This window comes from Selaginella moellendorffii, unplaced genomic scaffold (assembly GCF_000143415.4).
Source record: "Selaginella moellendorffii unplaced genomic scaffold, v1.0 SELMOscaffold_1, whole genome shotgun sequence".
In the NCBI taxonomy this organism is placed as follows: domain Eukaryota; kingdom Viridiplantae; phylum Streptophyta; class Lycopodiopsida; order Selaginellales; family Selaginellaceae; genus Selaginella; species Selaginella moellendorffii.
The window spans coordinates 2,126,649-2,196,098 of record NW_003314262.1 but is presented as its reverse complement, the minus strand read 5'-3'; the positions used below and the strand labels follow the sequence as shown (position 1 = coordinate 2,196,098).

Genomic DNA, 69,450 nt, shown 5'->3' with positions numbered 1-69,450 from the left:
TGGCAACTGTAATTATATGCTCCATTGAAGTCACCTCTTCAATGGAGTTTGTCACCGCAACACACGGGACACCCTTGAGTAGTGCGGCTCGAAAGAATAGTCCGCCGCAATTGTACTCAACAACACATTTGCCCTTGGAGTCGGAAGCAGGTGACCCACCCGCTATTGCATTGAAGACCCAGTTGAGCATTTCCCATGCTGCACCTGGAGCTTTCTTTGGATTCGAAAGCTCCATAGCCGTCTTCAGTTCCTCAGGCACGGGTAAATTGACCTCCCTCAGATCAATTCGATTGGCCTTGTCGAACGAAGCTGGGAAGTCACTCCAGTCCCACTCTGCTGCAGGACCAATAACAAGGGCGAGTGTGAAGATGCGGACATTCGTCGGTATCTTCTTCTTAGCCATTATCCCATGGCTCTCCCGCATCTCCTTGCCTTTCAACTAAGCCTTCACCTCGTTCAAGGCCTTCCAGAACTTGTGATAGGATTCGGAGTCGTAGATCATATAGTGGACTGAAGATTCCACCTCCGCAAGTCCCACCATTAAGTCAATGATGGAGCTGACTTCGTCTGCATGAGTGATCTCCTCGTTTGTGAAGTCCATCACACAAAAGATGTTCTTGACCTGCTCATCTCCGCGGGAAACGATGCTCCTCCACCTTTGATCCTCATCCGAATTCAAGTATACCCGGTAAGGTTCTCGATAGGCCTCTGCTGCGGGGTCGAGCTGTTTCTGAAGCCGGCGGTCGACATCAATCTTAATGAAATTTGGATACTGATCCAACTTCTCAGCTTTACTTTTCGTGGCATCCCGCAGCAGATCGATGAACTTGGGGGCCCCCTTCACGTACTCGTCGATGTCTTCATTTGACAAATCCAGCGCTTCCATCATCTCTTGCGTGGTGTCGATGCTCACCCTCTCCACAGCCACTTGCTCGAAGATCCAATCCTTCAATAGCGCACGAGCTCTCAGAGTCGTGCACAAGTCCTCGTATGTCACAATATGGCCGGGAGTCATTTTGGTCTTGTTGAAGACTACCTCACCACGTAGAAGAGCATTAGCCACTGTCAGAAGGTCGTCGTCGTCTAGAGACCGCGAGAAACGCAAGGCGTTGAGCTTCAAATCATTGGGCTTCCGGCCGTCCTCCACACCCATTGAGTTTGGCAACTCCCCGTCATGGTACCTCCTCAGCACATCTACCCATTTGTCAAAAACAACTTTTGTCGCGAGTAGAATGTTATGGATGCTGAGTGTGTCATTGACCCCCAGTGTTTTCGAGAGAAGACTCGAGAATTCCTGCAATGGAAATGGCGTGAGGCCACATGCTATGCCACATGCAACGAGGCTTACCTGCCAGGCGCTAGTTGCTAGTGCACGTCCTTGTCCTGGTTTTTGTGGCTTCTTCAGTTGAACCCAGAGCTTCCGTGTTCGTGCCAATGTCTCGTGCAGACCCGATTTGTAGCACGTTTCTTGCTTGACATTCTGCACGTGGGAGATGTATATGATAGATCGGAGGGGCGAGTTGCCTTTTATCAGGCGGACAACTCTTGTCTTGAAGACTTTCTTCACCTCCTCGCCCACCATAATATCCACAACTATCTCTTGCATCGCCAAGCTAGAATGTTGCCCGGAGATGGCATAGAACCGGATATTCTGATCGTCCAACACCTTCCTATTGATCAAGTCTGGAAACCTCGTCTCGCCCTTCATTGTTCGGTAGTAGGGGATCACGTCTGCGATGTCGGGTGTTACTGGACTTGCCAGCATCTTCTGCTTCAGTTTCTCCACCCACTCATCAGATACTAGCCTGTGGTTGTATTTGCTTTGGATGTCGATACGGCTCACGTCGATTGTATATACTTTGTTGGAATAGTAACAAGTACTATTATCTGCGACGATTTTTGCTGCCTCTTCTTGCTCTTTCTGCTCTTTGCGGCTCTTCTTTTTGGTGGGTGTAGTGTTCGAACCCGAGGCAATGGCATCACCGAGTAGCTTCTTTTTTGGAGGAGAGTCGGACGTCGGCTTGAGCTTGACCACCCTTTTCTGCTTCGGGGTAGTTTCCAGATCGACCCCCTTCCCCTTCGCTTCGCGAACTGGAGGCACTCTCAATGGCTCAATGTTGGAATATAGTTTTTGAACATCGCCGTAGGTGAGGTCCGTGGATTCCATGTGATCTTCATAGACCCGCAGCGTCTTTGAAATTGTGGGCCTCCTGGACAACCTCTCCCTAGCTCCCTCTAGGAATTCCTCATAGCCGCTGCCCCCCTCCGGGAAGCCACTAGGATGTGCAAGGTGGATCTTGAAGGCAGACGCTGTCTCTACCACAAGTGCTAGTCCATATTCTTGCATGGAACTGCATGGAGTGTCTATCACTTGGATGAGGATCCCCATGCATTCTTTTCTCCCACCATCTATGTTGTACAGCCTCAGATCCTCGCCTTCCATCCCGAAAGTCCAACTGGTGAGCTCCTCCCCCTTCTCTGCATCTACATTGACAGTGGCTGGAAGAAGAACGCAATTCCTCGCATGTTTAGAAATGCACAACAATTAGAGCTGACAGATGGTCGTCGGGGTAAATGTTGTTGTTGCCTTGAAAAATCTGCAGAAGAAAGCAGATGTTGGGGACAGCGCAAGTGCGACGCATGTTCCCTCCGTGGATCTTAAGAACTGTGCTACATGGATTCAGGCAAAGGTGTTTCTAAACAACCCCGAGGGGGAGGTGGTAGCTGAGGGCTTAGCCACAGTTGTCGATCCAAGAGATGCGGTTGCTAATCAAGAATTGGGCTGGGATGATATTGGAGTTGCGATTTTAGAGGTTGTTGATACAGAAGAAAACAGTCTGACTATTGGAAGCATTGTGCAGTGGAAATTGAGGCATTTAGTGTTTGACAATGTGAAGGATTCACAATCAAACACCACTACAACTGATGACAAAACATCTCTTCATGGGAAAAGAAAGTACACCTTCCTACAGCGCAGCCAAAGGGATCTGAGCAACGAACCGAAAAGGCAGAAAATGGCGATGGAGGTTCAAATGGTCTCGACAGTTGCTTGTTGCAAGAGGAGGTGCTGTCAACATGCTGATTGGGATGCTATTGAAGAGGAGAGAGCAAGATACAAGACATTGTCCTGGAAGGTAGCTCGCAATTTTGTGTATGAGGCATTACGGTCATCTGTTGATGCTTCAGAACATCAGGTGGGGGGCATGGTCTTCCAGAGGGGTTTGGTCTGCATGAAGGCATGGAGAATCATTTATGGAGTCCCTCGAAGCACATTCTACAGAATCAAAACTGAGTTCGAGGAACAAAGGGTTCAACAGGCAGTCCATGGGAACGACGGTACGCACAAAACCAGGGGTCATGTTGTATATGGAGAGGCAATCTTCAAGAGGTTTGTCGAGACATGTAGCGAGCAGCAACCACATAAAACCCGCCTCTTGGAAGATGGAACACGAGACACCCAACGAGTTCTTCCTTCCATGTATACCAAGGGGGCCATATTGGAAGATGTGAATCGGGAACTCCAGAGTAATGGCTACAGGAAGCTGAGCCAATCTAGATTTAGTAGATTGTGGAGCAACAGGTTCAGGGATGTGAGTATAGGAAAGTACTCCAGCTTTTCAAAGTGTGACGAGTGCACTGCTATCAAAATGGCTTTGTTGAAGAATTCTTGCAGCGCTCAAGAGCGAGAGACGTTGGTTAGAAGGCGGCTCGACCACAACATCGAGCAGAGAAGCTGCAGGACTGCATATTATCATAACAGGATTCTCTCCATGGAGAGACCTGACTCTTACCTCTGCATCATCCACGACAAAATGGACCAGAAAAAGACGTGCTTACCTCGACTCAATCCTGCCCCCAAGGCAATCTCTTCATCCATGCAGTTGCCTGTGTCTCTGTTTGGCATAATCGCTCATGGGCATGGTGCCCAGAACTATGGGAACTTCTTTGTACCTCTATGGGGTGGCGGGGGTGCAAACATGATGATTGCGTCCCTAGCAAAACACTTAAGGTCTCTGCAAAGTGCGCAGACTGAGCTGAACGGCCAACCCTTGCATAAGGCCCTTGTCGATCGAACCCCATACAGGGTTCAGCTGGAGGAGGAGCAAAGGCTTGCAGTATCGCGTGGGGCCCCATGCCATCCCAGTGAATATGTTGGCCGTAAGATTGTAGGGTTATCACGTGAGGCCTCATGCCATTCTGACGAGGCTAGTCACCCGGTGAATGCACAGCCTCATCCAAACGAAGCAGAATCTCAAGGAAGTTCTTGCGGCTGATGTGGCCTTCCACCCCATTTTCTGCTCCAAACAGACAATGCTGGCAATGAGAACAAAAACATGTACGTCCTCGCGTACTTGGCGATGCTTGTTGCCAAAGGCATATTTGAAACGGTTACACTTGGCTTTCTCATGGTTGGGCACACTCATGAAGACGTCGATGCCATGTTCAGTCACCTGGTAGAGTCCCTCTGGCGATCCAATGTCCTCACCCTCCCACAACTCTACGATGAATTCCAAAATTGCATCAAAGGCACTGTTGAAGCTGCACTTGTGACAGAGGTTCCAGACTTTAAGGGGTTTGTAAGAGGCTATATCAGGGACGGATCAGAAACGCTGATTGGCCACTCCAAGCCTCTTCAGTTTCATTTCAGCATGCGTGACGGTGCTCCAGTGATGAGGTACAAGATGAGAGAATGGGACACAGTGTGGCTGCCAGTGGATGGCATTGAACTCTTCAAGAGAGATCCCATAACTGGGGAACCTATGATTCCTTAGGGTTCCCCACGGCCGATGCACCCGGATGGACTCAAAGACCAGGAAAGTATAGTGGCCGGGATTAGACAGCATATTGCCTTCTGGAAGAGGGGGTTGGTGTTTGGTGGAGAATCCTATTTTAAGAGGTGCAAGCCTTTGTTTGAATACTGAGAGAAGATTATATCTGCTATCCAAAATGGGCCGGTTGTATATGAAGAATTGGAAGAGTCCTTTTGGCCAGAACCCAGAGCACCAGATAGTAGCGGAACAATGTCCTCTGGAAATGCAGTGACAGATAACGATGTTGAGGATCACTATTGTGGGCTGAGGAATAAGAAGCCGGATTCAGCATTCAATCCAGTACAGGTCTGCAAAGGAATGGTCGTGCTTGTCAGACCCAGTAATAAAAAACAAATGATATGGGTGGGGCGCTGCATCACTGATGCAGAGGAGGACGCGGAAACTAACTCCTTCAATGTAACTGTGGAGTGGTTCAAGCCAAGTTCCGGATATACGAAGGATTGCCTAGAAAAGAGATGGGTGCTGAATCCAAGGGATCCCAGCATGAGTATATCGGTGGATAATGTTGTGCATGGTTGGATGCGGAAGCAGAGTGCCACCATCACCTTGCCAGACCATGCAAGAGATGCAGCAAGAGCATTCATAACCCGAGTTCAAGGTGAGATTCATTAATATTCCTTTACTAAGTTTCTAATGTATTTTATTTCAAGGTGAACAATCCGAATCTGAATCAGAGGAGGCTTGATATAGTGTGTGAGGTAAAACAAAGATGATGTGACATATGCATTTACCAATCACACGTGCATAAATCTAATAATATGGCGTGTGGCCCATATTAATGGCACATAAACCCATATTGTGGGCTTACGTGCTTTATGTACCATCATTCCCTTGCAGCGTGTGTGTTGGTTTCCTTTTATAACACAACGAACTCCATATTTTAGGGTGAAGAGCGTTCTCATGGCAAGCACAAAATCTGTAAGTGAGGCAGAAAAGGAGACGGAGAAGGAGATAGGTGAAGATGTAGAATATATAAGTCTTCCAAACTCCCCGTACTATACTCCAGGTGATCATTTTTCTGAACAAACGGCAACATTAACAACTATCGAGAACGCCCCAGTAACGTCAGAGACAACAATCCAAAGCAAAACAACTGACCCGGAGAAGGATGATAGTACCGCTGAGAGTACCAAAAAGGAGGTGTCCACTAGCGCTTAGGCTTATAATGGCATGTGCCCTCATGCCATTTACTTGATCACCAAATACCTTTTTCCCTTTGCACTAGTATATCTTAATACCAATCTGAGAAATAGAATGGCATATGCCCTCAGGCCTTTTACTAAATCACCTTTGAAAGAAATGCAAGCCTCTATGTCGTAAAAAAAAGGTACTAGAGAAATTCCTTAATAATATGAATGTTATTTAGTTTCATGAAAATACACTAAGGGTCAAATGAGTTAAATGACTTCTCCAGACTAGCAATGCCTCTTGCTACACCTTCACAATTAGATTCGTTAGAAAAAGATAACATTGAATAATATCTAAATGTTCTCACCATTAAGTTATATGTCTGGCTAATAGGAATGACGTTCATCTTGGAAAGCTCACCACACGCTCAATGAACAAACAAATAGTGTGTGCGCGCATGCCATCACTCTTCTTTAGCTTCAAATTCGGCTTGTTCACCTTGACAATGAGATTTATTATACAACCAGATGGACTCAGTCTGGACACAAAGTCACCGCGCTAGTCACCATGCCCCAGATATGTCTAGCCCCTGGACAAAAAACATATAATTTCACGTCATTTTCAAATACTTGAAAATTTGTACCTAGTCCCATTTTACTGAATAAATCCCACTTTAACGAAATAGAGCTTAGATGGTCTTCACGAGTTTCTGTGAGTGAGGAGCACTCGTCTACTTGCTGTACCCCTTGATACCTTGAATCCCTGGCACTGCCGTTGGACGCCCGGTCTGGCACGCCTGGCAATTGTGAGACAGTGAATCCCATGAGCGAAGTAGTGGATCGCCTGGACCATCCGGATGCTGGTCTTCCATGTCATCTTCTGCTTCTAAGCCAAATGATTTGCCTTCTCGTTGTTGTTTGCCTGTGTTACTCCAAGTTCTCTCCCATTTTTTCACTTTCTTCTTCTTCAGCATCTAAGTTCACCTTCCTAATAACTCATTGTAAGCGACTAATTTTTCCGTTCTACTTTAGTCACTTAACCACACCTCCAACCACTTAGAGGAGTCTCATTCACAACCTCCATAAGTCCAATTTAGGACTTGGGACTTGCTAGCCCCAAGAATGGCATCCATGCCACTCCACACTTGCACCTGGTCCAAGTGCTCCACGTGTCCGGTCCCAAGACCGACACCCAAAGGTACCACTGACATCTCGGCCCGTTACGCTAAGGCCATGCCCATTCACCTTTGCTGCACTAGTGATCCAATACCACTTGCATCACCATCCCGTCTCTCCAAGACTGGGCCATCTGTCCACGAGTGGTCATCCTGGATCCACTCCTTAGCATCCTTAGGATGCCCACAGACCTGGGGAATTGCCTTCCCGAAAGTTCCTTTGTCAGTTCCTACCAAGTCCCTTTCTGCCCCTAGCCGTGTTTGCCAACACTGCCACTGGATCGAGGCCCACAGGCCCGACCACTAAGTCCCATGGTCCTCTGGGACTTCTTCACCACACGACTGTGTCCTTGGTCACTACCCCAGAGGACTGCTCCTCTTCCTTTCCACAGTCTAGGCCTTTGGGACAACATTTCGGAACACCGTGGCCTTACGCGAGCCACCTGGGTACTCTCCCCGCCTTTCGCCTTTAGGTGCTCTAGCCATGGGCTTAGAGCGAGGTTCCGTTGAGCCACGCCTGGTATCCAAGTAGGTAGTGCCACCCACACTTGGACTGGGAGCATCGGCCAGTCGATCTCCCGGGGGAACTAGAGCCGGCTCTTGAACACTTCACCAAGCTACCCCGCTTGTCGGTCCGTATTCACTCTAGTCTTGGACTTCCCAGTGGTCAGTTCATCACCCAACATTGGGTCTGGCCTTCCTGGGCCAAACTGGCCTTTCCTGGCCAAACTGGCTCCACTGCAGTCCTCCCCCTACTATACTTTTGGAGCTCACCAAACCCCCCAGGGTCTGGGAGACGAACGCTTTGGGCTTTCACCCTCTCAGGCTCCGGACTCGGACTCGGACTCGGACTCGGACTCGGACTCGGATTCGGACTCGGACTCGGGCTCGGGCTCGGTCTCGGCCTCGGCCTCAGTCTCGGTCTCGGTCCCGATCTCGGTCTCGGTCTCGGTCCCGGTCTCGGTCTCGACTTCGGACTCCATCTCGGACTCCATCTCGGACTCCATCTCGGGTCCATCTCGGACTCCATCTTGGACTCCATCTCGGGTCCATCTCGGACTCCATTTCGGGTCCATCTCGGGTCCACCTCGGACTCCATCTCGGACTCCATCTCGGACTCCATCTCGGGTCCATCTCGGACTCCACCTCAGACTCCAACTCGGGTCCATCTCGGGTCCACCTCGGACTCCACTTCGGACTCTATCTCGGGTCCATCTCGGGTCCACCTCGGACTCCACTTCGGACTCCATCTCGAACTCCATCTCGAGTCCATCTCGGACTCCACTTCGGACTTCAACTCGGGTCCATCTCAGACTCCACTTCGGACTCCAACTCGGGTCCATCTCGGACTCCACTTCGGACTCCAACTCGGGTCCATCTCGGACTCCAACTCGGGTCCATCTCGGACTCCAACTCGAGTCCATCTCGGACACTCCCATGTGTCATGTGTTGGTCCTTTTGGGTCCCTTTTTGGAGCCTCGCTTTTTGCTCGCTTCGTGCTCGTTCCTCGAGCCCTTCTTTGGGAGTTCCACTCCCGCTCTTGACTTTTCAAGTCGGAGCTTTTGGTCCAACCGTGTTATGCTCGTTTGGCTCTCGCTTCAGCCACTACCACGTGGCACCCTTTCCGGCTCCACTTTGGGGGCTAGGGATTTTGTGTCTCACAACTCCACCACCCATAGACGAAGTTCGATGTCCTCATCGAACGGTAAACCCTTTCATAAAGTAACACCCACACGTGTTACCATTTCCATCCTTGGCACCTAGTCAATCTTTGTCTATGGTTTGACACCAAAGGCTCACCATGCCTTGTCCATCCTTTAAGGAGCGTAGTCTTTCCAACTTAGAGACTGATTGGACCACATGTAATGGTTCTCTCCTTTTATTGGTTTAGTGCTCGCTAAACCTCTTAGAGACCCTTCTCTAAGTCAATCCCACTACTCCTTCTCGAGTAGTCTCAATTTCCATCGATATAACCTCCGCACTTTGGAACTTTGAAGTTTGACTCCTTGGAGTCAATTTCCTAGGTGTCTCCGACACCTTGCCTTGCACCTTTTGTGCAACTCCACTTCCCTTCCTAGAAAGTTCTCTACTCGAGGGCACCATCATCCTCTCTTCTATTTCGTGCCAAAGTTCCAGTTATCATACTTTGTGCTAGGGCTGTTCATGGCCCTATCATTTGGCTACCTTACCGCTCCCTCCCTTGGAGCTTCCACTTTTGCCAAACCGGAGCATTTCGGAATCCCTCCTTGGAAACACACTTCCTTTCCCGCAACTTGTTAGCGTCCAACACATTAGTGTTCCTCGCCTAACTTTGTCACTTGGATTCCCCCCAAGGGATTCCACGGCCCTATCTTGGCCACTCATCTTTTGCTCCTATCCGTTGATTGTTGCACCAAGCAACATCGAATCTCTACCTCCCTCCTTGAGGTATTGTTTCGGTTCCATAGCAAAGACTCTTCTTTGCCAAGTCCGGAGGATGTTCACCCCTAGTACGTCTCTTTAGCATCTTCTGCTATGGGCTCTATCCACGGCCCAACTTCGTGACCCTCCCATGGGTCTTTTATAGAGACTACTTTCCTCGGACTCACTATGCCATCTCACGGACATAGTTTATTCCCCTTAGGTGCTCTTCCCACTTGGTCATCACGACCAAGCCACATCACCTTAAACAGTTCAATTTCAACATTTTGAACCAGGAACTTCATTCCTTAGCCAACCAAGGACCTTGTCCTTATCTGGCCATAAGATCACCTAGTGATCTCACCTTGGCACCTTAACAGAGTTGCCAAGAGGTACTTGGTCTTCTAGACCTCCAAGTTGTTGACTATAACCCCGGGGGCATCCCCCACACTTGGCGGTGCACCCAAGCTAGCCCTTACGGCCAAGGGTTCATAGCAACTGAGATTAGGTGTCCCCATCTCACTCACCACGACCTTGGTGCCACTTGCACCAAAGCGTTCAAGTTAGATATGCTGAGCTTTCACACTAAGCAATCTAAACGTGCATCACGACTCCGAGGCATCCCTCGCTTGGCGGTGTGCCCAAACCAGTCTCCCCACTGAGAGTCCATGACCACCGAAATATGAGTGTCCTCATATTCCAAACCATCACCACGCCCTAGTGATTTGGGACTCGAACCCAAGCACTAGAGGGTCGGGACTCGAACCCAACCTCCGTATATGCATCTACGGACGGCATCACACTAGATGCCTGGCGTGACTCCCCACGCCAGTGCACCAACCTATTTTTAAAGTGCGCTACAGATCACAGCTTAGGAACCTAGTTCCTCCACACTGCCAAGTCCTCTCACTTGACATGTCTGTGATCATGCATGGACTCCTCCATGCTCGGCCCCATGGCCCACCCCTTTTGAAGTTATCACCTTCAACTAGGGTTTTTGTTCCCCCGACGTGCCAATCTCACTTGGCAAGTCCTCCGACCATTGTAACATGGTTCCTGCATAAGCGTGAAAGTCCTTGACCATCGACTTTTGTTCAAAGCCCTCTCTTTGAACACTCGGGAACTACTTCCCTAACCTTGATAACCTTGCCTCATGGCAAGCTTCAAGACCACGCTTCTGCTGCGCCACTCTGATTTCGCGCGTTCCATAAACCATTTACACTTGGCCTTTCTAGGTACTACGCTACCTAGAATCGTCTTTGGGAACCTTGAAGGAACTCTGTCCCTCAGCTTGCTAAGGCCTCCCCTTTCGCAAGCTTTATAGTTGCCATATAGTCTAACATGGACAATTCCATATTTTAGACTCTCCATGGCATCACGGTTGCTAGCAACAACATCCTCGAGCACCCTCTTGCTTCTCCACTCCCAACTTTCATAACCACTGTTGGATATGTCCTTTGATTTCTATGGTTCAATTCCATCCCAATACTACTTGCCTTTGGCTTCACACCTTTCCTTCGGTCATTCTCCTCCAAACCAGGAGGATAGCTTTGCACTTTCTATCATGCCTTAGCAAGTATTCTTAGGGATGAACCTACCCAATAGCCCAGGGAGTGGTTCCTCAATCCGGGTATGCTCAGCTTATAATCCCACACACTGGGATTACATTGTTGCTTATGGGCCTTTACATGCCCATCACTAGCCTTGCCAAAATTCCATTTTTGGCTTTGTCCAACTCGGGTAGACAGTCCTCTCCTGTCTCCGCAACCTTGGACATTTGGATAGCACCTTCTATCCATCATTCGCTAGGGACTTAGTCCCTTGGGCTTTATCCATTGCCCTCGCGACATTAAACACCACCTTCTGGTGTTCTAGAGTGTTCGGGTGTCCCAATGATGGCTTTCTTGACAATGAGTATTTCCTTTTATGACATTGACTTACTATATCGCAACATAAGCAGCTTATCCCCTGTAAGGGTATATCCGACTTCCCTATATTAGAAGTCTTGGGTAGCTACCTTCTACCCGTTTAACCAGTTATTTTGCACCTCTTGCTTAGTTGCCTCATAGTTGTCAAGTCCTACAACTCATTGCTTGGTGCTTGCACACCTCCATCATTATCTGGGTCACCGCACTCCAACTGCATGCTCTGCCGCTTAGGCTATGCCATTCCCATTTCCATTGGAATTCCTTTGGCAAGGGGTTCTTATGAACCCACCAACATAGCCTCAAGGTATCACACCTTGGCACATTTGGTGTCTCCACACCATCAACTCCACGAGCCTACCTCTATGACACTTCCCCTTCGTGTTTAAGTCTTTGCCAAGACCAACACCGCTCTTTCTCATGCCAACCATCCGTTAGCACTACACCATAGAGGTCACACACAACTTTGTGTCAAAGTTGTTTTCTTCTGGGAACACCTTTCCCATAACTTTAGCATGGCACATTTTGCCATTGATGAGATACTCTTTGTTCTCATCCTTGGATCCTATGATCCCCCCCCATCCTTTGTGGGGTACAACTCACCTCAGTCCAAATGCTTCTATCAGTCCTTTTAGGACCATCCCTTGACTCTACTTGAGTCATCTAGCAGTTTTGGACTTGGTTAATCCACCGACCCGTAAGGTCCTACTTGTGAGGCACTAGCTCACCGGAATACAATTCTTGCATTCCTGTCCTACTCAAAAGGACTATTTTCACAAGTGTTACTCTGACACTTGATTTTGTTCTCTGGGGCCAAACTTTGCCCCTTAGGACTACTTGTCCATGTGATGAGAATACCAACTCATCCACTTAATACACCCCCAACTCCTTGGGTTGTTCCAGGATTTATTAGAGGTAGCCCCGGCTACCATTTCGAGGACTCGTGTCCTCATCCATACTTGACCTCTCACGGTCATCCATTCCGGTCTCACCTTCATGAGCACCAGCCTCCACCATGTGAGGATAAACTTGTGACTCCTTTATTGTTTTTGGAGTCTCTATCTTCCCCGTGATCCCAACTATAGTTGTTTACCCCAACTACATTAGCCCGTTTGCTGAGTCAAACGCTCATCTGGATCACCTCCTCAACTCAATGAGGAAAACCTTGCACTGTTCCCAAGATCCCAAAGTCGTTCCATTATTGGCCCCTTTTCTATCCACCACCTTGTCTACAAGTTCACACATGAACTGTAATGGAGAGCCATGTCTTCCCGACCTGCTACTCCTCAAGGATAGGCCCACTTCTCGGACCTTCCATTACCAACACCAGTGGTGATATACTTGAGCACCAATAAAAGTCGGACTAAGGAATAGCTCCGATACCAAGTTGTAAGCGACTAATTTTTCCGTTCTACTTTAGTCACTTAACCACACCTCCAACCACTTAGAGGAGTCTCATTCACAACCTCCATAAGTCCAATTTAGGACTTGGGACTTGCTAGCCCCAAGAATGGCATCCATGCCACTCCACACTTGCACCTGGTCCAAGTGCTCCACGTGTCCGGTCCCAAGACCGACACCCAAAGGTACCACTGACATCTCGGCCCGTTACGCTAAGGCCATGCCCATTCACCTTTGCTGCACTAGTGATCCAATACCACTTGCATCACCATCCCGTCTCTCCAAGACTGGGCCATCTGTCCACGAGTGGTCATCCTGGATCCACTCCTTAGCATCCTTAGGATGCCCACAGACCTGGGGAATTGCCTTCCCGAAAGTTCCTTTGTCAGTTCCTACCAAGTCCCTTTCTGCCCCTAGCCGTGTTTGCCAACACTGCCACTGGATCGAGGCCCACAGGCCCGACCACTAAGTCCCATGGTCCTCTGGGACTTCTTCACCACACGACTGTGTCCTTGGTCACTACCCCAGAGGACTGCTCCTCTTCCTTTCCACAGTCTAGGCCTTTGGGACAACATTTCGGAACACCGTGGCCTTACGCGAGCCACCTGGGTACTCTCCCCGCCTTTCGCCTTTAGGTGCTCTAGCCATGGGCTTAGAGCGAGGTTCCGTTGAGCCACGCCTGGTATCCAAGTAGGTAGTGCCACCCACACTTGGACTGGGAGCATCGGCCAGTCGATCTCCCGGGGGAACTAGAGCCGGCTCTTGAACACTTCACCAAGCTACCCCGCTTGTCGGTCCGTATTCACTCTAGTCTTGGACTTCCCAGTGGTCAGTTCATCACCCAACATTGGGTCTGGCCTTCCTGGGCCAAACTGGCCTTTCCTGGCCAAACTGGCTCCACTGCAGTCCTCCCCCTACTATACTTTTGGAGCTCACCAAACCCCCCAGGGTCTGGGAGACGAACGCTTTGGGCTTTCACCCTCTCAGGCTCCGGACTCGGACTCGGACTCGGACTCGGACTCGGACTCGGACTCGGACTCGGATTCGGACTCGGACTCGGGCTCGGGCTCGGTCTCGGCCTCGGCCTCAGTCTCGGTCTCGGTCCCAATCTCGGTCTCGGTCTCGGTCTCGGTCTCGGTCCCGGTCTCGGTCTCGACTTCGGACTCCATCTCGGACTCCATCTCGGACTCCATCTCGGACTCCATCTCGGGTCCATCTCGGACTCCATCTTGGACTCCATCTCGGGTCCATCTCGGACTCCATTTCGGGTCCATCTCGGGTCCACCTCGGACTCCATCTCGGACTCCATCTCGGACTCCATCTCGGGTCCATCTCGGACTCCACCTCAGACTCCAACTCGGGTCCATCTCGGGTCCACCTCGGACTCCACTTCGGACTCTATCTCGGGTCCATCTCGGGTCCACCTCGGACTCCACTTCGGACTCCATCTCGAACTCCATCTCGGGTCCATCTCGGACTCCACTTCGGACTTCAACTCGGGTCCATCTCGGACTCCACTTCGGACTCCAACTCGGGTCCATCTCGGACTCCAACTCGGGTCCATCTCGGACTCCAACTCAAGTCCATCTCGGACACTCCCATGTGTCATGTGTTGGTCCTTTTGGGTCCCTTTTTGGAGCCTCGCTTTTTGCTCGCTTCGTGCTCGTTCCTCGAGCCCTTCTTTGGGAGTTCCACTCCCGCTCTTGACTTTTCAAGTCGGAGCTTTTGGTCCAACCGTGTTACGCTCGTTTGGCTCTCGCTTCAGCCACTACCACGTGGCACCCTTTCCGGCTCCACTTTGGGGGCTAGGGATTTTGTGTCTCACACTCATCTGGTGGTGCGCTTTTAGTGCTCACTGGTTGCATATGAGCTTCTTCTCCTTCTTCTGTGCTGGAACTTTGCTCCAAGCACACATCTTGCTTTAGCTTGCCAGCCTGCTTCTTGTTCTTCCAAACCGAGAAGCTCTGGGCTCAAAAACTCCAGCATTCCAGTGTTATTCGGCTCCACCTCCATTGACAATCTCTGCAGGGTAGTGAAATTCGGACAGACCCACGATGCCATGCAGTTGATAGATAGATATGGATATGAAAATCTTTGAGGAGCTCGCAGGAAAAAAAGTGGGAGAGAAGAAGATCTAGCGCGATGCATGTCTCCATTGTTGCACTTAGTTTATATTAATTCAATTTTTTAATTATTATGAAATCTTCTTTACTATGGTAGAAATGTTTAGGAAGGAAATTATAATAATTTGCTACACATTTCATGTAGCAACACTTTTTTGATTAATAGTAGTGTTATTTTTATTTATTATTCAATTGATCAAATAAAAGTTTATAATTATAAACATGTTCATAATTTATAAACACAAAATTAATTTTATTGCATATCAACCATTAGATGGTAAATTAAAAAAGAATATACTAGAAAGTGTTTAAGAAATTTTATAATTTTAAATACAAGACTAATCTAAATGAATAACAACCTTTACATGGTAAAATATCCTAGAATATCTAAACATATTTTAAGTATATCCACTACCATCCCAGTCCCCTTACAAGTTTGTTTAAGCAAACCAAAAAATATGTTAAATAAATTATAATTTAAATGAATAACAATTAATTGGTAGAATATCCTAAAATATTCAAATATACTTTAAATATATAGATGTGTACTTAAGCATATGCTGTGACAAAAAGTGGAAGAAATCAAGATCTTTGCCCTAATTGCGATTGCATTCCAAAATGGTAGATCTTTTGAGATAATTGCCTGAAAATTGTGAATAGAAGTAGCAGATTGGGAGCTTCCAATCTAACCTTAGCACAAAGTAAGAGCAGCGTAAAGTGTCTTTGTTTATTCTAGTCAATATGTTTCATTACTTGCGGAGAAGTAGAACCAATGCAAGTGGACAAGCCCACATGAGCGTGAACCCGACCCCCTCACCCACATCCACCTCTTTACCATCCGGTGTTGTCCAGTTGAACCTGTCGAGAAGATTGGCAAGAACAAAATGAACAGCAGTCATCCCCAAGTTCATCCCTGGGCAGGATTGCCGGCCAAAGCCAAACGTCATGAGTTCCACAGCCACATTGAATTTGCTGCTCATCCTCTCCGGGATGAACTCCAGAGGGTTCTTCCAGATGCTTGGATCCCGGCTGATGGTGTAGAGGTTGATCAACACTTGGGTCTTGGCTGGGATCATGTAGCCAGCTTCTTCAAGCTTTCATACATGTCGATAAGAAATTAAGAGATCTAGCAAGGATCAAACCTTAGTGGATCCATGCATACAATACACAATCCTTGAAAGATTTGCTTGCTGGTTGTGTTGACTGTGCTCAGAACACTATAGTACATCTATCTTCTCAAAAACTACTTTACTTCTCAATTAGGGTTTGGAATATACTACAGCTATGTTGGCCTATACAAAATTAAGTCTTCCAAGATGTTTTTTGGATTTCAAACAGTTCATTTGTCTGGTGTGACTCCCCACACCGGTGCACCAAATTATACCTTATGGATCACAGATTAGGAACCTAGTTCTTCTGAACTGCGAAGTCCTTTTACTTGATAAGTCTGTGATTATTGTAGCGCACGTGGTTTTTACTTTTTATCCTATAGTGATTTACCATAGGATAACCACAAAGCGGAACCTATGTGCCACGTGTCACATGCCACGTGTCCAAAGGACAGGGAACAATCCTAGAGTATCCAGCATCCTAATACTAGAACCAACACGCAAAACGGAGCTAAACGGAGTCTAGTGCTATTTTAGCATATCGGTGGCCTAACGCGAGGACATGGGTACTCCACCAACTAGCATGGAATGGAACTTGGGCTTAGACCCAAGCCAGACACAGAACAAAGACAAACACGCAAGTGGGAGTTAGACTATGCCTTAAGTTGGTCAGCCATGCCCGACCTACCCACTATCCCTACTATACATTTGGAACCTACAGCCCTTCCCCCCCCCCCCTTGAGGAACACACGCTTTGGGCTTTCACCCCAAGCCTCCCTTAGTATAAGGAGTTAGTCTCTAGGACAAGCTCGAAATTTACTAAATATGGAATGACGCTAAAATGTGAATTTGGACACGGGACGAACACCATTGTGTTTAGGCCGATCTCTACATTCCGTAGATATGCCAAATGAGCAAATCTGGACACTTTTCATAAATAGCATTTGGGACCGAAATGAGACTAACACAAAGGGCATGATAGCGAAGGCGTTTGGCAGACATGGTAAGCTATCATCTAGTGATATTGAGGGACCAAGCTCAATATCGCGGGGGTTCCCAACACTAGCAACTGCAAGTCAACGAATGAGTTTCTCTAACTAGGTCAAGTATGCTTGACTAAATAGACACTTAGGAATTCCTTCCTTATGCTCATTTGGTCAAGTGCACATGTGAGGACCAGTTTCTCAACTAGCTTAGGCGGAGATTGATAACGGGTCCAGCAATACCGACCTCCTGCCGTCGTGGCAGTAAGGTAAGAGTGTCCATAAGGACTAGTCGACAGGTAACTTTCGATACCCGAAGTCACATTCGCGACACTCTCCCCCCTAGGGAAGATCGACATCCTTGTCGATACATACTTGAGTCTAGAATACCGCCAAGGAAACAACTCCAGAAAAAGTTCACGGTATTCACACTATGTGAGAAATGCACTAACTTAAATGAGTTAGGAAGTAACCTCTTTGTCTAACGTGGATGCGCTACCAACTCAAACACCTTCTGGCCGTCGCCGACAAAGAAATGACCAACGGAGTCAGCCACCCTTGCTGCTCTAGAAGTCACCCAGCTTACAAAAGTGTGATATGCCCCTGCCCGCAAGAACATAGAGAGAGAAGCCAGAGGCCCCAACCCTTCTGAGCAAAGAAACCAAACCCGTCGGTAAGGTTTAGATAGACTACTGTAAACATGCAGTTAGAGTTGTTTACACGGTCACGCCCTTTGGAATAAGGAACATCGACAAAGAGGCAGTGTTAGGCGCTAGCTTTGACTACATGGTCAACATCGGTCAAAGGGAGGCTCAAGGGTATATTAAGGCATGTTAGGGTAAGGGACTAACCTACCCTAGGGCTCACAGTGGAGCGGCACCATAGTGGAGCTTTTGAGGTAGCTCGGGGGTGGTTGGGTGGTGAGGAATCTCAAAAGGTGGTGTAGCATAGTCTAGGGCGACTAGATCTCTGTTTTTTTTCACTAGATCATAACATTGGTATCAAAGAAGTTGGTTGCGATGGCCGACCAAGCTGAACGCTAGAATCCTATTGTCGATGGTGGTGCCGACAATGGTGCTGACGAAGCTGAGGAGATTTGGACCATTCAAGATGTGGTTCATGAGCTACAAGCCCTTAACCGAAATCAGCAAGAGATGCAAGACGAGATGCATGGCATGATGGATACCATGTGTGGGCGTGTTGAGGCACTCGAGACTGGACGGGGTAGCGCTCCAAGTAAGCCTTCTTTGGTAGATCGACTCAAGATTCCAACTTTTTCCGGTGATGGTGGTGTGGACGAGTGTCTCGCTTGGCTAGCCAATGTGAAGAAGTTCTTGGCTGCTAGGGGAACTCTGGATGCAGAGGCTTTAGTGGCTATTCTGATGGTTTTGTGTGATGCGGGTCTTCGATGGTGGAATTGGCTTGAGGAGTCCCATGTTGCAAATAAGAAACCACCAGTGTCTACCATGGATGAGTTTGAGGCTGCTTTCCGTTTACGTTTTGCCCCTCATTATGATGTGGAGAATGCTCGTACAGAACTTCAACATTTCCAGCAAGGGAAAATGATGCTTGGGGACTATATTGAGAAGCTTACTCGCTTGATTAGTCATGTTCCAACGAAGGATCCAGATCAGAACAAGTCCTACTTCATTGATGGCCTACATAGTGAGAGCATGCGGCAACACTTGCATCATTCTCAACCTACAAAGAGTTTGGAGGAGCTCTTTGATGCGGCTCGTCGACTTGACAATGATAAGCACAAGTCTCGCAAGCGTTCCCAAAGTCCTTTTATCAAGAATCATCGTGATGATTGCCATGGACACAAGGATGGGAACAAGCATCACAAGTTGTGAAGTCAATGGTGACTACTTCGGATGCAAAGGGGTCCAAGAAGCAGAAGTTCTTTGTGAAGAATTATAGACAGGGTTGTCATCATTGCAGGGAACTTGGACACTACAAGGCTGATTGTCCGCAGTTGAAGAACAAGCAGTAGGACAAGAAGAATGGCCAATCTTCTTCTCACAGTAAGTCAGATACTAAAAAGTTGCAAACTTTGCAGCGTGAGGATGAGGAGAACGACCATTCTGGTCGGAGGAAGCGACTTTCAATCATTGCTCGTCAGCTCAACTGTGTGTGGAACAAGATGGAGCTCGAGGATACGCGTGAATCAACTTTAATGCTGGAGGGCATGTTCCGTGGCAATCCAGTGTGGATTTTACTAAATAGTGGGAGTGATGACAACTTTGTTTCGGCAAAGTTTGTTGCGGAGTATGGCTTGGTCACACGCGGAGTTCTTTCATACACAGTGGAAGGTGTAGCTACCTCTGCTCAGTATTTTGATGCTTGTGTCGAGGGGTTGGAAGTGTTGGTTGGCAAAACCACACTTGTGGAGACTTTTTATCTCGCAGATATCCATCGTGTGGATCTCATCCTTGGGATGCCATGGTTGGTGAAGGTGGATCCAGAGATAAAGTGGAGTATTAAGCATATCTCGCTGGAGTATGGTGGCATTAAAGATGTGTGGTTTGGCAAGGGCATTCAACCCCCAGTTGTATGCTCTCAAATACATCTTTGAAGCGGGCTTGTCATAATGGAAAAACACTTTCTAGTTACTTGTTGTTTGTTCGTGACTTGGGGGACCAAGGCACGTGTGGGGGAGAAGCAGCAGTATGAGATGTACTAGACAAGTTTTCTGATGTTTTTCCACATGAACTTCCTCATGGGTTGCCTCAGTTACGAGGTGTGGAGCATGGGATTACATTGGAGCCGAGAACGTGGCCAATTTACCGGCGTCCATTTCGGTTAAGTTATGCGGAGGAGCAAGAAGTTCAACGACAAGTCAAGGAGTTACTTGAGTTTGGATTCATTCAGCCAAGTAAGTCTCTGTTTGGTGCTCCGGTCTTGCTTGTGAAGAAGAAGGACGGTTCAATGCGGATGTGTATTGACTACCGCGCTTTGAACAAGAAGACAGTGAAGGATAAGATGCCGATGCCACGTGTGGATGATATCCTGGACAAGCTTGGTGAAGCACGAGTGTTTACCAAGATTGATCTGAGGAGTGGATATCATCAGATTGCAATGGATGATGCATCTATCTCCAAGACGGCATTCAACACAAGCTTCGGATATTTTGAGTTTACAGTTATGTCGTTTGGTTTGATAAATGCACCGGCCACATTTACTCGGTTGATGACGGAGGTATTTGGGCGTTATCTTCATGAGTTTGTGGAGATTTCTTTGGACGATATTCTTGTTTTTAGCAAGAATATGGAGGAGCATAAGGTGCAATTGCGCAAGGTTCTTTTGTTACTCCGAGACAGCAAACTTTATGCAAAGAAGAGCAAATGTGAATTTGCAAAGTCGGAGGTGGAATATCTAGGCCATATTGTGACATCTAAGGGTGTCAAGACAGATCTAAGGAAGGTGGCTGTGGTGGAAAACTGGTCTACACCTACTATAGTGGCCGAGTTGCGTAGTTTTCTTGGTATGGCTAGTTACTACCGACGTTTCGAGCATAAGTTTGCAGAGGTGGCTATTCCTTTGACGCAGTTGTTATGCAAGAATGTGCCATTCAAGTGGAACAAGCCACAAGAGGAGAGTTTTGTGGCGCTGAAGCGATTGTTGAGCGAGACTCCAGTGCTTCGCATTGCTAATCTATCGAAACCTTATGAGGTGACATGCGATGCGAGTAGTTATGCACTGGGAGGAGTTCTCATGCAAGAGGGAAAGCCTATTACATATGAGAGTCAAACTTTGAATTCTGCAGAGCAACGCTATTCCACATATGAGCAAGAGTTACTCTCTATTGTTCATGCTTTGTGGACGTGGCGGCATTATCTTTATGGTGTAGTGTTCGTGGTGTTGATAGATCACAAACCACTTGTGTATCTTTTCACACAGAAGGAGTTGAACACTAAGCAAGCTCGTTGGATGGTCAAACTCATGGAGTTTGGGGAGTTTCCTATTGAGCATCGTCCGGGAAAATCAAATGTGGTGGCAGATGCGTTATTTCGTATTCGTCATGTGACGACATTACAAACACGATTTTGTCATCATTTGAGTAAGGTGGTCAGTGAGTTTGGGCAATTGCTTGAGCATGCTCGGGCTCAGGATGCTGAGGTGGCCTCTTTGCAAGACTAGATGGAAGCCCCTTTCTCATTGGTGGATGGGATTCTCTACTACAATGGCCGTGTATATTTGCCACAGGTGGATGCGTTAATTACTTAAATTTTATTCCACTATCATGATCATCTAGAGGCCGGTCATTTTGGGGGAAAAAGACGTATGAGTTGATTAAGCACAACTTTTATTGGAGGAATATGAAGGTTGATATCCTCAAGTATTGTAAATCATGCAAGCTTTGTCAGCGGGTTAAGGTGCTACGGCTGCAGTTTACTTGGAGAAGGTTTTTCCTGATTTTGGTTTGCCGGAGGACATCATTAGTGATCGAGATTCAAAGTTCACCAATGGATTTTGGAAAAGCTTTGCAAAGGCTATGCAAGTGACTTTGAAACTCTCAACTGGAGATCATCCTCAGACAGATGGGCAAACCGAGCATGTGAATCAAGTGGTGGAAGATATGCTACGTTATAGCATTGGTCAAAGGCAAGGACAGTGGGATCTATATCTTCCGTTGGTGCAATTTGCTTACAACAATAGCCAACACAGTGGAACCAAGCTAAGTCCTTATTTTGCCATGTTTGGAAGGCATCCTCGAATAGTGGTGGAGTGGGTTTGCATTTGAGTAAGGACGTTCAAGATAAGCTTGATTCCGAGGTGACTGATTTGGCTACAGAACTTGATGAGATTTTGGTGGTGTGCAAACGGAATTTGCAAGCAACTCAGGATAGAGCGGAGAAGTTTGCCAATGAGTATCGCCAATTCCGGGAATATAAGGTGGGTGATCTCGTTTTTGTGCGAGTGATCTTTCTGTCAAGTGAGCGGCAAAACACCTTGGTGCCTTACAGACAGGGAAGAGTGATAAAATTTCCCATCGATATGCTGGTCCATATGAAGTGCTGGAGCGCATTGGTAAAGCAACTTATCGGGTGCGGCTGCCAGCTGGGGTGAAAATTCATCCGGTATTTTATGTCAGCTAGTTGAATTGGTGTACTATGTCAGAGTGACGGGCCTAATGCCTCCTTGATGTATACAGCAGTGGAAGATGTACCAGGAGCTTGAGCAGGGTTCCCCAGAAAGGGTAATCACCGGTACAATTCGTCTTTGGGACAAGGACTTTGTTGGGGGGGAAGAATTGTTAGGCGTCAGCTTTGACTACGTGGTCAACGTCGGTCAAAGGGAGGCTCAAGGGTATATTAAGGCATGTTAGGGTAAGGGACTAACCTACCCTAGGGCTCATAGTGGAGCGGCGGCACAGTGGAGCTTTTAAGGTAGCTCGAGGGTGGTTGGAACCTCAAGAGGTGGCGTAGCATAGTCTAGGGCGACTAGATCTTTGTCTTTTTGCGCCGGATCATAACAGGTGGGTTATGTGACCAGTTAATAGTAGCAACCCCATGACTAGAGATTTCAACATGCACACGAAGTGCTGATGCCTATACTGGCCCAAACTCAAAGATTAATATATGGACAATATCAAAGTCATAGACAATAATATCTTGGAGCCTGAATTATCAGTGAATATATCTTAGATTAGAACACAAAAGTATTCCAAGTAAGTTATCATTCGATAAATGAGTAGTATAGAATAGGAACCACCAAGATCACTATCATTGGAAAACATAGGATTCACCATCTAACAAAATTCAATAGCTAGCGGATCATCAATGATAAAACGTAACTACTGAAGATGGTAGACAGTATGTCAAACAACTTACTAAAAATAACTCAAAGAACACAAAGTATCATTGACTGACAAACACAATGCTCACGAATGTATCACCCAAAGGAAATAACATCCAAATCTATCAAAACTAACTCAAGTAATAATCAAAAGAATAGAATGAATGCGATAAGACCAACAAACACTCATTCATGCCAACTATTACACTAGCTAATCAAGCTCTATTTCGTTAAAGTGGGATTTATTCAGTAAAATGGGACTAGGTACACATTTTCAAGTATTTGAAAATGACGTGAAATTATATGTTTTTTGTCCAGGGGCTAGACATATCTGGGGCATGGTGACTAGCGCGGTGACTTTGTGTCCAGACTGAGTCCATCTGGTTGTATAATAAATCTCATTGTCAAGGTGAACAAGCCGAATTTGAAGCTAAAGAAGAGTGATGGCATGCGCGCACACACTATTTGTTTGTTCATTGAGCGTGTGGTGAGCTTTCCAAGATGAACGTCATTCCTATTAGCCAGACATATAACTTAATGGTGAGAACATTTAGATATTATTCAATGTTATCTTTTTCTAACGAATCTAATTGTGAAGGTGTAGCAAGAGGCATTGCTAGTCTGGAGAAGTCATTTAACTCATTTGACCCTTAGTGTATTTTCATGAAACTAAATAACATTCATATTATTAAGGAATTTCTCTAGTACCTTTTTTTTACGACATAGACGCTTGCATTTCTTTCAAAGGTGATTTAGTAAAAGGCCTGAGAGCACATGCCATTCTATTTCTCAGACCGGTATTAAGATATACTAGTGCAAAGGGCCACATGCCATCACGCCTCCTCTGATTCAGATTCGGATTGTTCACCTTGAAATAAAATACATTAGAAACCTAGTAAAGGAATATTAATGAATCTCACCTTGAACCCGGGTTATGAATGCTCTTGCTGCATCTCTTGCATGGTCTGGCAAGGTGATGGTGGCACTCTGCTTCCGCATCCAACCATGCACAACATTATCCACCGATATGCTCATGCTGGGATCCCTTGGATTCAGCACCCATCTCTTTTCTAGGCAATCCTTCGTATATCCGGAACTTGGCTTGAACCACTCCACAGTTACATTGAAGGAGTTAGTTTCCGCGTCCTCCTCTGCATCAGTGATGCAGCGCCCCACCCATATCATTTGTTTTTTATTACTGGGTCTGACAAGCACGACCATTCCTTTGCAGACCTGTACTGGATTGAATGCTGAATCCGGCTTCTTGTTCCTCAGCCCACAATAGTGATCCTCAACATTGTTATCTGTCACTGCATTTCCAGAGGACATTGTTCCGCTATTATCTAGTGCTCTGGGTTCTGGCCAAAAGGACTCTTCCAATTCTTCATATACAACCGGCCCATTTTGGATAGCAGATATAATCTTCTCCCAGTATTCGAGCAAAGGCTTGCACCTCTTAAAATAGGATTCTCCACCAAACACCAACCCCCTCTTCCAGAAGGCAATATGCTGTCTAATCCCGGCCACTATACTTTCCTGGTCTTTGAGTCCATCCGGGTGCATCGGCCGTGGGGAACCCTGAGGAATCATAGGTTCCCCAGTTATGGGATCTCTCTTGAAGAGTTCAATGCCATCCACTGGTAGCCACACTGTGTCCCATTCTCTCATCTTGTACCTCATCACTAGAGCACCGTCACGCATGCTGAAATGAAACTGAAGAGGCTTGGAGTGGCCAATTAGCGTTTCGGATCCGTCCCTGATGTAGCCTCTTACAAACCCCTTAAAGTCTGGAACCTCTGTCACAAGTGCAGCTTCAACAGTGCCTTTGATGCAATTTTGGAATTCATCGTAGAGTTGTGGGAGGGTGAGGACATTGGATCGCCGGAGGGACTCTGCCAGGTGACTGAACATGGCATCGACGTCTTCATGAGTGTGCCCAACCATGAGAAAGCCAAGTGTAACCGTTTCAAATATGCCTTTGGCAACAAGCATCGCCAAGTACGCGAAGACGTACATGTTTTTGTTCTCATTGCCAGCATTGTCTGTTTGGAGCAGAAGATGGGGTGGAAGGCCACATCGGCCGCAAGAACTTCCTTGAGATTCTGCTTCGTTTGGATGAGGCTGTGCATTCACCGGGCGACCAGCCTCGTCGGAATGGCATGAGGCCTCACGTGATAACCCTACAATCTGACGGCCAACATATTCACTGGGATGGCATGGGGCCCCACGCGATACTGCAAGCCTTTGCTCCTCCTCCAGCTGAACCCTGTATGGGGTTCGATCGACAAGGGCCTTATGCAAGGGTTGGCCGTTCAGCTCAGTCTGCGCACTTTGCAGAGACCTTAAGTGTTTTGCTAGGGACGCAATCATCATGTTTGCACCCCCGCCACCCCATAGAGGTACAAAGAAGTTCCCATAGTTCTGGGCACCATGCCCATGAGCGATTATGCCAAACAGAGACACAGGCAGCTGCATGGATGAAGAGATTGCCTTGGGGGCAGGATTGAGTCGAGGTAAGCACGTCTTTTTCTGGTCCATTTTGTCGTGGATGATGCAGAGGTAAGAGTCAGGTCTCTCCATGGAGAGAATCCTGTTATGATAATATGCAGTCCTGCAGCTTCTCTGCTCGATGTTGTGGTCGAGCCGCCTTCTAACCAACGTCTCTCGCTCTTGAGTGCTGCAAGAATTCTTCGACAAAGCCATTTTGATAGCAGTGCACTCGTCACACTTTGAAAAGCTGGAGTACTTTCCTATACTCACATCCCTGAACCTGTTGCTCCACAATCTACTAAATCTAGATTGGCTCAGCTTCCTGTAGCCATTACTCTGGAGTTCCCGATTCACATCTTCCAATATGGCCCCCTTGGTATACATGGAAGGGAGAACTCGTTGGGTGTCTCGTGTTCCATCTTCCAAGAGGCGGGTTTTATGTGGTTGCTGCTCGCTACATGTCTCGACAAACCTCTTGAAGATTGCCTCTCCATATACAACATGACCCCTGGTTTTGTGCGTACCGTCGTTCCCATGGACTGCCTGTTGAACCCTTTGTTCCTCGAACTCAGTTTTGATTCTGTAGAATGTGCTTCGAGGGACTCCATAAATGATTCTCCATGCCTTCATGCAGACCAAACCCCTCTGGAAGACCATGCCCCCCACCTGATGTTCTGAAGCATCAACAGATGACCGTAATGCCTCATACACAAAATTGCGAGCTGCCTTCCAGGACAATGTCTTGTATCTTGCTCTCTCCTCTTCAATAGCATCCCAATCAGCATGTTGACAGCACCTCCTCTTGCAACAAGCAACTGTCGAGACCATTCGAACCTCCATCACCATTTTCTGCCTTTTCGGTTCGTTGCTCAGATCCCTTTGGCTACGCTGTAGGAAGGTGTACTTTCTTTTCCCATGAAGAGATGTTCTGTCATCAGTTGTAGTGGTGTTTGATTGTGAATCCTTCACATTCTCAAACACTAAATACCTCAATTTCCACCGCACAATGCTTCCAATAGTCAGACTGTTTTCTTCTGTGTCAACAACCTCTAAAATCGCAACTCCAATATCATCCCAGCCCAATTCTTGATTAGCAACCGCATCTCTTGGATCGACAACTGTGGCTAAGCCCTCAGCTACCACCTCCCCCTCGGGGTTGTTTAGAAACACCTTTGCCTGAATCCATGTAGCACGGTTCTTAAGATCCACGGAGGGAACATGCGTCGCACTTGCGCTGTCCCCAACATCTACTTTCTTCTGCAGATTTTTCAAGGCAACAACAACATTTACCCCGACGACCATCTCTCCTCGTTCAATAGCGACCACATTCCCATCGAAGACAGTCTCTACTGATGTAGCAGCATTGCCTTCCCCAAGCCTTTGACAGTGTATAATAAAGTTCCGATCCATAGACACAAGGGTCCCTTTTGCAACTCTCTTCCCACCATTCAAAATGTAAACCTTTTCCCCAACCCTGAAGGCCATTCTGAAAGTGCAGAAAAGAAGTTAAGACCATACAAAAAATGATTGGAGAATGGCCTAAATCATAACATACCAACGACCATCTCTCCTCGTTCAATAGCGACCACATTCCCATCGAAGACAGTCTCTACTGATGTAGCAGCATTGCCTTCCCCAAGCCTTTGACAGTGTATAATAAAGTTCCGATCCATAGACACAAGGGTCCCTTTTGCAACTCTCTTCCCACCATTCAAAATGTAAACCTTTTCCCCAACCCTGAAGGCCATTCTGAAAGTGCAGAAAAGAAGTTAAGACCATACAAAAAATGATTGGAGAATGGCCTAAATCATAACATACCAAATAGCATGAGGCCTCATGCCATCTTGATATACACACAGCTGCAGGCAAGTAAAAACATACATGACAATACGTTAGCCATGAAATTGCAAGGGCCCAAGATGGCATGTGGCCTCATGCCATTTCTAAATGTGGTCCTAAACCATTCCATGGTGAACATACCAGGAAGCACAAGTGCCGATTATCAAGAGGAAGCGGTAGCCACACCAAAGACAGTGCCGCTCGCAACACCGCAACTACTCGTAGCGCCGCTCGCAACACCACAACTGCTCGTAGCGCCGCTCGCACAAACTGCCACTCGCATAAACTGCCACTCGCAATGGCGCTCGCAATGCCGCAACCGCTTGTAGACGCATAAACCACAGCTCACAACGCCGCTTACACAAGCAGCGCTCACTGCGCTCAGCGGAACCAAGAACACGGTGCACAAAAATGATAGACCTAGGAATGAGTTCGAGAATTCAAAAATAACACATGCTTGAATGTCACATCAAATCCTCTGACAAACCAGATCTTATGATTCCTCTGACAAATTTCAAACTGAGTAGCTTCTAGACTTTGCTGTCGGAGGTTGAACTTTGTCACATCATGTCCTTGCCTCGATCCAGCTGTGCCATGTCAGTGATTCGAACTTTGCCATGCCATGTCAGCGATCTGCGCCAAGATTATTCGACGTGTAAAGGAATAATTATGCTGTGTGTGTACGTCCATTTATGGCAATATAAGGCCACACGCCATTCAAAGAATAATGCTAGTCGAGCATTTTTTGGTGCATTTTTGGGTTCAAAATTGCATGAGCCCACACGCTATAAAGTTTACCTGTACCAAAAATAGAAACAGCTTTATTTACTTGGGAATTTAAGTGGTTGAGGCATTTTTAAACTTACAAACACATGCCCTACTTACATTCATTTGGTTGCTTAAAATTCAAAAATATTATAAACCTTTCTTTTTGCATTTTCAATGTTTTCAATTATGGTTTTTGATTTTCGCAGGACCAGCCTAGTAATCTATTTGCATCCCGTCATGTTTATAGCTAGTTTTCGTTTGTCCCCTTCGCTGGCCTGAGATACATCTGCTCGGAATCTGCCTCTTACAGCATTTGCCCAGAAAGGGCATCTTTCTTCACGCAGCATTTGCCACATGTTTAGGGTTAGGGTTTAGGGTTTAGCAATTCAGTAGCTTGATAAACATGCAAATACAGAACTTGATGCAAAATCCTTTGATATGTCACAATGCCCCTAGGACCATAAACACATTTCAATAGAGAGGGTCCTTTCATTTCATAACTCCTTATATAGATCTTGGTGAAACCAGAGTTAGTGAAGTTGGTTTCTTGTGATCCCGCATCTGATTGTGATGTCCCTTTGCAGTGTCGATGGAAAGGTCAATGCACACCAAACTGTAGAATCTTGGAGCAAAATAACGGTCGGATCTATGGCAAATGCCCCTGAAACATTGTAAGGCTCGTGTGGTCTCATGTGGTGTCCGATCGAGATGCTTCTATGCAGGGTCATCAAGAAGGACATTGTATACCATTCTGTAAAATCTAGTTGCGATCTAACGGTTGGATCTCCAGGAAACTCAAAAAAATCTCGCGCGTGTTAGAATATTCTAGGAATATACTCCTATGTGCTCCTGAAAATGGCATGCGGCCCCATGGAAAAGGGAGAAAAAGACAAGCTCGAGGATTCAAGCTTAGGAAAGTAAACTTGAGAGGTTCAAGGTTATGACTGTATTCCTAACCTTGACGTCAGCAGTAGCAACTATAAAAGTAGGACTTAGAATGTTTTTAGACTTATCCCTAATACAAAATACATTGCAATACATCGTCTTTCTGCCTATCTCTTCAGCTCTTCACAGCAATGTCTTACTTACCCACCGCCTTCAAGGGATCAAAGGCATGGGACTAGCACCTTCAAGCACTTGTTCACAGTCCCAACTTGGCTTGGCACAAGCAGGTAAGTGCATTCTTCTTGTAGTGTAGTTTTAGATTTAGGGACTAGATTAGATTTGAATCTCCTAGGAAGATCTCGTGTGGACGTTTTCCTCTCAGTCCAGAGAGTCCAGGAGTTTTCACTGGCGACCACGGTGGGATAGAGCAGATCAAGACGATCATTTTCCCCAAAACTTCAAGGAAAACAGACCAAAGACGCTCAAGAAAATGGCATAGGAAGAAAAAACCCCAAAAATCAAGAAAAACAAGACCGTAAAACAAAAACGGTGGAAGAGCATGAAGGAATGAAGAAACAAATGGAGCGTAAGACCAAAAGATGAAGAACACTTGAAGATTGAAGCCACCCAAGTCGTGGAAAACTTGGAGCGTACGCGTAACTGTTTTTGGCGAGAGGTTGAAGAAAGTGAATATTCCAAGAATCTGCAATAAGGAAACGACCAAGGGAAAATTCTAGCGGCTGGAGATGGAGGAAGAATGAAAAAGCACGACTGCCCATTTGGAAACACAAGCTGTACAAGATACGAGGACTGCCTTTTGTGTGGTTTCAGAAATTGTGCAAAACCGTACAAGCAATGCTATCCAAAATGGCGATGTGACACTTGCAAGTAAGCAAAAGCTAGACTCCGAATCAAGGATGAAAATGCCATAGCGGAGGAGAGAAGAAAACGAGAAGAAATAGCCCAAGAAAACAACACTAAAAAGAGAGACGATAGTTTAGAACAAGCAGCGAAACAAAGCTTTAGTTGCTTACAAAAACTTTAAGAAACGATTCTGCGACTCTTCTACAAATTGTCTAGCAGATAGGAAGGATGCAAAAATGAGGAAATGTTGAAAGAAAAATATGTTTACTTCGATTTCTTTGCAACTCGAAGAATCCTGACTTGGTGTATCGCGGACACCTCTTTCAACAAACAATTGTCGAATTCCTAGGCATACACAAACATGAAACGTTTCAACCATTAACGCTTGCTTTCAACACTGATTTGACGAGAGTCATAGCAGCAACAGAGTGTGGTACCTTTGAACCACAAGTTCGTTGGTTTGTGGACACTCTTAGATTTAGAGATTTCGAAGAGAACGCAGAATTACTTTACCGACTTCTTCAAAGTCCTCTTCGTGTAACGCTACCAACAAGCACTCTTATCGAACTATATACTATAGCATATTGGCACCGTTTAGAACGGACGAGAATAGCTGGGGAATTAAGAAATCAAGGACAAAGCCATCAACAAAATCAAATTCAGAATTCGAGATTAAGAAACCGACGGGACCCTGAACTTGAGACAATTTCAAGCGAACGACTTGGAAACTCGAGGATAACAAGTCGAAGGAGGAGAAATTTAAGACAGGATCACAATAGGCCAAGATTAAATACAGTACCGAACTTCAACTTTGACACTGAGGTCCAACGCCGAAACCCCAACCTAGAGCAACATATCACTCGCAACCAACAAGGAAGAGTGCGTCCAAGCAGTCTCAACATTTTGAGGAGTATTTTAGGAGATCCTGCATCAAGGATTCAAACTTATAATGCAAGAGTATTAATTGAGACTATCCCTTGGGAAGTTCGTGAAGCGATTGACTCTGATCGTGAAAGAGAACGTGCTATACGACTGAGGGAAGTAGAACACCACCGGCAAGAACAGCATCAGGGAAATGCACCATCACGAAATTGATCATAGAGAAAATTGCGCTGGATAAACCCGCGCACACATAGGCTTAAAGCAGCAAGAATCTGTTGGAAACTATATTGTGACGTGTGAACGACATTAGAGACTAGAAACATACGAGAATTAGGACATTAAAATACAACTACTGCTGTATTCAGCATTTTCAAATACTACCAACGACTGGGAAACACAAACACTCATAATGAGAGCTCGCATTCCAGTACGACCAAGATATTGTAAGAGACCAAAACAATTGTTCAAGAATTTAGATAAGATTGGACTCCTAAAGAGAGTTGCAATCGTTTGCATACCTGCTCGAACCCAAACTTGGAGAGCAGCACCAAATATCACTAGCAAACAGCTATATCGATCAATTTATGACACAACCGACCTCCTTCCACAAACAAAATCGTACTTACATACACCACCAGATTTTTCAAATACAAGACCTTTTCTGAGCAAGATACAGGAAAGTGACCTCGAAAAGAAACTCGGGAAGAATCGAGAAAGAAAAACTCGATTGAAGACTCAAGACACAAGAGCTTGACTTCGTATTTATACAACAAAATCACACTTGCAGAAGACTCAAGACACAAGAGCTTGACTTCGTATTTATACAACAAAACCAAACTTGCAACAGACTCAAGACGTAAGAGCTTGACTTTGCAATCTATGAAGAACAACATTTGACTCAAGACAATTTAGGCAACACATAAATTCAGGAAACTTACCTCAACATTCACGTTGAGAAGACTCAGCAAATTGAATGTACAAACACAAACCAGACCCAATCAAGATCCGGGAAAGAGATCTTCGACAAAAGAATCGAGAAGTGAAAAAGGAAGGGATAGAAAAAGAGAAATTAGAACAACAACAGCAACAAATTTTAGAAACGATATTAGAAAAGTACGACAAGGAGGATAAAGAGATTCAAGTTGCCGAGTCGAGCAACCCAGTTAAAGATAACAAAGAACTAAATATCGAAGATGCCCTAGAGTTTGAGGCATTTGAAGAAGCAGAATACATAGCACCAAAGTTTTACTTAAATCCAGACTCACAAGAACAACAATTTCACCAACAAAGTCTACAACTTCAAATGGCAATCATCAACCTAGCGACAGCCATAGGGAACATGATTTCCTATCCCATTTTTACTGGTGGAAAAACCGAAGATGCAAACCAGCATCTTAAACAATTTGATCAAATTGTAAAGATGAACAAACAGGAAGTGCATCGAGAAATACTTTTCCCATACACACTTAAAGGAAAAGCACTCGATTGGCATAATACACTCGATGATGCTTTGACCCATGATGAAAAGGTCACACAATTCAAGGAGCAATTCCAGACCGGTGGAACTCCAGAAGAACACTATGAGATCATCAAAAACTTCAAGCAAAAATCACGTGAAGGAATTCAAGATTACACTCGACGATTTAAGTTTCATGCAAAGCACTGCAAAGATTTGATAACAGATAAAGGAAAGAGCTTATCCTATATCCAAGGACTAAAAGAAATCTATAGAAACATGGTAACAATTGCTGCTGCAACAGAGAATCCAGATGATGAAAGTGTTGATACACTCTCCAAAGAAATCCTCACATTGGAAAAGAGATTCAAGCAATTCACAAAAGCTATACCTTCACAAACTGATGACGGTTCAGATGATGAAGAAGAGGAAGAAATACGCATTAAGACAAAGAAGAAAACACCAAAAGACCAAGACTTGAAGGATATAATCAGGAAAATCTCGCAAACCGAACACAAAGCAGGAGTGTGGTGTACAAAATGTAAAAACGAGGGACATACATATTCGGAATGCAAGTTACAGCTTCCAAAGTGTCAAATTTGTGAAAGAGAAGGCCATACAGCCAAGAATTGCCGATTTAGGAATACAATGGAAGTTTCAAGAATCAAGAATACTTCTCGTCGAGAGCCTAATCTTCGATATCAAGGAAACTGGAATCAAAATGCACGACCACCACGCAATGAACCTCCAAGATATAACAATTATTATCAACGTGATGATAATTTGTACAATCAAAGAGGAAACTTTTACCGTCAGAACAATCGCAACTACAATAGAATACCCCCTCAAGATCAAAGACCAAACAACTATTCTGGAAACTATGGAAGAAACTACAATGCATATCAGCAACGTGATGATAACTACCAATGTCCTCCCCCACGAAATTACAATTATGATCAAGAACCATATCGCAACTATAATCAAAGACCACCTCAAGCTCAAGGTTACAATTACAACCAGCGACCTGCACCACAACAAGATAATCAACCTCGGCAACCTTACCAAAATGCAAATCGTGAAAATAACCAAGTCGTAAACAATCAAGCTCCAAGAGCAAGACCACCTGCAGCACGGAATGTTGAGGTCGAAGTCGAAGACTCACAAACTTATGAAGAACCAGCAATACGAGCAATCACGAGACAACAATACAAGTATCAACAACCAGATAATTTGGAAGAACAAGATCACGATGATGAACTGGAAATTATCCCAGAAACCGAATGGAAGAAAAGCAAGAAAATACTTAAAGCAATTCAAGCTGAATTGCAAGCACAAGATCCAGAAACAATCAAAGAACACAACAAACAATCAAACAATCAAGAAACAAGAAGTTTTACCCAAGAGGAGTTGGCACCTGTTCAGCAGAAAGAAAAGTTTCATGTGGAAGAGCAAGCTGAAGCAAGGTTGAAGCAAAACCTGGTGGAAGATGAACAGCCTGATCAGATTGAGCAACCAGCAGAAGAAGACGAAGACCTGCAGTGGATAAAGGAGTTTCAGATGCAGGAACTTGAGGTGGTTCTTCCGAAGTTTTGTGAGCAGACGGAGCAGAAGAAAAATTCAATGCCAGAGTTTGACGTGGAACAGGCAGCAGCTGGTCAAGCTGGCTTGGAGCAGAAAGCTGTTGTGAAGAAGAAAGAAGAAGATGTTAGACAACAAAGAGGTGTAGAAGTTCAGAACCTTGTGGAGCAGCCATCAAGAGGAGCCGTATACCCAGGCCAAAGTTTGAACTTGAAGGTGGCTGGTTTGAAGTTGTTGAAGAGACGAGGAAGTGTGTTTCTCAGGTTCTGGTGGGACAGAGGCAAGCTGGTTTCATCCTTTGTAGCTCTGTAGGAGTAGAGGAAGTAAGTAGGAAAGCAGCAAAACTGAAAGCCGTCCAGGAGAAGTTGTGGCTGTTTCAAGTCGGATGTTTAAAGTTTCGAGAAGAGGCGTTTGTGCAACTGATCTCGGGAAGAAGCTGGTCAAATTCAGATCACAAGACTTTGAGGAAGCAGCTCAGACTTATGAAGAGGAGGAAGAGGAGGAGGAACCGCATGAGGGAACAACTACCCACAATGCAGCGATGGAGCAGTGACTGCGGGACGCAGCACAAGGCAGTCGTGGGAGAGTGGAAAAAGGAGAAAAAGACAAGCTCGAGGATTCAAGCTTAGGAAAGTAAACTTGAGAGGTTCAAGGTTAGGACTGTATTCCTAACCTTGACGTCAGCAGTAGCGACTATAAAAGTAGGACTTAGAATGTTTTTAGACTTATCCCTAATACAAAATACATTGCAATACATCGTCTTTCTGCCTATCTCTTCAGCTCTTCACAGCAATGTCTTACTTACCCACCGCCTTCAAGGGATCAAAGGCGTGGGACTAGCACCTTCAAGCACTTGTTCACAGTCCCAACTTGGCTTGGCACAAGCAGGTAAGTGCATTCTTCTTGTAGTGTAGTTTTAGATTTAGGGACTAGATTAGATTTGAATCTCCTAGGAAGATCTCGTGTGGACGTTTTCCTCTCAGTCCAGAGAGTCCAGGAGTTTTCACCCCATGCCATTCAAGAGATAACACCAGATGACGCCGAGCATTTTTTGGTGCATTTCTTGGGATCAAAATTGCATGAGCCCACATGCTTGAACGTCACATCAAATCCTCTGACAATTTATTTAGCTGAACATCTGGCATTTTTGGAAATACAAGATGCTTTGGAATATCCAATCATGCATGGTATAAATATAGCGAGGGTATTAAATGATATCCCAATCATGATCTTTCTTTCGGATTTCGCGTGCATGCAGTCCGAGGAATGATGACGTTGCGGATTTCTTTTGGATTTCACGCATGCGCGCGCCGATCCAGAAATTAATGGTGGCGCCCAAGTCCGAGAAATGATGACGTGGCGGGATTACCAACCGTCGTGACATTTCGCGCGTGTGAGGTTAGGTTTTGCATTTTGCTTCGTACTCGCGCTCGCACACTCGCGCTCGCATCGCGCTCCCACTCGCGCTCCCACTTCTCTACAGGTTTCTCGTGTGCATCGGCGTCCACTCGCGCTTGCATCACACTCGCGCTCGCATCGCGCTCGTGTGCATCGGCATCCACTTCAAGACACACCCAGTTTGTAACTTTGCCGCCAACTCCGCCGCCCACTCCGCCACCCACACGCAGCCCACTTGGCATCCCGGGAGATTTCAGCGCCACTCTCCAACTGTAAGTGGCAGAGTAGCCTTGCTGCTACGATCCGCTGCACACACAGTGCACATTTGCCAGCGAGTCCGGTTGTCACGCCTCCATTCGGCTTCAAATGGTAAGTCTTTTAGGCCAAGTAGAAAATGGCATGAGGCCACATGCCATTCAGTAGCAACATTGGCATGCACCGATTGGGCTCTCGAGTGCAGTCCGGTTACAGATGGCGTGTAGCCTCACGCCATCTTAGGATGCAGCCTCAAGACATCTGATGCAGTGGTGAATGGCGTGTGGCCTCACGTTATTTCCAGCTACTAGCTTTTTATCTGTCAGCTCTAATTGTTGTGCATTTCTGAACAAGCGAGGAATTGTATTCTTCTTCCAGCCACTATCAATGTGGATGCAGAGAAGGGGGAGGAGCTCACCAGTTGGACTTTCGGGATGGAAGGCGAGGATCTGAGGCTGTACAACACAGATGGTGGGAGAAAAGAATGCATGGGGATCCTCATCCAAGTGACAGACACTCCATGCAGTTCCATGCAAGAATATGGACTGGCACTTGTGGTAGAGACAGCGTCTGCCTTCAAGATCCACCTTGCACATCCTAGCGGCTTCCCGGAGGGGGGCAGCGGCTATAAGGAATTCCTAGAGGGAGCTAGGGAGAGGTTGTCCAGGAGGCCCACAATTTCAAAGACGCTACGGGTCTATGAAGATCACATGGAATCCACGGACCTCACCTACGGCGATGTTCAAAAACTATATTCCAACATTGAGCCGTTGAGAGTGACTCCAGTTCGCGAAGCAAAGGGGAAGGGGGTCGATCTGGAAACTACCTCGAAGCAGAAAAGGGTGGTCAAGCTCAAGCCGACGTCCGACTCTCCTGCTCCAAAAAAGAAGCTACTCAGTGATGCCATTGCCTCGAGTTCGAACACTACACCCACCAAAAAGAAGAGCCGCAAAGAGCAGAAAGAGCAAGAAGAGGCAGCAAAAATCGTCGCAGATAATAGTACTTGTTACTATTCCAACAAAGTATATACAATCGACGTGAGCCATATCGACATCCAAAGCAAATACAACCACAGGCTAGTATCTGATGAGTGGGTGGAGAAACTGAAGCAGAAGATGCTGGCAAGTCCAGTAACACCCGACATCACAGACGTGATCCCCTACTACCGAACAATGAAGGGCGAGACGAGGTTTCCAGACTTGATCAATAGGAAGGTGTCGGACGATCAGAACATCCGGTTCTATGCCGTCTCCGGGCAGCATTCTAGCTTGGCGATGCAAGAGATAGTTGTGGATATTATGGTGGGCGAGGAGGTGAAGAAAGTCTTTAAGACAAGAGTTGTCCGCCTGATAAAAGGCAACTCGCCCCTCCGATCTATCATATACATCTCCCACGCGCAGAATGTCAAGCAAGAAACGTGCTACAAATCGGGTCTGCACGAGACATTGGCACGAACATGGAAGCTCTGGGTTCAACTGAAGAAGCCACAAAAACCAGGACAAGGACGTGCACTAGCAACTAGCGCCTGGCAGGTAAGCCTCGTTGCATGTGGCATAGCATGTGGCCTCACGCCATTTCCATTGCAGGAATTCTCGAGTCTTCTCTCGAAAACACTGGGGGTCAATGACACACTTAGCATCCATAACATTCTACTCGCGACAAAAGTTGTTTTTGACAAATGGGTAGATGTGCTGAGGAGGTACCATGACGGGGAGTTGCCAAACTCAATGGGTGTGGAGGACGGCCTGAAGCCCAATGATTTGAAGCTCAACGCCTTGCGTTTCTCGCGGTCTCTAGATGACGATGACCTTCTGACAGTGGCTAATGCTCTTCTACGTGGTGAGGTAGTCTTCAACAAGACCAAAATGACTCCCGGCCATATTGTGACATACGAGGACTTGTGCACGACTCTGAGAGCTCGTGCGCTATTGAAGGATTGGATCTTCGAGCAAGTGGCCGCGGAGAGGGTGAGCATCGACACCACGCAAGAGATGATGGAAGTGCTGGAGTTGTCAAATGAAGACATCGATGAGTACGTGAAGGGGGCCCCCAAGTTCATCGATCTGCTACGGGATGCCACGAAAAGTAAAGCTGAGAAGTTGGATCAGTATCCAAATTTCATTAAGATTGATGTCGACCGTCGGCTTCAGAAACAGCTCGACCCCGCAGCAGAGGCCTATCGAGAACCTTACCGGGTATACTTGAATTTGGATGAGGATCAAAGGTGGAGGAGCATCGTTTCCCGCGGAGATGAGCAGGTCAAGAACATCTTTTGTGTGATGGACTTCACAAACGAGGAGATCACTCATGCAGACGAAGTCAGCTCCATCATTGACTTAATGGTGGGACTTGCGGAGGTGGAATCTTCAGTCCACTATATGATCTACGACTCCGAATCCTATCACAAGTTCTGGAAGGCCTTGAACGAGGTGAAGGCTCGGTTGAAAGGCAAGGAGATGCGGGAGATCCATGGGATAATGGTTAAGAAGAAGATACCGACGAATGTCCGCATCTTCACTCTCGCCCTTGTTATTGGTCCTGCAGCAGAGTGGGACTAGAGTGACTTCCCAGCTTCGTTCGACAAGGCCAATCGAATTGATCTGAGGGAGGTCAATTTACCCGTGTCTGAGGAACTGAAGACGGCTATGGAGCTTTCAAATCCAAAGAAAGCTCCAGGTGCAGCATGGGAAATGCTCAGCTGGGTCTTCAACGCAATAGCGGGTGGGTCACCTGCTTCCGACTCCAAGGGCAAATGCGTTGTCGAGTACAACTGCGGCGGACTATTCTTTCGAGCCGCACTACTCAAGGGTGTCCCGTGTGTTGTGGTGACAAACTCCATTGAAGAGGTGACTTCAATGGAGCATATAATTACAGTTGCCAAAGAAAAACAGTATCTTCTTTGCAAACCTGGTGAGTACACACTTTAAGTTTAAATGTAATCTCACAAGCTCTGTATGCAGGAGCGTGGCCACCCCCAGATGCTGAAACGGCATTAACAGCTACTGTTGAAGATACCCATGTTGGGCCGAGCTCACAACCTGCACAAAGTAAGGTCACGTGAGGCCTCACGCCATTTTGATTATAGATCGTTGTGAATATTCAGACACGAGGACTGAAAAGCGCACTGGTGGCGCATCGAAGAAGGACAAACAGACAAGCAATAGGAAAAAAGGAGGTACAAATTATATTTGCAATGGCGTGTGGTCTCATGCCATTCCTTGCAGGAGAAACTTCTTCAAAGGCAAAACAGGCAAGCACCAGCCAAGCTCAAACTGACAGTGGTCATAAAAAGCGAAAGCACGTTGGACAGTCGTTGAGATCAGAGGCGTTTGATTCGAAAAGGAAGAAGGGCAACGAAAAGATGATAGGTAATGCCTCGCGGTTATGGCGTGTGTGCTCATGCCATTCATTGCAGATCAAGGGCTGAGTGAAAGCAGGCAGTCACCACCTCATGACTCAGATTCCTATGGAGGACTCCCCTTCCCCAATCTCAATGGAGAGGTACAATGGATGAGGGAAGCTTTTCAAGTCAGGGCCACGTTTTTCTCATCTCGTCGTCTTCGAAGGGTGCAAGAACGTGCAGAAACCATGTTAAGACAGTCGGGTGAGGATACGGTCCTAGGTCACGCACTAAAATAGGCTATGGATGTCTTGTATTTTGAGATGGAGACTCGGCCAGATGATTTTCCCAAGATGGTCCTAGAAGAACAAGCCATCCAGCCTGAGCAGCCTATGGAAGAAATGCAGGAGGGGGATGAGGAGCCAGAGAAAGATAATGAGCAGGAAGAGCAGAAGGACGAAGAGGAGGACGAAGAAGAGGAGGACGAAGAGGACTTGGATGGTCCTCACAATGGTGACGATCACAATAACGACGACGACGATGATGACGACGATGGCCAGCCTGAGGTGGCCAAAGAGCAGCGGAGGAAGGTCATACAAGACAAACCATCAGGTAAATAATAGTACATCCATTCCTAACCTTTTACCATTTCTAACATTGTCCATGTAGGTCGCAGAGCAAATGGTAAGTAGAGATTATTCAGTTGAATTTACAAACTCTAGCCTTTAGTGTCGAGGAAGGATAGTGCCAAGCAAGGGTCGAAATGTATGTCCAATCCTTCAGAATCAGCAGTGCGCCCAAGTGATATCGGTCCTAGTTCCTCAATAGCAGTTGATGGTAAATACAGTATAGTCGATTCAATGTGCTAATGAGTTTGTTTTTAGTAGCACGGGAGGATACCATCTCAATCGAAGGGAGATATTTGGACATGCATATGGATCCGCCAGTGGACTCTACTTGGCTGCAAGAGTCATCAGAGCTGGTGGAGGCTACTATCCATATCAACGCCAAGCAAGTTGACCACGCTCCACTTGATGCTGCCCATACCACTGAGTCAATCTTGTCCACGTATCCAACTGACGGTGACCAGGCGCCATTGGACCCACATGAGGCCGCCCCAGCCGCCGAGCCGGTCGTATCCTCATTTCCAACGGACTCAACGTGTGCCCAATCGTCTGACTACGCGCCGTTGGAACCTCCCTACACCGCCCCTGTTGCCTGTTCGGTCATGTCCACTTTGCCAACGGAGGCACCAGCTGAAATGGCGTGTGATCACACGCCATCGGAACCACCCCATGCCACTGTTGAGCCAGTTGTACCAGAGTCTACAGCTGAAATGGCATGTGCCCACACGCCATCGGATGCGATTGACCCCACATTGCAGAGGAGAGTATTTCCGCCCTTCACGTTTCCTCGACCAAAACCCTCTCAACGACCATCGGGAGCAACATTCGCTAATATTGTAGATGGTAAAATTGACTTGTACCATTTTTTATGCTGACGCATTTCATTTCAGAGTCACGGCGAAGGTACTGTATCGTTTTTGATCTGAACGGTGTCCTTTTCTCCCATGAGCGTGGCTCGTCCTCGAATGTCATTGCACCCTCCAAAGCCTGCGGTCGCAAGTTGGTCAAAAGAGACAGATTCACATTAATCACACGGGAGAAACTGCGGGATCTAATAATGACCATGCGACACTTAAAACAGAGGGCCGGGTTCAATTTGCAATTGGGAGTTTGGACATCCATGATGCGCCACAATGCATTAACGTTGCTACAAATGATGCACACTTAGACGCGAGTAATATTACCATTTGACTTTCTCCTAACGCAGGAGGAATGCTTGACTATGGTCCATGTGAGGGGTAGCAAGCCCATCTTCGTCAAGCCAGAGGCTGTAGTGATGAACCGGACTGCTAGCTCAAGTGAAATCCTCATCATCGATGACTCGCCGATTAAAACTGCAGCGAACACACACACATATGTAGTGCACCCTATCTCTTGCAGTATGGAAACTAGGGAGAAGAAACCGTATGTTCTGGGGGACCTTGCAAAACGGCTTGGAGCGATGGTGATAGAGAACCGGCCAGTCCAGGAGGTGGCTACAGAAATCAACCAAATGGCAGATGGAACGGTATATCAGAAGCCATTTGATCGGACAAACACCAGTCATCATTTATGGCATGTATATTGTCTAGCCAAGCACTATCCGCATCTCCATAATCTGCTCAACCGGATGGGTTCTTCGACCACTGAACATGAGCGTGGACGTATTAGAGAAGAGATGGCATTACTATTGGGTTTAAATCCTGATAGTGTGGAGAGTGATGAAATTCCAAGATTATTGTATAGGCGTTGGAGGCAAAAAATAACAGTCTGAGATGGCATGTATTTATTTAAAAATGTAACTTATTATGGCATGGGGTTCCATGCCATTGTATTAATATTAAAAGACAATTCTTTGAGAGGATTTGCATTATACTAGAAGTGTTACAGCATGTTATTGGAAGTCTACGAAGTTGTTTTATTAATAAGGGGAAAGTAAAGATTGAATGGGGACTTGGGCTCCACCTAGACTCGGAGCAACTGAGCCAATATTAAAAGGATGGAAAGAAATTGGACGACGATGACAAGGAGAAGAGAGAGGTGAAGCAGTGGCAGGGGGAGGAGAAGTGATTGAGTAGACATTTCCTTGTTTAAAATAAAATGGCATGTGCCTCAATGCAATTGAATTTTGTTATATTTATATACTATATAAAGGTTTGGAAACCTTATTTTACAAGTGGGATAATGACAATTCCCACTTTAACGAAATAGAGCTTAATCCAAATAGATCCCAGCCAACAACACCAAGGAACTCAAGTTGCCTAAGCAAGTGTCAGCAACATCCTACTGATGTCTCAAACCCAATAGACCAAACCAGAGCAAACTATAAACAACATGTGGTATTGCAAAAAGGCATAAGCCATCAAAGAAAATAATTAACCATCATGAAAGATCATCAATCATCCTATCAATAAAGAGATGCATAATCATCGTTGAAGAAAGAATCTACCATCCCGAAGAATAGCAACTAAATCTATATCAACAACAATAATCAAGCAAAACTCTTGACAAGGATAATCAAGTCTCCAAGATGATAGTCAATCATCACCAATGATTGCTAGATGCAAATACTAACTTCAACATTGAAGCTAAAGAGCTAAAAATGCCTTCCCCCAACAACTCCGGACAAATGGAATAATGAGCATGAAAACTCAAAGAACCAAAAGCTTTAAGAAGCCTATAGCTAAATCTTGCCTAATAATGATCACGAATCTCATAGAAGCTAACTTCAATGCTAAAGAAGAAATCATGGTGCAACCCACAATATCTTCTTCAACACATCCATAAGCCAAACTTCATAATGCCAAAGTTAATGAAGAGCATTTCTGCATCAATCTAAAAGCTAAACACAATGGAGCTATGCCTAACAAGTGATCACTAACAATCCTCCATGAATCCATCTATAACAAGATGTAACTCACTTTATAACAAGCACAAGAAGAATCATCAATAATCGATATATCCCAACTGAAATCCAACAAGGATTCAATCACTTTAATACCAATTACTAATTCTTCCTCTTATAGAGGTAGCATTATCCACAACTAAATCACTTTTCAAGGAAAAGCTAAAGCTCAACCTTAACTAAGCAATCTCGTCTAGAACACAACTAACTCAACTTGCCACTCAGTTCATTTGAACGTCAATGCAGTTGCTAACTAGCAAATGCATGAATGCCAATAACACAAAGCTAAAGCCAAATCATCAAGACTAATGAAACTCAATATCAATCCTTGGAAGGATATCTCATTTCACTCGAATCTCAATATCAACAATGTCAACAATAAGGCATCACTTCAATGCCATCAACACCATAACAAAACTAAAAGAAAGAAAGAGTGAATCACCACTCAGAGCTCTCCAACAACCAATCTAACCAAAGTCGAAAATACCTTAGTTAGTATCCAAGACCAATCCTTTAGCAATACTCAGTTTCAGATAACACATCATCAAAGAGTGATTCACCACAACCACGACTTAATGAAATCCAACACTACGGACTAAATGTAACCAAATGATATTGACAGAGGTAGAGTCGACATGCCAATATGAAAAACTCATGTAAGTCTAATGATACTGGTAAAGCAAGCCCATCACTATTAAATCATCATCGAGCAAAGAAAATGTCAACAATCCTTGATGAAGTCTATAAGTAATCACTAGTCGCAAAGCAACTAACAATCACTCATCAACTTGCTTTCACAAGACCCAAACACCAACTCTTGTCATCAAGTTATATACTTGTCTAACATGAATGTGATACCCCAGGTACGAGATAAAAGTTTATAGACAAGCACAAACTCAATGATCACTCAAATCCAACTCAACTGCAATAAGCTTACTAAAACATTTAGCCACTAGCTCTGAATATGTCTTGAAGAGGCTAGCTATGCGATCAACACTTAGTCAAAACTAAAGTGAAGACCACAAGATGGACTCATATCAGTACACAACTTCCTCATAGACAAAACTATAGTATAGGTACCAACATCTCAACCTTAAACAACTAAGTTGGACATCACTATCCTTAGCCAAGGCATAGGGCCACCTAGACCAAGTCAAGATCAGTGAGAGCTCACTACTCTCATAGAGTCTTAATAAAATGCAAAGTGCAACTTGCCACCAAGCATAATGCTACAAAAGAAAGGCACAAGGGTCACCTTTTTTAGAAAAACGCAACAGCCACTTTTCTACACCAACTCCTGACTCTATCCAACTCAATTGCCTTAGCCTCAAAAATTAGCATCCTTTTCGGGTTGCATCATACAAACTACCTACCAAGGTCTAAGCTAACTGAAGTTAACTTTAACCCCTTCACTAGTTTGTACTGGCTTACGAAAACGGAATGGTTTTCGAGCAAAGTGACCAACAAATCAGCCATTAGAAAAGTCTAAGAAAATTTGTGGAAAAACTTTCCATCCTAAAGAAAGAATGACTCTCAGTCCAGGAATGCAAACTTTCAAAACTCAACCAACTTTCTCCTACTAACAACTTCACATAAGTTCACCTCAACACAAATTCTCATGATTCAACAATATGTCTAAGCATTGAACATCTTTGCCCATCTAACCAATATTCAACACCGACATCTGCATAGTGCAAAATGAACATTCAAGGCTTGATCACGAAGACCACATCTTCGGATATCCACATTGCACTAACACTCTTCTTCAACCACCTTCAAGATCCAATGTGAAACCTAAACACTAACAAGAAAAATGACATGGAAAATCAAGGTTCAAGGAAAATTCCTCATCACTTGAAGTAACAATGCCACTTCCGCTAACACAAGTGTTAGCAATGTCAATGCCTCAACTACACACCTTCTCCATCTAACAATCTACTCCAAGTGCAAACGAATCAATTGACAAGCTATAGCAAATGAATGCTACAACCCTTTTTCAACACTTTATGGGCAAACCCTCAAGGAAACAAGGAACTAGCTTACGCTTAGCATAATGGACTATCACCGAGAATCCAGTCAAAGATACTACAATGCTACTATGTGCAAGTAGACTAGCTTCACCATCAACCACTTTGGGGTTGATCATTGTTTAACCAGCAACTTCGTAAACACACTGCTCATTATCACATGGATATGATATAAGTATCATAATGACTTGATCATCAATTGAGCAACACTATGAGCAATACCTATATCACACTACAAAGGTTTATGTGAGTATCAAGTGCCAACTCGATTTAACAAAATGCAACATAAATGCCACATTCCACCAATAGAGATTTACAACACTCAACACCACTAATTTTTGTTCACAACATGAACAAGCTTTTGCCACTCTCTATCTGACCAAACTCAACACTAATCCAACACCAAGCTACTCAAGGAACAATAGCAAGGTTCCCTGGAAAAGAATTGAGCATTGCAACCTAAATCTTCCAATAGCAAGTCTAGACAAAATGGTTTAGTGCTTCACTGCTATCCATCCCACAACTCACCATTTGTAAGACTATCATATCCAAGATGCATCAAGGTAGGGATTTTTGATTGCATGATGTGAACACGAGCAATGAGTTAACACCTTGTTGCGAATCATCTCTTCGAGAAGAGAAAATGATTTACATGTTTGATCCTTCGTCCCTGACGACTCTCTTTTTGGTCTCATCTTTGACTAAACCTCAAGCTTGCTTTTGCACTGCCTTTAGTCCAATCCAAGAAAAGTTTATGAAAGAGCACAACAATGACTACTTGAACTAATAGACTAATCCCTATAGTCTTGATTGATCCACTTGTAATCATACCTAGGAAGGATCCACTAGTGCCATGCTAAACAACTATGGACCAGCCTATTTGCCACTCATAGTAAACCCAGAGAGGTTTGCTTTCACCCATGGTACATGGAACAACTCATGGAACCACCAATAGGCTTACATTAATCCTGCCAACTCAAAGTATATCTTTGAGTTACTAATGTGCCTCACTCACTCGCCCAAGCAAAAACTTGTGCAAATGGTACACCTCAAATCCATCCTATGAGCCCAAGAGCAAGCTCACATTATTATAGTACAAAAAGGTAATCAAATCCATACTCAAGGAATGATTGCGAAATCTTTACACCCAAACGTGTACCCACTCGAATCATCGTTTTCATCTCTGTGTATGCAACGAGACTAGTTGCCCAATCTCATTGGATAGTACTCGCCGAGACTCATCCTCTGATACCAAATGTAGCACACGTGGTTTTTACCCTTTATCCTATGGTGATAACCACGAAGCGAAACCTAACCCTTCATGTGCCACATGTCATATGCCACATGTCCAAAGGACAGTGGTGTGGCCCGAGTTTCAGTGGGCCACTGAACGAAGGAACGGTGCCAAACTCCCAAGCATGGAGCCGAGGAGTGATGGAACCGAACCACGGAGCAACTCCTGAGCACATAGCCCAAGGAGCGAAAGGACAGGGGCACGGAGTGACTTGGAACAATCTTAGAGTATCCAGCATCCCAATGCCAGGACCAGCACGCAAAACGGAGCCAAACGAAGTCTAGTGCTATTTTAGCATACCGGTGGCCTAACGCAAGGACATGGGTACTCCACCAACTAGCATGGAATGGAACTTGGGCTTAGATCCAAGCCGGACACAAAACAAAAACAAGCACGCAAGCGGGAGCTAGACTATGCCTCAGGTTGGTCGGCCATGCCCGACCTACCCACTATCCCTACTATACATTTGGAACCCCCCATAGCCCCCCCCCCCCCCCACCTCGAGGAACACACGCTTTGGGCTTTCACCCCAAGCCTCCTTTAGTATCAGGAGTTAGTCTCTGGGACAAGCTTGAAACTTACTAAATATGGAATGATGCTAGAATGCGAATTTGGACACGGGACGAACACCATTGTGTTCAAGCCAATCTCTACATTCGGTAGATATGCCAAATGAGCAAATCTGGACACTTTTCATAAATAGCATTTGGGACCGAAATAAGACTAACACAAAGGGCATGATAGCCAGGGTGTTTGGCAGACACAGTAAGCTATCATCTAGCGATATTAAGGGACCAAGCTCAATATCACGGGGGTTCCCAACACTAGCAATTGAAAGTCAACGAATGAGTTTCTCTAACCAGGTCAAGTATGCTTGACTAAATAGGCACTTAGGAATTTCTTCCTTATGCTCATTTGGTCAAGTGCACACGCGAGGACCAATTTCTCAACTAGCTTAAGCGGAGATTGATAACAAGTCCAACAATACCGACCTCCTACCGTTGCGGTAGTAATGTAAGAGTGTCCGTAAGGACTAGTCGACAGGTAACTTTCGATACCTGAAGTCACATTTGCGACAATTATGTATGGACTCCTCCATGCTTGGCCCTATGGGTCACCCCTTTTGAAGTCAACACCTTTAACTAGGGTCATTGTTCCCCTGATTTACCATTCTCGCTTAGTAAGTCATTTAACCAACGTAACATGGTTTCATGCATAAGCATAAAAGTCCTTAACCATCAACTTTCATCTCTTTAAACACTCAGGAATTAATTCTCTAGCCTTGATAACCTCGCTTTTCAGCAAACTTCAAAACCATGCTTTTGTTGTGCCACTTTAATTTTGCACATTCTTATAAACTATTTACATTTGTCTTTCTATGTACTAACCTACTTAAAATTGTCTTTGGGAACTTTGAAGGGACCTTGTCCTTTAGTCTGCCAAAGCTTCTCCTTTCACAAGCTTTTTAATTGCCATAAACTTTAACATGGGCAAATTTCACACTTTAGACTCTCTATAGCTCCACAATTATCAATAGTAACACCTTTGAGCACCTACTTGATTCTCCACTTCCAACTTGCATAATCACCCTTGGTTATACCTTTCGATTTCTATCATTTGGTTTTATCCCCTTATTACTTATTTTTAACTTTACACATTCCCTTCAGTTATTTTTCCTCTAAACTAGGAGAATAACTTTGCACTTTCTACCATGCATTAACAAGTATTCTTAAAGATGAACTTACCTGATAGCATAAGGAATGGTTCCTCAATTCAAATATACTCACCTTATAATCTTACACACTAGGATTAATATTGTTCCTTATGGGCCTTTGTGTGCCTATCATTATCCTAGCTAAAATCTTTTTTGGCTTTGTTCAATTTTGGATAAATAAACTTCTATCTCTAACTTTCTACAACTTTAAACATTGAATAGCATTTTGTATCTGTTATTTTCTAAGAACTTTGTCCCTAGTGCCTTATCTAATGCCCTCATGATACTCAACACCACTTCCTGGGTGTTTAAGAGTGCTTAGCTGTCTTAATGATAAACTTCTTTGATAATAAGTATTTTTTTTATAATATTTAACTCATTATATTGTAACATAAGCAATTTATCCCTCAAAGGATATATCTATCTTCCTTCTTATCCCAATAAAAAGTTTTAGAAAGTTGATTTTCACCAATTAAATCAATTATACCACATATTTTACTTAGTTGCTTTATAGTTGTTAAATCCTATAACTCATTGTTAATGTTTCCACATGTCCATCATTATTTGGGTCCACATATTTGAATTACATGCCATTCAACTTAAATTATACCAATTATATTTCCATTGGGATTCCTTTGGCAAAAGGTTTTTATGAATTAATCAACTTGACTTCAAGGCTTTATCCCTTGAGAGACTTGGGGTCTTCACCTCATTAGCTCTACAAGTTTACTCTCACGACACTTTCCATTTGTGTCTAGGTATTTGTCAAGACTAAAATAGTCATTTTTCATGCCAACTATTAGTTAGCACTACACCATATTGTTCATACACAACTTTGTGCCAAAGTTGCTTTTTTTAGGGAACACATTTCTCACAACTTTAGTATAGCATATTTTGCCATTAATAAGATACTCATTATTCTCATACTTAAATCTTATGATCCTCCCCATCTTTCGTAGGGTACAACACACTATAGTCTAAATGTTTCTACCAATCTTTTAGAACCATTCTTTGATTCCATTTGAGTTATTCAGCTTCTAGAGACAACTACAATACTAGAGTGGAATTTAGATTTTTCTTTATGAAGATTGAATCTGCATCTAATATTACTTCAATAACAATATTAGATCACTTTGTTATTGACTTCTATCTACAAAAATCAAATAATTTTATAATACTTATATTATATATACCAGGACCTTTTGAGGTGTGGCCCATGTCTGGTATGGCTCCCTGGCCCCCCAGCTCTGCCACACAAAGATGGAGTATGGCACTTATAGATTTCAATGTCCAGGAAAGGCTGCTCAAAGTTTGCCATGCATTGTATTCTAGCTGCAAAAACTTCAGCACAAAGTCCTATCTATAGAGGTGTTTCATCTGGTTTCTGTCCAAAATAAACTTTGCTTGCTTAGAGCTTATGAGGAGGTTATGACTATCCTCTTATTTAGTAGTACTAGTTCTAGTATAAAGATCAAGGAATATACTAGAAAATACTTGAATATTCTACAAATTCATACAGGTTTTAAAGCATGATTAATTCTTATTAAAATTATCATAGCAAGAATCATTGAAATCATTTTGATGTACACAAAATTTCGACTGTTTTTATAATGCTCTAATCTCAGGTTGCAAAAATGATCCACCAGAAGACTGCCGCAGACCAAATGCTTCCACTGGAGGCGTGGCGTTTAGATCGATTGACAAGCCACCAGCGACACCTGACACACACGATTTCGTATAATCCTCATGTGCTTGTTGCTGGTCCTCTTCTTCTTGGATTTGTTCTTGATCAACTTCTTGCTCGCCTTCATCGTCCTCGAAGTGTGCGAACTTCTCTTGTGGCTTTTGCTGGCTGCCATCACTGCTCTCGAAGTGGGTCTTCAAGCGAGCATCCGTCTCGGGCCTTCTACACACCTTCCTCAGCGTCACCACTTCCTAAACCGTCCACATAAACACGTAAGAATCTGGAAAAACGATGGAGAACACAACATGCTTGCCTCGAATTGATCGTGGTCGTAGCGAATCCAAAATCTACAGCGGCACCCCCGGGAGTCGTGCCTCTTTCGCTGGACGTCGATCACCCTCGCGTCGTAGTAAAGAGCATGCTCGTCGCCTTCCTGGTTGATAGATCATCCAAAAGAAGAAGAGAAACTTTGGAGTAAACACAAGCACACGAGAGAGAACTCCTATTGCTAAGGAGAAAAAGAAATGGAAGCTTACTTGGAAGCATAGAACATTGTCTCCGGGATAAACTGCAAGACACTCGAATCCTTCACACGGTAGTGATCTCCTCCGAATGGACTTGAGCTCTACCCATTCATCCTCGTCTCCACCCAGTCCAGCGTATCTTATAAAAATCTCCTACAAACAAGGATTCTCGGTTTAGGAAACGAGAAAAACTCGACAACTTATCACAAAAATCGAGATTTCTGCTTACCGGCCCCATTTCGGTGAGCTTATATCCAAGAAAACATCTGATATCGTACCTAGAATTTGCAAGATGCAAGATCATTGTCAAGTTTCTTTAAGTTTTCTGGAAAACTAGAGTTTGTTTCTTACCAGGCACCATCTTTGCTGGAGATGGCCTCGAATTGAAGCCCGTTTGCTCTTTGAGCTGTGAGAAAAAAAAAAACAAAAAGAAGAAGAAACTAAGAACAATCAGCAGACCAAAACCTTACGTACCAAGGAGCTGCTCTGCCGTGCATTTGATCATACTTCTTCCAGAGGACGATGGTCCTGCTCCTTGATCGACTTTATCCAGCTTTGACAGTTTATATCTCCGGTTTTGGAACCAGTTCCAGATCTGCAGTAAGAATTGTACTTCACTTCTAATTCTCGAGAAAGAAAAGATTGAAAAACTGACTTACGCACCTGTTTTGGCCGGACTGGAGCATGACCCGTGCGAGCAGCTCCTTTGCTGCAAGATTTGGAGGCATAAAAACGATTGAATCGAGCAAAAGGAGCCACTTTACCTGAATTTTTCCGCGAGGGCTTCCTGTACGCTGCGGCATGGAGTGAGTCCATTGTGGTGTACTAACAATTTCTCCATCTCCGCTACCTGGTAATAGCAAAGTCGTCAAGCCCATGAAAACTCTTGACAAAAGATCCAATCTAGAAACCATCCATCCACATAAAGGGTTCATGCAATTCCAAAGTCAAGCCACTCCAACTTTGCCGATGCCAAGAACTTCGCTCTAGCTTCCAGGCAATCAAAGTAACCGCAAAACAAACGAAACAAAAAACAAAAAAAAAGAAGAAAAAACACCCGGCCTTTCGAGATCGAGAAGAAGGCAATCTAAGAACCGGAAAAAAAAAAGCGAAAAAAAACCAGGAAAAGTTCTACGATGACCGCTAAGTTACCTCTTCCGGGAGAAATCTACAGCGCGTGTTGTTGGCTGTGGAGATTGCGGGTGGCTTCCCCATCTTTCGACTAGAACGCAAAGCTCGTCTTACCGGGCTTCTCGATTCCTCCTTGTCGCCGCCAGCGCCTAATAGCACCAACACCGCTACCGCGTGTTAAGTTTGAGGAGCCCTAAAGCCACAACTACAGCACCAACATAGGACATATACACACGCATACACAACTCCCCCAAGCAAAGGAAAAGAATCCACGAAAGAAGAAAACCAAAGCCACACAAGAAGTTCAAGCACCATTCCATCCATTTGACGAGCCATGCCGTAAATTTCCTCTCTCGCTACAAGCTTTTTCCAAGCTTTTCTTTTTGTCCAAACTTTGGTTTGGATTGATTGGTTTTCTTGGAAGAGGTGACAGATTTGTGAACTTACGCGAGCTACCTATCAACCAATGCTTGCTTTCTTGTCTAAGTGACTCTAAAAAACATACCTTTGTGGCAGCCCATTTGGTCTCGTGACTTACGTTCTTAGGTCTTAGCAAACCTTTGGCTTAGAAGTAAAAAGTAGTTTTTTTTAGTTTCTCTTCTTTTTTCTCTGAATTGGGTCTTCAAATTCCCATGGAGGACCTCCAGATCTCGCGATCTAAGACAAAAACATGGCCAAAAACCAACACAATGATCCGTAAAAATCCTCCCTTTAGAAGAGAGCGAGCGCGGCAATGGCGACTGAGATCCAGCAAGCTCCAGCCGCAGCGGCTACAGCAGTGACAGCCGAATTCCCTCGAGGAGCTGCCGGAGGAGGCGTTTCATCCGTGGAGTCTGCTGGAGAACTGGACGATGGCGAAGGAGACGAAGGCGTCGAAGATGGAGTGGAGACGGGGTTCTCACCTTTAGGAGCTGGAGAAGAACTCTTGGGCGATTTGGCAGCGGCAGGGGCCGGAGGTTTTGCTCTTGGAGCTGGAGCTGGAGCCGGGACAGTAGCAGCAGCAGGAGAGATATCGACTTGCAACGCCATTCCACTGCCGCAGTGGCCTCCAGTTCCACAGATGAAGAACTGCTTCGACTTGGTGGAGCTGAGCGTCACACTGTCGTTGCCAGACATGTAAGTGCTGATGGGAGTGATCGTGCACGTCGCAAAATCGGCCTGGCTCACTTCCACCACGCTGTGCATCTGAGTGTACGTGAAAACTGGTAGAAGAAAAACAAAGAAGGGAGAGTTTGAGAGATCTCCAAGTCTGTCCTAGCTTGAAACGAGAAACGGAGGAGAGAAGCTTACTTAGAACGTCTCCAGCTCGGAATTTCTTCTTGCCAGCCCAAGCTGCGTAGTTGACATTCAAGTCCCATCCCTGGCTATCACCGACAATGTAAGTCGCGGCACAGGCGAAGTCCACCAGCAGCAGCAAAATCCCGAGAGCTACTGGCAATGCTGCACCGCTTCTTCCCTGAGCTCGTTCCATCTCTGCAAATCTAATTCTTTTCTCTCGTCCGAATTGCAATCGCTCTTTGCGTTCCTACAAAGAGAATGAGAATGAGTGGAGTTATTTATATGGAGTCAGCTGCAAGGAGAGAGAGATGAAAAAAAAAAGGAACTGGGTTTCACCTGTACGCGTAGCTCCAGAGTTGTGCGAGTATGATCGTGACCCAGAGTTCACTCCTTCCTGGCACGGACTGGCAGGCACCCATCGCTCGAGAGAAGAGACCTCCTTTTCTTTTCTTTTTTCTTCCAGAGCTTCTGCCAACCAAGTTGTGTGCACGACTGGAAAACAAATAAGAGCAAAGTGAGCTCACGTCTTAATCTCTAGCCAAGACTTTTCTTTCACCTCCATTCCATTTAGCTCTAATCTCTCTCTCTCTCTCTCTCCCTGGACAAATCCCTTCTTTCTAGAAGCTCTAAACCATGTTCTTCCTCTCTTCTTGCTTTAATCTTTCTAGAAACCATTCTCTCACTCTGTTCTTCCTCTCTGGCTTTAATCTTCTAACAGTGAGGCAAAAGAAAAGACCTCTCTCCAGCGAGAGCGATTGAAAGGTCTTTTATTTGTTTTTGAGAGCAAAGACTTGCTAGATCCAGCTCTACCTAGTCTTTACTCTCAAGAAATCTCTATTGCTTGACTTACAATCTCGTCGATCGTGGTAGCGACGCGGATCGACGCCGCCATCACCATCGTCTTCGTCGGATCAATCATTAAGCCCTAAATGTCGACCAATGGAAATGCTTTCCACTACTGGCCATTCGAATAGTAAAGATAGGGTTCTAGCGCTTCTACGCAGGAATGCGGGCTAGGTTAGCGTGATCCAGCCACCACACTGGCAATGGCGTCCTCGATCGCGGCTTGCGGATCAGCGCCGATCGTAGTCGCGAGGATCAAGCCGGCGCCGGCGCCGCAGCACAGGATTTCCGTGAGTTTCTCAAGGCGGCTAGGTTCTCCTCTCCGGCGCGGTGCGATCGCCTCAATCGGCGGCTCACAGTGGCTGAGGAAGCAGGATTGCGGCATTTCTTGCAAGGCCAAGAATCTCACCGAGGACGAATTCGAGGCTGCGGTTTTGAAATCGGAGCTTCCAGTGCTGGTGGATTTCTGGGCCGAGTGGTGTGGACCTTGCAAGCTCGTGGCGCCCGTGGTGGATTGGGCATCCGAGGTAAGAACACTTCCTTCTCTCGATCGAAAGAGCAAAGAGTGATTTTTTTTTAAAAAAAATTGCGTTTTTCCCTCTCGATTACAGTGGAAGTAACTGGAAAACTTTGTGGTTTTTCTTCTCAGGAGTATGCTGGAAAGCTCGAAGTCTACAAAGTTGACACCGACAAGAGCCCCGGCCTGGTAGAAAAATACAAGCTTTACGGCCTCCCAACTTTGGTCATGTTTAAAAACGGTGGAATAGTCTCTGGAAGTCGAAGAGAAGGAGCGATCACCAAAGCCAAGATCAAAAGTTACCTGGACGATTTTCTCCAGTCAGTGGCGGCATGAGATTCAAGGTACTCGCTTTCTCTCGCTCGTTAGCTTTGAATTCTTCTCGACATTTATTGTTCTAGAGTTCCAACTCACAGGCTAAACGCTCTATCCCGGAGGCCATTTCATCTGCCTGCCTCCCATGATGTGCAAGTGTAGATGGTACGTCGATTGGCCTGGTACGTTTCAATCCAGCAGGAGAGAACAAAGAATTGGATCAAAAGAACTCGAGCGAAGTCTCTTTGAGAAGATCTCCACTTACATCCTTTGGGGCCATCGTTGATCACAACGCGATATCCTTCCTGGAGCTTCTCTTGCTCGCCGATCTTCTTGGCAACGTAGAGAAGGTGCCCAAGAATCTCTCGGTGCCGCTTCTCGGCCTAGAAAAAGAAGAAAAACAATCCAATTCTTGTTTCCTAAGAAGACATGGAGATTTTCTCACATTCGCAAGACGAGTGAGTCCATCACGCTGCTTGGGTATCAGGATGACATGAACCGGCGCTTGCGGCTCGATGTCTCGAAACGCCAGCGCCTGTGAAGCATGGAAAGAAGTAACCTCACAAAGAATTAAAGTACTTTACCTTGTCATCTTCGTACACGATTGTGGCATTGATCTCCTTGCTCAAAATCTTGTCAAATCTGCGGCAAAGGCTTAAATTTTCCATGGCCAACAAAAAATTGATCCATCGCTTACATTGTCGTCCCGCCATCGTCCGCCGATTTGGCCGATCGCTCCTCCTCCATCGCCAAGAACCCTCCTTTTAGGGCAAACTTGTCTTTTAGGTCAAAACGACCCTCTAGGATTAGGTCAAAATGGAACAGAGTACTAGCCTCCATAGCCACACATACCAAAGACACACTTGGTGCGCTTTGGGCAGCGCCTCCCGCAAAAGCCACAGTTGTGGACGTCCCGGTCCAAGTTCTTACACCTCCCTTGGCAGCAGGAGCGCGAGTACTTGCAGCGGTGGAAGCAATGGCCGCAGTGATTCACGTCCCTGGTAACGTCCACGCAAATCCAGCCGCAGCAAATCGGCCCCGCCGGCTTGAATCGCTTGTCCAGGCAGATCATCGGCTTACTCGAGCAGCCCATCGTTCGTCCGACCTGTTTGAGGTAGCCAAGAGCGCTGGAGAATTCTTCCGAGTTGTCTGATCTGTTTTGGAGCTGCGATCGCTGCTGCTGGTTGCTTGATCTGCTCTTCGGACCTGTTTTGGTGGAGCTGCTGCTGCTGCTGCTGGCGGTGGCAATCGAGGAACTTAGAATGATTAGCAAAGCTTGGACGAGCAACTTGCTCGCCATATGGAAGAACTTTGTCTATTTTTCTAAAAAGAAAATTACCGAATAGCAATGTCGAGCGAATCGACGAAGAATGAATTGTTCTGTGAATCACGCGATGCGGGATGGACCTAAACCACATCCGAGAAGACAAAACGTTTTTAGATCCAGCGCGCGGAGGTGTTCTTGAGGAACTTTACTGTAGTAAAAACGAACCTGGCCAGTGGTCATTTCCTTGAAGCGTTGCGTTACTCCGGAGAGCTGGATTGAAACAGACTATACCGAGTGAAAATAGTCCAGGGAGAAAAAAAAAAGTCAAAACTTACCCAGAGGATTCCAAGCACCATGAGCTTTCCATGTCCTTGCTGTAGTCCTGAAACTCTGGCCTCACTCTTCGCACGGGTACGGTGACATAGTAGAGCGTTCCAAGCTCGGAATTGCTGGAAACGTTGAGCTCGACCTTGTCCTCGGACTCGATCTCCACAAAGTCGGCCAGAGCGCCCACAATGTTGTCAAGGATCTTGCGCTTGGCCTCGTCGGTGACGGAGCAGCGGTCGGAGATGAGGATCATCTTGAGCCTCCGCTTGGCAAGCTGCGCATTGGACATGGCTTGCCTTGGAGGAAACAAGATCTTCCAAGCCCTGCTTATCCTGCTCCAAAATCCCTCCTTTTCGACCTTGTCATCCCCGCTGCTGCCGCCGCTGGCGGATTTCTCCGCTAGGACCTGGCAGAGGCTCAAATCCTCCAAAACCTTCCCTGCTCGCGGAAATCTCATCCCCGACCTCGCGCCGCCGCCGGAGATGTTCGCTCCGCGGAAAGAACCTAGACCAGACGCGCTCACCTCCGCTGGAGCTAGGCGCCGCGACAATCGAGCAGCGCTGGCCCTAGCGGCGCCGGCGCCGTCGAGCGCCATCCCCATCGTCGCCATAGCCGCGCATTCAAAACCTTGGAACGCGCCCTTGCCGTTGGGGGTTCGAATCCAGCCCTCTATATTCTCCGAATATCCGTTTAGGTCAAGATGGAAAGCATCAGCAGCATATTCTCCATGTTTAAATTTAAAAAGGCTTGGCGCTTTTTTCGCGTTTGTTAAGAGATCATGAATTTGTGGCCTCCGCGTGTGCTTTGCGTGACCCTGTACCACAGCACACCAAACCCCGGCCTGGAAAATTTCCACCCTTGGCGCAAAAATGTTGGAATCCCTGGCACTCTGGAACAAGAAAAGCTTCTCCGACCAAGAATGTATTAAAGAGCTCCATACCTTTCTTCGCTCTCGCTCGCGTTTCTCATTCGTTGTCTCTGTCTCTCTCGCGAGCAAAGATGAGCTCTTCTTAAGCGCGCCATCGCTTGGCTCTCCCCTGGAGGACGGATCATCAAGAACAGAGAAAGGAAAAGAGAAGCAAGACAAAGAAAATGTGCGTACCGCTTGCTTGCTTGCTTTGCTTTGCTTTGCTTTGCTTGTTCTCTCAAGTCATATAAATCTTTCCTCGACTTGTTTCGAAAGACGCCTTCGCTGACTTTAGACGTTGGAAACTCCCGGATCAGGCCTCTGAGCTATGGCGGCGGCGAGCGAGTGATGGACGTGTATGACGGGATGGAGCCTCCGGAGAGCCAGCACCCCCACTACCATTCCAGACAAGCTTCGGCCCTCCAGATCCTCTCCAAGTTCCTCCAGCTCCAAGACTTCACCAGCGCCGAGGTAAAACCACTCCACCTCTCTCTCTCAATCCCGTCACACAAGTTCGTGCTTGCTCCAGGTGTGGCGATCCTGTCTCGTCGAGTGCTTGGCAACCGGAGCCTTCGTCTTCGCCAGCATCCTCATCATCGTCAGCTGCTCGCAGCAAAGCGCCTCGCCCATGACTGCCATCTCGGTCCTCCACTTCCTCGTCATCTCCTTCCTCATACTCTCGGTGGCTCCCTCCTCCGGCGGCCACCTCAATCCCTGTATCACCTTCATGGCCATGGTGCTCGGCTACGTCTCCCCTTCCCGAGTCGTCATGTACACGGGAGCTCAATGCATCGGCTCCATCTTCGGCTCCCTGTGCATGAAGCTCGTCCTCCCGCACGAAGTAGCGCACAAGTTCGCGCTGGGAGGCTGCACCATCCGAAACTCGGCCGGAGCGGGATTTCCCGTCGGCTCAGCCTTCGTCGCCGAGACCTTCTTCACCTTCTTCCTCATGTTCATCGTCGCGACTTTGGCACTGGACCCGTTCCGAGCTCCGGTCTTTGGAGCCATCCTGGCGCCAACTTTCATCGCTGCCGCTGTTGGTGTGCTGGTCTTCGTGTCCGGAGGCCTTGCCCTGGGGTACTCTGGAGCGGGGATGAATCCGGCGAGGTGTATCGGCCCGGCCGTTGTCATGGGAAGCCACAATGAGGAGCTCTGGCGAGGACACTGGCTATGGTGGGTTGCTCCTTACTTTGCTACTGTGCTGGTTGCCGTGGTCTACTGCCTGGTTCCTCCTCACCACGTTGACATCTATCGCGGCCGAAAGGACTTTATAAGCAGCCTCAAGAAGGCCTTCGGCAGCCACCACCCTCAAGTGCCGAGTGAAACGAGGATTTCGAGCGAGAATTTGACTCCTTAGCATCACGCAACACAAGTGTCAGCTGTTGCTACTTGTGTTGAGCACGACAAACAAAAGAAGAAAGAGCAAACAAAATACTCACCAAGTTGTCTGTCTCGTGCGATGACTGCTTCAAGGATCTTACGTAGTTCATAGTTCATCCCGAGCGTCCTGGCATAAACCACGTCCGGCTTCCTTTTTGATCAATCCAGCTCGCTTACTTGCGTCGAGTGTAGCACGTCTCAGCACGTCGTCATTGGCTGGCTTGCTTCAGTTGGAAGCGACTGTGAAACAACGATCCTTCACCAGCACTCTCCCTCCAAAACTTCATTCCCTGCCAAGCAAAAGCCTTGCGTAGCTTAAATATTCCCGGTTAGAGCTTGAAGAGTTTTGCATCTTCCATGATGGCTTCTCCTCCTGAGGTGGAGATATCTCAAACAGGATCACGATCATCGGGAACAATGATCCTGGCACCGGAGCAAGAGCTGACTATAGTCGCACTGAGGCTGGCGATTCTCGAAAAGGCAGCAACAGGTCTCGGAGTGTTAGCCTTTGTGTGGGCGACGGTGGTTCTTCTCGGTGGATTCGTCACCAATATCAAGCCTTTTGATTTCTGGGTCGTCTCCGCGCTGCTGCTCACTGAAGGAACTCGAGTTTTCAGCCGAAGTCACGAGCTGGAATGGCAGCACGCAGCGGGAGGCTCTGTCCGGCTCCACTCCAAGCTCAAGTCGGCAAGCTCGAACACACTGCTAGCGATCCGGTCGGCTCTCAGCAACATACATGTGATCCCCGGCGAGCAGCAGCAAAGCTCCGATCGAGGTGATGAAAGTTTTGCTTCTGACGCTTGTCGTCTCCGAGTTCCTGCTCCAGTGAACTTCGATGGCTTTCATGTCAAGAGGACCTGGTCCTGGAACACTGTTCCTCTCGTCCCTTACTCCCACCGTTACTTCTCAGCCCGTCGCATAAGTTTCATCCTCCATGTCCTTCAGTTGGCCTCGGCCGTTGTCACGATCGGTTTCTCTCTGGCACGCCTCATCCAGCAAGATTATGTCATCAGCAGAAGCAGCAGCAGCAGCAACCAGGTGCGAACAAATCTCGGCTCCGGCCTCAACATCTTCTACTCCTTGTCACTCGTCGAGGCCTCCATTTTCCTGGCGGAGCGAGCTTACTTGGAGTACAACCTCAGAATGAAGGAGCTTTTGGTGAAAGTAGCCAGAAAGTCACAGCTTGGCGAGGACCTCTTGGACTTCATTCGCCAGTTCTTTTACGACGTCTACTCGAAATGCCTGAAAGAAAGCATTTTTGTCGGACTAAACTTGGATCTGGTAACTTACAGCATTGCGAAAATCCAGTCCAACAGCGGAAACGAGCAGCTCGGTGGCGTTCTCATGCTCTCGACGTTGATTACGCAGGAGCAGTTCTTGGAGGACACCTTACGGACGGTTGGCACAACACCTGGAGTCACCGAGCGCCTTCTGGAAATGATCACCTGGAGGAACAGGCAGGAAAAAGAAATCAGAAGATCTGCATCGAAAATTCTATGCCAACTTGTAATCCACAAGAGCAACAGCTTTCGGGTGATGGCAATTGCTGGAGCACTGGAAGGTATTCTAACTTTGCTTCTGGATGAGGGAGATAGCGATGAAGAACTGGAGTTTGACAATAGCGAACTCACGTTGCATGGGTTGAGAATGCTCAAGACTCTGGCAAAGGACGACAAGAACTGCGTTCAGATAGGAAATACTCGGGGTCTACTCTCCATTCTCGTAGCAAACATAGAGATCAAAGGCAGAGAAAAAGCACTGGGCCAGAAAAGCCAGAAGAAAATTCTCAAAAAGACACTCCAGCTGCTTCAAAGGCTAGTGTCGACAAAAGGAGAACACGGGAGGGCGCTCAAACGTGACATCACAAAAATTGTCTTTACGTTACCGAACTTGCGAGATGTTCTTCAGCACTGTGGAGCTCATCCAGTTCTCCGGGGTCTAGCTGTGGACATCATCACAAGCCTGGCATTAGATGATGGCATCAAGGAGAACATAGCAGGAACTGGCGGGCTAGTTCACAGCCTTCTAGCTCTATTTCTTAAAGACGAACACGATCAAGAAGGCATCGAATTCACAGTGCGCTTAAAGGCTGGAGAGGCTGTGTACCTTTTAGTCCTGAAGAGCTCCAAAAACTCCTCCCGAGTTATAAGATCACATCAAATGCTCGAAAGCTTCATCGCCATTCTCAAAGCTGGGAACCAAGATGTAAGTGCCTGTGCAGGGAACATATTGAGAAGTATCTGGCCATACCTCTGTCACGACGAGCAACTAGAAATCGCCAGTGAAACTTCTTGGCTCCTCCAAGAAATCACCCAAGCTCATGGAAAGCAGCTGGAAGCTTTCCTTGGTCTAGCTGCATCAACAGTGCCCGTTAGCACAGAAATTCTTTCGAACGGCAGAAAAGAACTAGTCTCTAAAGTCATGAACTTAACCTTTCATGAAGCGTCCCTGGAGCTGCCTAGAACTCGACGGCACACTGTGGAGCTTGCTCTGGCGCTGATGAAGAGAGATGGCTACTTTATCCGCGCGTTCAGAGCCCAGGGAATGAAAGAACAGCTGCAAAGGATGCTTGATACCATCTCAGACGTGGACAACTTCATCACTTTCTCAGGAGCGATGGGATTAACACTGCATGCTCAAGCGATGGAAGAACTTATCAGCTTAGCTTTAGAAGAAGTCGACAAAGACCATCACTAGTCGAGATTGTACCTGGTTTGTCACTGTTACAGTTCGAACATTCGCAGATTCAGAGACCGCGATCGCGTGGCGCTCACCTCGCCCAGAATAAACCCTAACCCCAAAATTTGAAATGCAAGGTTTTGGCGCTTCTCCTGCAAATTTCAATGCGTTTGTAATTTAAGCAAGATTTTGTAATCCATTGTCGTCTAGTCCGGTCAGGATACCTGGCTTTCACCCAGGCGACCCGGGTTCAAATCCTGGAAATGGAATTTTCTCTCACTTTTGGGAATTTCCTCTTGATCATATAAAGTTCCCTCTTGATGGCACCACTTAATCGCAGTTACGACATTTGAACACAACATTAGGTGCTTTAATGGTTTTTCTTTTCACACCATACAGCTGATTACTTAGAGAACACTAGGCTAAGTACACTCCAGCCCCCACCCCCTCCTTTTGGCAGCACCATCACCAGGTGCAACTCGCTCATGAACTCTGTGGACTCAGTGAACTCGATGCTCAAAGATATAGACCTCCAGCCATACGCTCCACAAGGCTCCAGTAGTTGGTGAGGATCACAGAGCTCATGTGTGATGTTTGTATAGGATCTTATGGAGCAAGTTTGTCGCCTATCAGCTCCCCAATTCTATTGAAAGTTTTGGGTATTTTAGACTTGTTCTCTATGTATAAGTTTATAATATTGCATCAAAGTCTTTAATTTAAAATAATTTATTGCACTACTGGTTTGGTTTAATAATAATTATATGGCTGTTATGTCTAGCTGCATACTGCAGTTATTTTTGTTATTTTTATTGTTGGTATAGAAAAATTCGTTGTGCATTGTATCTAACGACACTTATGAGAAGTTTAACATTTTTACAAGTAGAGAAGTTCATATGAAGTCAAATTAGTATGCATCACACATTGGTAAACATAAAGATAAATTATATATATATATTTTTAATAATTATATGTTACCAAACTATAATTATATGTTACCATAAAGTTTGGTGAGAGCTTTAAATTTGCATTTGACTTTTAATTTTGTATTATACTCCATAAAAAACAGCCATATAGTATCTCTTTAAGTAACTATATAACTTCCTTTTAGTAACCATGTTGTGAGTGTTTATTTCTAGCTCTACACTTTCATACTTTATAATGTTAGGGTAAAAGCTATACAAGCCAAAAATATGCCTTTCCAAATTTAATAATTTATAAACACAAGATTAATGCTATTATATATCAACTATTAAATGGTAGAATAAGTGTTTAGGAAAGTTATAGATTATAAATACCAAAATTAATAAGACAATAGAATATCCCAGAATATCAAAATACTTTAAGAAAACCACTAAATAAACTTAAATACAGCAAACATTCTCTTTAAGCACCAGCACCTTGTCAACAGATGCAAAAGTAACAGATTGCCAGCATCTACTTGTTTCCATGCAAAATCCATGTTGCTCTATGCTGCACCTTGACTTCACGCCTTCCAATTCCATCAACGTGAAAAGTTCTTTTGGGAGTTAGCTCTGCAAAGATAAAGGAACTAGCCTGTAGGAATCAAAAGCCCACTTGAGGCCTCCAGTAGCATGACTATGTAAGTAGAGCAATTCAGGAAACAAGGAAATGGGTGTTCCATATCCAATACCCTTTTGCATTCACTAAAATACCGGTGACCAGGTTGTCCAGAAAGAAATTGTTTTCAAAGAAAGAATGGAAAACATGGCAATTTGTTGTCTCATGGCTCCAGCTAGACACCCAATGACCCCAAAAACATGTAGTTTCCATATGCGCTCATATGGGGAAGAACAAAAAACAACATGGGAACAAATCAATCCTTGCTAGCAACCAAGATTTTCCTGGAGAAACAAGCATAGAAGTCCACCACCTTGACTCTCCCATGGATCCATTTGAGTAGTAACTCTCGCGATAAATGCTGGCATTGCTTTGTGATGCTAGGGAACGTCATTGTCACAGAGATGGAGAGTCCAATGGAGGAGCTCTCAATGATGTATTTTATCTAGCTAAGTGCTTATGCTGGCATGACATAAGATTGCGATGTCCATAAAACTTTTATTATAATGGAAGAGTTGATAAAAAAAAACCCGTAAGTGAAGACGACACAAATGAATAGATGCGAATGATCCTGCTGCTACACCCATATTCCTTCAAGCGTCTGACTTTAAGCGTCCTTAGTGAGGGGAATCTGAGTTGCTATTTGGTATATAATCGAAAGGCGTCTTGCTCTTCATGGTATGAAGGAAATGGATCATTTTTTGCTCTCAACTCTTGGGTTTCCTGCACTTGGATTGTTTTGCTACCGCTTCTTGTGCTCTAAATCTTTGCCTCCAGGTCCGCCTTCTTTTCCCATTGTGGGATCGCTCTTCAGTCTTCGGCAGCCACTCCACAGGCACTTCGCTGAGCTGAGCAGGAGATATGGGCCTCTCATTTACCTGAAAATTGGGATGGTGCCCTTCCTGGTGGTCAACGATGCAAGAACAGCAGAGGTGGTGTTCAAGGTCCACGATGTGGAGTTTGCTGATCGGGGGAGGTCTGAGTACTTCAGGCTCTTCAGCTTCGACTGGAAGGACATGGTATTTGGACCTTACGGCAATTTGTGGAAGAGGATGAGAAAGATAAGCGTGATGCATCTGTTCAGCAACAAAATGGTCAATTCAAGCACGGATTATAGGAGGTCCGAGCTTCAGATTGCAATCCAGTCAATTCTCCAGTGCCACAAACAAGGGAAGCCTGTCAGGGTGCGAAAGATTATGGGGAATTATGTTTCTGGTAACACCAGCCTGACACTCTTTGGCAAGAAAGGCTTGGAAGCAGCCGTGGGAATCCTTGATCAGATGTCGTCTCAGGCTCTGAACTTGAATGTGGGGCAGCTCATTCCCGCACTGGATCGGTTCGATCTGCATGGGATGAATGCGAAAATGCAAAACAAGTTCCTCCCACCACTGAAAGCTATAATTGACGACATAATCGAGGAACACAAGCTGAACAAAGCTCAAGTCGGCTCGGACAAGTTCGTTCCGAAGGACTTCACGGACGTCCTCATCTCGCTAGAGAAGGAAGATGCTCTAGAAGACATCTCCATTGTGGCATTACTAGCGGTAAGTAGATTGTCGCATTAGACCACCTTTGCTCTTACCGGGAAGTCCTGAACTTGTTCTTGTTTGGTAGGATATGATTGCTGCAGCGCTGGAGACGACCATCTCAGCACTCGAATGGATGATGGCTGAAATAGCCAACAATCCTCAAGTCGTGAAGAAAGCCCAGGATGAACTTGACAAAGTGATTGGAAAAGGCCGGCTTGTTGAAGAGAGCGATCTTATGAGCTTGCCTTACATTGAAGCCATTGTCAAAGAGACTCTTCGTCTGCATCCTCCGTTACCGTTGGCCCTTCCTCATTTCAGCCGGAAAGAGGCGATGGTAAATGGTTATAGAATCCCAGCAGGATGCACAATGCTCATCAACATCTGGGCAATAGGCCGTGACCAGACATACTGGAGCGAGCCTGAGGTGTTTAGACCGGAGCGTTTCTTGAAGAACCAAGCCGGCATAATTGGTCAGAACTTCAACGTCATTCCCTTCTCAGCAGGCCGAAGGAGGTGCCCAGGCTACCCTCTGGCGCTGCGTTCAATGGGTTTCGTTCTGGCTTCACTATTACAAGCCTTCAACTGGAACCCCGAAGGAAAAATCTGTCTGGAAGAGGACAAGGGAACAGTGACCTCGCACTTGGCTTCAGAGCTCCTGCTTGTTGCCTCTCCAAGAATCGAGGAGCACCTTCTGATTCCTGCATAATTGCTCCTCCAGGGACCTTAGGGTTCGTGAGATAATATCAGTAGCTCCTTATCATTCGAGTCAGATGTCGTTTTCTGATACACACATTCATCTCGTTTAGGCGCGGCACTAATTTTGGTGGCGCTCAGGGCGTTTCGTCTTGTTGCACAAGTGCTTCGTGAGATCTTCCAGCAGATGGCATCTCGTGGAACATCTTTTCCACACTGGGCACAAAGGCCGAGTCGTAGAGTGCTCGGGAAGTGTCTCCAAACCACTCCCCGCGCTAAAACTTAGTGCAGCCAGGAAAGGATTGGGAGATCATCAGGACCAAGTGTGACCTGAGTTGACTGATGCAAGCAAGGGACTAACAGTTCAAGCGTGCTAAGGGGGACCTATGGTGCCCTGACCAGGAGCTCTAGCATTCTTTCATGTCTCATCTCATCCTATACAGAGCTTTAACTCTGGTGAGGCCCGAGACAACAACAGAGAGAGAATTGGAAGGCCCCTCCAATCAAGCTGATTTGTGGTGTAAAAAAAAGTTTGATGATCAGTAACATATAGCTCATACACTGGATTTCTTCCTTCAATCTTTTGCCTTTGGTACCACAATCCAGGATTCCAATGAATCCAAATTGCCTTACCATTAGAATTGATGCCTCCTACAATCATGGACAAAATGCAGTTTCACTCAACTTTATTGAAACCCTAAAAGTTACATTGATTTTACATTTGGTCTAAATGTTTTATGTGTTTAAGTTTTATTTCAACCACCCAAAGGCACTATTAATATACCAATCTTTTATACTAAAACAATGTTCATTCTCACTATTTCATTGGTAATTTAATGCCACCTATACTATAGTTTTGTTTCTCTAAGACAAGATTATCCATTCCATGGGCTTAACTGACACAAACCATAAAAATATTTTAAGAATATCCTATGACCTGGGATTTAACACTTTTGTGAGTTTGGCCTCCTTATTTGTTTCATTGGTATTGGAGAAGTATATTCTTTTGGGGATGGCAAATAAGTGGGATATTGATCATAATGAGAGGTATAGCATTAATAATGATGGCTATAAAAGAGACTCTTGATAATTTCATTATGCAACAAAGATGCTAAATTACTAAAGTTCAAAGTGGCATTAAAGGGGTTAAGGATTTTATCAATTTCATTAAAGATTTAGACCCTTAAAGGTTAAATCAATCTCATTTCCATGATTACTATTGATATATTAAATATGCAAAGGATTATGGTATTGTGGAATGGAAGTCATCATCAAATGTTTTTTTTCTAAAAAAAAAACTAAAAGGTTGATTATTGTTTGGAGTTGTGAGAAAGTTGTTGATCTTACAACCTTTGTGAAGACAATGTGAAGATTAATTTTTTTTGTAATGAAGTTTACAGATCATGTTTCTTCATGATGGAAGAACTACATCAAAGTTAATTAAAAGCCAACTTTTTAGAGTGATTTGATGAAAGTTTTTTGTGCTTCATTTATCAAGAAGTTTGAAGAGGTTGATCTCATAAATCAGCTGTTAGAAATCATATAAAGGACTTTGTCTTTGGATGTGTATACTTGTAAATTCTTTAATTTTTGCCTTAGTCTTATGGGCACTTATAATAAGCTGCTAAAAGTGTAATGTTTTATCAAAGGTTTGAGCTTAGTAAATGTATAGTAGAAGGTTATAAAAGATTTTTTAGCAACATTGAATAATACTATCACTAAGGCACAGATCTTTTTGCCTAAACCACTAGTCAACTTAGTCAAATTTAGTCAATAGGATGGTCTATAGGGTAGTTAATATAATAATTGTAAGTTCTTAAATTTGAACTTTCTAGAAGGTCATTTAACCCAATACTCTATTTAAATTCAAATATATTTAACCAAATATCCCAAAACCTTTAATCAATGAGGTGCATTTTTATCTATAAGCCCTTTCTTTTTATATTCAAATTTTTATGGATTATATATTAAGTCATTATTTTTGGTTACTAGTCAACTAATGCTTCATATTCAGGGAAGAAACAACTATTATCACGTCATGGCTCAGAAAATAAAGATAGCAATAAGGTTAAGAGACTTTGTTTGGATTAATAAGAGAAAGAGAAGGTGGAGGGTAATTGTTTTTGTTGCCACAAAGTTGGATATCAAGGCAAGGATTATTCTGAAGGGGTAAAAAAATATTAAGGTGAATGTGATGGAATCCATTATAGGCATAGCTTAAGCATTTATTATAATATCTCTTCCACACACTTCATGATAAAATTTCAAAAACCTAAGTCTTAAGTTCATATATGCTTTATTTCGTTAAAGTGGGACTTATTCAGTAAAGTGGGACATTAATTAGCATGTGTCCACATGCCATTTCCTAGTACTTAATTAATATTTATTAATATTTCTATCAGTTTTTTAATTTATTTTTTTATATTTCACAATATTATAACACAAAATCATATGAAAAGTTTTTAATTTATAAATTATAAATCTAAAACTTCAATTTTTTATTGTTGTTATAAAAATGGCATGTGGCCACACACCATAAGTGGGATAATGAAAAGTTCCACTTTAATGAAATAAAGCATATATCAACTATGTAAAGCTCAATGGTTTTATATGTAATCAATTTATGAAAGCCAAGAGGGATATCAAGGTAGAGTGGTTAGTATTCTTTTTGAGCTAGGTACTACACACAACTTTTTGAGCTCTAAGGTGGTAAAGAAATTAGGTTTGCATGTGGAAAAGAATTTACAAGATAGTTATAGTGGATAGATGCAACACTCGTATTTATAGTGAATGGGTTTCAAGTGTTCTTTTAACAGTTCAAAGGATTCTTAGCCATCCTTCATTCCAAGTAATAAATCTTGGTAACACAAATGTTATTCTTAGGAAAGAATAATTTTATGATAAGAAGCCAAGGATTGATTGGGAATGCAATGTTCTACATATTAAAGTTGGTGGCAATGTGAAAGACATTGTCAAGATAGTAATACTCAATTGATTAATGCTTTAGAGTTAGTGATTAAACCTCTTGTGGTTGAGATAGATGTGAGTGACATTGCTATTAAGGTTATATTGTTTCATGTTGAGCATCCTCGCACGTACAGAAGCCACAAGTTTAATACCACACAATAAAATTAACTTACTTGAGATAAAGAGTTGTATGCTATAATTGCTATTGTGAAGGAATGGTGGTATGGATCAAACTTCTATATGGATTTAAACCATTAGTCTCTTCACTATATCTATTGTCAAAAGGATCTTTAAGGTTGCCTTACTCATTCGCAAAAGTTTATGTAGGAAATATTTGTTAAAATTTGATACAAGCATAGACATAATAATGAAGTGATTGATGCATTATCTAGGATGGTGAATTTTATCTTATTCATAAAACTATCTAATGATCTATTAAATAAGCTTAAAGAGTTTATTGACTTCAACTCTTTTATCACTGATATTCATAAAAAGGTTTTATTAAAGGATGTCTCTACAAATTGAAGGGTGACAAGTTTATGTCATTCAAGATATGAGATGGAATTATGGTGAAGAAAGGATGTGTTATAGTTTTTCGTGTTGATAAACTCATCAAATGGATTTTAGTTAAATATTATGATGTGCCAAGTGCTAGGCATCCAGGGGTATTAAGGACATATATATTGGTGAAAAGGCATTTCTTTTAACTTAGGATGAAATTAGATATTAAAAAGTATAATTATGGTTGTTTAACCTGCCAAGTGGTCAAAATTGATTATCAAAAATTCATTAGCCTGTATCATCCTTTATATGTACTTTAGAATAAATGGAATAGCATAATAGACTTTATTAAGTTTATCCAAGACCTTTCGAGAAAATAATGTTATTTGAGTAATTGTGAATTGTTTATAGATTTGTAATTGTTTGATTACCCCACTTGTCCATCCATGTTCACTTTAGCTTTGAATTCCCCAATGGTTATATCATTTGAATATTAAGAAATGATTAGAAGAACTCTAATGAGTTTATTAGTTTTGGAGATAAGTTCAAATTTATGCACCAATTATCTTTAGTTAACTACAATTCTCACTCCTAGTTAGCTCATGTAGTAGATAACAGTTAGCTCATTCAATAGCTAGAGTAACTCTAGTATTTAGAGCAATTTTTTCTACAAGATCTATATCTTGTTAGGGGCATTTGCTAGATTAAGGTTTTCCTGCTATGTTCTTTCTCTTTTCTTCACATCCTCCATGTCCTTCAGCTGGCCTCGGGTATTGTCACGATCAGTTTCTCTCTGGCATGCCTCATCAAGATTATGTCATCAGCAACAGTAACTAAGTGCGAACAAATCTCAGCTCTGCATAATCAACGTCAAGAGCATGAGAACACCACCAAGTTGCTGATTTCAGCTGTTGGCCTGAGTTTTTATAATGCTGTAACTTATAAGATCCAAGTTGTTCTCCATTTGTCGACACTAGCCTTTGAAGCAGCTGGAGTGTCTTCTTGAGATTTTTCTTCTGGCTTTTCTGGGCCAGTGCTTTTTCTCTCCCTTTGATCTCTATGTTTGCTACAAGAATGGAGTATAGACCTTGAGTATTTCCTATCTAAACGCAGTTCTTGTCATCCTTTGCCAAACTCTTGAGCATTCTCAATCCATGGAACGTGAGTTCGCTTTGTCAAGCTCCAGTTCTTTGTCACTATCTCCCTCATCCATAGAATACCTTCCAGTGCTCCAGCAATTGCCATCACCCAAAAGCTATTGCTCTTGGGGATTACAAGCTGACATAGAATTCCCGAGGCAGCTCCTCTGATTTCTTCTTTCTCCTGCCTGTTTCTTCAGGTGATCATTTCCAGAAGGTGTTCCGTGACTCCAGGTGTTGTGTAAACCGTCCGTAAGGTGTCCTCCAGGAACTGCTCTCAGCCTCAATATCTACTACTCCTTGACCCTTATCAAGGCCTCCATTTTCGTGGTGGAGCAAGCTTACTTGGAGTACAACCTCAGAATGAAGGAATTTTTTGGTGAAAGTAGCCAGAAAGTCTTATCCTGGGCACCATATAAACTCTAAAATAGGTCATATATACATACATATAACTCAGCAAGGACACCTCTGTTCTTTTACGACTACTTAAAATGCCTGAAAGAAAACATTTTTGTCAGACTAACGTTACCGAACTTGCAAGATGTTTTTCAACATCGTGGAGCTCATCCAGAATGATTTATCTGTGGACATCACCACAAGCCATGATTATAGCATCACATAGGAACTAGCGACTACTTTGCATCCTTCTAGCTCTATTTCTCAAAGAAGAAGACGATCAAGAAAGCATTGAATTCGCAATGCACTTAAAGGCTGGAGAGACTGTGTACCTTTTGAGCTCCAAAACTCCTTCGTTTGAAACTTTTATCACCATTCTCAAAGCTGACAATGCTTACATGTGTAAGGGAACATATTGAGAACTATCTGGCCATACCCGTGTCACGCTTAGCAACTAGAACTAGAAATGTCCATTACAACTTGTCTCCACGAAATCGCACAACCTCAAAAAAAGCAACTACGAAAATCTGAACGGCAGAGAAGTAGGTGGAACGTGACGGCACACCGGCTCTGGCACTGATGAAGAAAGATGACAGAGCTCCAGGAATGAATGCACAGACG

The 69,450-nt window shown here is 44.9% G+C and overlaps 8 protein-coding genes and 1 long non-coding RNA gene across 12 annotated transcripts; 4 read left to right on the top strand and 5 right to left on the bottom strand.

Moving 5' to 3' along the window:
* Positions 1-48,694: 48,694 nt before the first annotated feature.
* LOC112347990 (protein SAWADEE HOMEODOMAIN HOMOLOG 2-like) lies at positions 48,695-50,695 on the bottom strand. 2 transcript variants are annotated; one of them, XM_024679789.1, is made up of 9 exons: positions 50,535-50,695; positions 50,147-50,232; positions 50,046-50,091; positions 49,857-49,977; positions 49,734-49,788; positions 49,612-49,660; positions 49,395-49,535; positions 49,172-49,291; positions 48,695-49,109 (listed from the first exon to the last, which is right to left on the bottom strand). In XM_024679789.1, the coding sequence occupies exons 1-9, from the start codon at positions 50,595-50,597 to the stop codon at positions 48,780-48,782; spliced, it is 1,011 nt and encodes a 336-aa protein (XP_024535557.1). In that variant the 5' UTR covers positions 50,598-50,695; the 3' UTR covers positions 48,695-48,779. The 2 variants fall into 2 exon arrangements, with proteins under 2 accessions (XP_024535557.1, XP_024535563.1); XM_024679795.1 differs by lacking the exon at positions 50,535-50,695 and adding an exon at positions 50,294-50,419.
* A 383-nt stretch (positions 50,696-51,078) lies between these two features.
* On the bottom strand, positions 51,079-52,726 carry LOC9630094 (uclacyanin-3). Its single transcript, XM_002961430.2, has 4 exons — positions 52,642-52,726; positions 52,128-52,283; positions 51,804-52,038; positions 51,079-51,715 (listed from the first exon to the last, which is right to left on the bottom strand). The coding sequence occupies exons 3-4, from the start codon at positions 51,982-51,984 to the stop codon at positions 51,225-51,227; spliced, it is 672 nt and encodes a 223-aa protein (XP_002961476.2). The 5' UTR covers positions 51,985-52,038; positions 52,128-52,283; positions 52,642-52,726; the 3' UTR covers positions 51,079-51,224.
* A 23-nt stretch (positions 52,727-52,749) lies between these two features.
* On the top strand, positions 52,750-53,910 carry LOC9657219 (thioredoxin 1). 2 transcript variants are annotated; one of them, XM_024679848.1, is made up of 3 exons: positions 52,750-53,161; positions 53,284-53,495; positions 53,568-53,910. In XM_024679848.1, exons 1-2 carry the CDS (start codon positions 52,838-52,840, stop codon positions 53,485-53,487), a joined length of 528 nt encoding a protein of 175 aa, XP_024535616.1. In that variant the 5' UTR covers positions 52,750-52,837; the 3' UTR covers positions 53,488-53,495; positions 53,568-53,910. The 2 variants fall into 2 exon arrangements, with proteins under 2 accessions (XP_024535616.1, XP_002961945.2); XM_002961899.2 differs by having other exon boundaries at positions 53,553-53,910.
* LOC9657218 (14 kDa zinc-binding protein) lies at positions 53,512-54,395 on the bottom strand. Its single transcript, XM_002961429.2, has 5 exons — positions 54,164-54,395; positions 54,051-54,108; positions 53,912-54,001; positions 53,732-53,849; positions 53,512-53,645 (listed from the first exon to the last, which is right to left on the bottom strand). Exons 1-5 carry the CDS (start codon positions 54,304-54,306, stop codon positions 53,578-53,580), a joined length of 477 nt encoding a protein of 158 aa, XP_002961475.2. The 5' UTR covers positions 54,307-54,395; the 3' UTR covers positions 53,512-53,577.
* Positions 54,396-54,767: 372 nt separating this feature from the next.
* Positions 54,768-55,685, bottom strand: LOC112347995. Of its 2 annotated transcripts, none has more exons than XM_024679824.1 (3): positions 55,069-55,685; positions 54,959-55,018; positions 54,768-54,873 (listed from the first exon to the last, which is right to left on the bottom strand). In XM_024679824.1, the coding sequence occupies exons 1-2, from the start codon at positions 55,668-55,670 to the stop codon at positions 54,991-54,993; spliced, it is 630 nt and encodes a 209-aa protein (XP_024535592.1). In that variant the 5' UTR covers positions 55,671-55,685; the 3' UTR covers positions 54,768-54,873; positions 54,959-54,990. The 2 variants fall into 2 exon arrangements, with proteins under 2 accessions (XP_024535592.1, XP_024535596.1); XM_024679828.1 differs by having other exon boundaries at positions 54,959-55,003.
* A 70-nt stretch (positions 55,686-55,755) lies between these two features.
* Positions 55,756-56,091, bottom strand: LOC112348007. Its single transcript, XR_002992924.1, has 2 exons — positions 56,001-56,091; positions 55,756-55,949 (listed from the first exon to the last, which is right to left on the bottom strand). It is a non-coding gene; the product is annotated as an uncharacterized LOC112348007 (long non-coding RNA).
* Positions 56,092-56,139: 48 nt separating this feature from the next.
* On the top strand, positions 56,140-57,394 carry LOC9630092 (probable aquaporin TIP-type alpha). The gene is made up of 3 exons (XM_002961898.2): positions 56,140-56,154; positions 56,285-56,438; positions 56,497-57,394. Coding segments are annotated over exons 1-3 (984 nt in total). The 5' UTR covers positions 56,140-56,152; the 3' UTR covers positions 57,325-57,394.
* Positions 57,395-57,707: 313 nt separating this feature from the next.
* Positions 57,708-60,044, top strand: LOC9657217. The gene has a single exon (XM_002961897.2). It carries the CDS (start codon positions 57,708-57,710, stop codon positions 60,042-60,044), a length of 2,337 nt encoding a protein of 778 aa, XP_002961943.2.
* A 2,215-nt stretch (positions 60,045-62,259) lies between these two features.
* Positions 62,260-63,839, top strand: LOC112348066 (cytochrome P450 71A1-like). Its single transcript, XM_024680047.1, has 2 exons — positions 62,260-63,148; positions 63,219-63,839. Exons 1-2 carry the CDS (start codon positions 62,285-62,287, stop codon positions 63,837-63,839), a joined length of 1,485 nt encoding a protein of 494 aa, XP_024535815.1. The 5' UTR covers positions 62,260-62,284.
* The last annotated feature ends 5,611 nt before the right edge of the window (positions 63,840-69,450 follow it).

Bases quoted from the DNA above. Each gene is read 5' to 3' on its own strand.
- LOC112347995 (XM_024679824.1), bottom strand. From the start codon at position 55,670: ATGGCGACGATGGGGATGGCGCTCGACGGCGCCGGCGCCGCTAGGGCC. The intron at 55,019-55,068 runs GTAAGTTTTGAC...CACTCGGTATAG, and splicing joins TGGTGCTTGGAATCCTCTGG to TCTGTTTCAATCCAGCTCTC.
- LOC9657218 (XM_002961429.2), bottom strand. From the start codon at position 54,306: ATGGAGGCTAGTACTCTGTTCCATTTTGACCTAATCCTAGAGGGTCGT. The intron at 54,109-54,163 runs GTAAGCGATGGA...CCTTTGCCGCAG, and splicing joins GACGATGGCGGGACGACAAT to ATTTGACAAGATTTTGAGCA. The intron at 53,850-53,911 runs GTGAGAAAATCT...TTCTTTTTCTAG, and splicing joins GACTCACTCGTCTTGCGAAT to GCCGAGAAGCGGCACCGAGA.
- LOC9630094 (XM_002961430.2), bottom strand. From the start codon at position 51,984: ATGGAACGAGCTCAGGGAAGAAGCGGTGCAGCATTGCCAGTAGCTCTC. The intron at 51,716-51,803 runs GTAAGCTTCTCT...TTCTTCTACCAG, and splicing joins CCGAGCTGGAGACGTTCTAA to TTTTCACGTACACTCAGATG.
- LOC112348066 (XM_024680047.1), top strand. From the start codon at position 62,285: ATGAAGGAAATGGATCATTTTTTGCTCTCAACTCTTGGGTTTCCTGCA. The intron at 63,149-63,218 runs GTAAGTAGATTG...CTTGTTTGGTAG, and splicing joins CCATTGTGGCATTACTAGCG to GATATGATTGCTGCAGCGCT.
- LOC9657219 (XM_024679848.1), top strand. From the start codon at position 52,838: ATGGCGTCCTCGATCGCGGCTTGCGGATCAGCGCCGATCGTAGTCGCG. The intron at 53,162-53,283 runs GTAAGAACACTT...TTTTCTTCTCAG, and splicing joins TGGTGGATTGGGCATCCGAG to GAGTATGCTGGAAAGCTCGA.
- LOC112347990 (XM_024679789.1), bottom strand. From the start codon at position 50,597: ATGGGGAAGCCACCCGCAATCTCCACAGCCAACAACACGCGCTGTAGA. The intron at 49,789-49,856 runs GTACGTAAGGTT...TTTTTCTCACAG, and splicing joins CACGGCAGAGCAGCTCCTTG to CTCAAAGAGCAAACGGGCTT. The intron at 49,661-49,733 runs GTAAGAAACAAA...TGCAAATTCTAG, and splicing joins TCCAGCAAAGATGGTGCCTG to GTACGATATCAGATGTTTTC.
- LOC9630092 (XM_002961898.2), top strand. The intron at 56,439-56,496 runs GTAAAACCACTC...TGCTTGCTCCAG, and splicing joins AAGACTTCACCAGCGCCGAG to GTGTGGCGATCCTGTCTCGT.
- LOC9657217 (XM_002961897.2), top strand. From the start codon at position 57,708: ATGGCTTCTCCTCCTGAGGTGGAGATATCTCAAACAGGATCACGATCA.